Consider the following 72,089-nt stretch of genomic DNA (forward strand, 5'->3'; position numbering starts at 1 on the left):
GTAGTGTGAGATTTGGAAATAATGAGCCTTGTTGCATAAAGGGAAAAAGTTGTATCTCAGCAACCAATGAACTTAGATAGGGTAAGCTATAAGAAACCCCCTCCAGAAAAAGATATAAAATATTAGCAAATATTTCATTATTTTGAAAAAAAAGATTATTTTTATCAGCGAATATCTCAATATTTTCTATTTTAAATATTATTTACATTGGCAATTATTTTGGAATCATAATTTTTGAGTAGAAATTATTGGTGAATCTCAATAATAAGAGGAATTTCACTAATTGTCATGGAATATTACAAATCAAAATTGGAAACATTTTATCTCATGGAAATTATGAGGATAATTACATTATATTTTAAATCAATAGCAAAAAATAAATATTGGTGATATATCCCTAAAGTAACTAATAATTATGATAATTATTAGTGAATTAATTTCAACTTCTCTAATAATATATAATATTTAGGTGAATCAAATCTAATCATGACTCGAACATTGTGGTGAATCTTTGAGTTTAATTTTTTAATAAAATAAATTATTAAGTGATTATAAATATTATAGAACTAAATTTAATAAAAATATGGTGATTTAGGTTGCATTAAATCTTAAATTAGTAGCCAAATTACTAGTATTTTTTTTTTTCTAAAATTAGTCAATTATGAATATTAGCCACTAAAAAATACCTTGAACTTAGATGTGACAATACTTATTGGGTTGAAGAACTAAAGAATAATGTATTGAGTGTGGCACAGTTGAATAACATTGGATTCAAGGTAGAATTCATGAATGGAAAGGCCAAGTTGCTCGATGGAAAAGGTAATCTGGTTGGGTCTAGCAAACAAACAAAAGGTAACCTATTCTACCTAGATCTCAGTGACAGTTCATGTTTTATTTCTCAACTAGAGGAATGTTTGTTTTGGCATAAAAGGTTGTGTCAAGGTATAATGTATGCAAGAAGAGCCCATTGCTCAAACATGCAATTTCAACTACAAGAAGATCTCACTGCTCAAACAAGTAATTTAATCTTACCTTCTTCTTTCATTTCCTCTTTCCTCTGTCTTGTTAATCATACCAATCATTGTCAGACCTTGTACACTAGATCACAAACCTCAGATCCAAATAAAAAACCTTGGATCACTCAGCAAAACCTCATTAATGAAGTTTCCTTTACTTCTGCACTGCTCTACTCAACTTTGCATTCTGCACTCTCTGCTGCTTATCATTGATTATTCAATTGTATATTCATACTCCATGATAAAGGAAAATATCCTTCCTTTATATCAATTCCATAAAACAATTCTCTGAGTTGGCTATTAGATCTTCTCAATTAATTATTATAGGACCACATTAGGAACACGTTACACTTAGCGATAACCTTAATCTTCTACCTTGCAACTTGAATAATTTTTTGTACACACAATATTATGATGAGAGAGCTTAGCCACATCATCATCAACATGTATTCTTCATGTCCTTAACCTTGATCCTCAAGATATAAAATTTGCTAAGAGATATAACAAGCTTGCTAGAACATGCCTCTATAAACTCTATTTTAGAACAAACATTGGCAAAATGTACATAACTTCTTCTAGGCTTGTCCTTTCTTCTTCTAATGTTAATTGTATATACTTGATACTCAAAAGTATCTCCCATAACCTCAAGTGGTTATCATGCTTGACTAGCCATTTGTACCAACTTAATCTTTCCATTATTCTTATGTTAGATACATAGAAGACATCAAACATGCTATGTTGACATCAATGACAAACTTAGTCATGAACATAACATATCATTATCATTGATGCTTCCAACCTATCTTCCAAAAATCTTCCCAATCTTCCAACAAGCATAACTCTTGATAGGGTTGGAATCTCCTACTAGAGATTCAAAGTCTCATAACATGGACTCATATGTACCAAATGTTGTAATAGACTACTAATAGGTTCCATCTTGTAACAAGAAATATTTATATTAGTACATCATCTTGTGGGCATCATTCCTACTGGGGTTTTCCTTATGATAAAGAGTTTCTCTAGTCAACATGTCTGGTGTAATTGTCTATGTGAATCTTATTATGTTTTTTGTTTACTTTGGTTGAATGGTTCCTCAATTGTTCCTCTAGAGGCTTTGATAACTTGGTGGACTATTGTTTCTAACATGGAGAATCAATCAAAGGTTTTTCAGATAAGGGTAGGTAATCAGTCCCACCCAATGGGAAAATTACTTCAATTTCTTATTAGTACACCAACTGACCCTCCAAAAAGCAATAACCTCCCTCCAGATGTCCATTGCAAAGGGACAATATATGAGAAAGTGTAAAATAGATTCAAAATCTTCGAGGCATAAAATGTAATAGTTGGCAAGTTGGAAACCATGCTGCTAAAGGTTGTCAATAGTGAGGATTGACCCATGTAGAGCCAACCACCAAAAGAAGTTTATTTTAGGGAGTATCCTGGGGTACCAAGATTTTTTCCAATCGACTTGTGCCCCTTCCCCTACCAGCCTACTAAAATAAGTAGACTTAATAGTAAACTCCCCTGAGGGTGTGGGTTTCCACACCAAGAAATCCTCAACCAAGATGAGGGGAATCCTATATGTGTACAAGAGATCTTATAGTTCCAGAGGTAAACTTAAATCCCTTGGGTGGAGATTTTGAAAAGTGATCAATTTTCTTTTAGGGGTTATAAAGTCCTAAGTTAGAGGGTCATACATTCTAGAGCACATCTCACATAGCACGGGGAAAACTTAGTTTTCTTGAGGGGGTCCCTGTGGATCCATTGATCTTCCCATGATTTTATTGAATTACCATTCCCCAAGATCTAGTGACACCCTTTTATTATGATCTTCTAGGTGTTAACAATGTTATTCCAAACTTTAGAGCCCTTGGTGGGAAGACAATCCCCCAAAGTATTTAACCATTATGATATTACTCAAGCTGCCCTTCAAATTCACCAACTTCTAGCCAATTTTGGTTTATAGAGCCTTATTCCAATGTCCAATTCTTCTTGGATTCAATCCTCCTTGAGCTTTAGGTTTACAAACTTTCTCCCAGCTAACTAGGCTCATTCTTGACTTTTCTTCAGTTCCAGACCATAGGATATTATGCTAATTTTTCTCAATGATATCTCTAAATCTTCTTGGGAGTTTTAAAATGCATAGGAAATACACTAGGATGCATTATAGGGAGGTTGCGAGGAGTTGAATTTTCCTAGCATTGCTTAATATTTCCCCTTTCCATCCTGCCACACTAATACATTTGGCATCAATTTGCGACGGCTAAGTGTCGCAATTATGATGGCAATGAGTCGCCACTACGACGGCAATAGATGTCATTGTTTTTTAGTTGCAAATTACGATGTCTATCCTCTGACATTGCAATTTTGATGCTAGTCCATCGCAATTTAGCCATTCTATTCTGGCACAGATCCCGTCGCACTGCATGCGACCACCGTCACAATTTCGACATCCTCCCCAAGCATTGTGACAGGGTCACGTCGGCATCTAGCCACGGGGTCCCTTTGGCGGCAGCCTTCCCATTGCTTCCCTAAACATCATAGTTATGTTGTCCACTTCAAATTGTGATAGGGATGCGATGGCACCGACAGCGCAATAGCTGTGGTATCGCCGCCGCTGGCTATCGCAATTCTTCCAATGACATTGCAATTGCGACGTCTGTGTAAGAATTACAACAACGACACTATGTCTACGATGCACTTTCCTTTGCAATGGTTCTGTGGATGTCACAATTGCGACATTGACAGCTAACACTAGGGTGGGGCTATTGTGGTGGTGATGCCAATAGCCGTCGCCGCCACAGCGACCTCGCCGCAAGCATATTCAGCCTGCTGCATTTTCAGCAATGGTGTTTTTGGTACTTTTGGCTGGAAATACATTTAGTTTCTTAACTATATTTCTATAACCTATGTGGATGCATAGGTTTTACACATGACCCATTCATTTCCCTTCCCTTACAGAGCAAAGTACCATTTTTGCCTCCCTGCCAAAAGGAACATAGCAAGATTCATTAGGACTAAAAGAAATTTTCTCAAAAACAAACTATACACTGCAACATTAATACAAAAAATAAGCACCTAAAATAAGGAACCATCTTCCAGAGATAGGAGCTTAGCAGCCTCACTCTCATTATCTATAGAATTGTGGACCACACTACCATTCTCTAGATGCTCACCAGCTACAAGTTTACCATTTGAATCATTTTTTGGAAGTTTAGTAGCATGATGCCGAGTAATAATACCTGTCAAACCATTTGTAGAATGTTTGTTATTCTCATGATCTGTTAGCATTAATTTTTGAATAAGCTTTAGAATTTCTACCAATATAGTTCTCATTATCATTTCTCACATCACAGTTCTGAGAATGTCTAACAACCATAATATTAAAATTACCCACAGAATTAGTTCCCTTTATTTTATATTCCTGCTTCTTAGCATTATTACTAGACCCATTCGATGTGCATCCATTACTTATGGTATGACTTGACTATAAGACATTATTTGTTTGAATACCATTGGTTCTTGGAGGCACCCTCTGTAATGTAGCATCATGATCTGCTGATGATCTGGATTTACTGCATGACTGGCTAGAACTTGTGTTCTTTTCTAGACTTTCTGAATTGAAATTGACATTTGAAAAATTTTCTACCTATTGGGATATCTTGTTTACACCTACAACACTAGAAGAGATTGTTGTCGTTTGGAAAGAATGCATGTTTTCTATCACCTGGGGGGCATATGAATCTTGTAAGTGGTTTTCCTTTGGATGTCCAATGTTCAATGACACCCTCTTCTTTAGTTTAGAGCCATTATACTGAGATTCAGACCCACCTACTGTTTGAATGCTAGTTTTCTTATCTCGTATATAGAATAGCATGTAAGCTTTCTGGGAAAGCACACTTTTCTCACTGACTGAATAGACCTAGAGTACAAAATGTCATAAGAATAACTTCAATCAGTCCAAGCAACTCTAGTATAATTAATGTTACCATATAAAGAAAAGGTTCTACATAAAATTGTAGCTCTTTTGTGTATTCTATTATACACAAATTATAATGAGCTTGCTCCACAAAATTAAACATGTCTTCACAACTATAGCAAATGTATACCTGATTATCATCTAAAGCATGCCAGATGCCTGTGGATGAATGAGTAAAGCAGAAATAATGACCAGAATGTGTGCTCTAGCCATCATGAACAAGAACACCATAAAGAGTGTTCTTATCATTGCCCTCTTGTGATTGATCAATAGATAGAGAAACTAGAATATCATTCAAATGTGCAAAATTTATTTAAAGACTAGTAGATATTAAAAAAACTATATTATTAGATTCCACTGAAAATGTGATCCACTGGCAAATAATATTGTAAGGGCTACTTACATGTGAACTGCTAACAAATGGTTTGAGATCCAACGTACAACCAAAGTCTACTTTTTTGTCAATTTTTCCTCCAGATCCAACTACACTGAAGCGCTTGAGATGAATTACAAGAACATGTGGTGCTTTATCAATTTTGAGTTATTTTAGAGCCTTCACTTTTACTTTGCATCGTTCACATTGATATCTTTTCACACCCCTATCTAACTGCTCCACTACCATGTAATGGGATAATGCTTTCAACAAGGAATCTGCTCGAATGATCTCTATTCTCAAATCTAAGAAAGGATCAAATTTATTTGAGCAATAAGAACATTGTGTGCACTTCACCTACAAGCCAGGTTGAAGCAATTGTTAATGAATAAAATACTTTTCTAAGACTATAACTGATGCAGAGCCCTCTGTATTTATCTTCAAGGAATCTTAGTTCAACTCAAGGGATTCACAATAGGCTGGTACACCCTCAAGGAACCAAGAACATCTCAAAGATTACAACAAAGAACCCTGACATTATACATCGATAAAGACAACATCTTCACTCACACAATCAGATTGCTATGTCTGATTGCATTGTTCATAACTCCAGTTCTAAATATCTTCTTGAAAAAAAAATTGGAGGAATTGTTCTAAATTAGTAATTATAAAACATATCCAAATATGAGACCAATCCAAAAATCATATTATAAATTATGTACTCTGAACCAAGACCCATATTTTCTGTCATAAACCAGAAACAAAAATGGTAACCCTGCCTAGGGCATCAGATATCTTCCTCAAAATAAATCTAAATTAAACCAAACCAATTCCATATTATCCATTCTTGAGTCTAGTTTTCAAATATTTAAGCCATTAATTTTTCTCATTCATATATAAAGTTTCAATCACAAATCACTATCTGTAACTCCAATGAAAATTGTTAAAAACTAGTTTTCACTCAAATGCCCATAACTTTCACAAGTCTATATAAAAACAACCCAAACCAAAAGGAAATGAAATTTAATTCATGTATATTTCCAATTAATATTTTTAGAGGTCTTTATTTTCCAAAATATTCCTGTACCAAACGTTTCAATTTGACTGTAGTTGGTCATTCTCAAATCTGCAATTTACAAGCTTTGCCAAAACCTGCATAACTTCTTCATTTCTAAATGAAAAAAATCCAAACCAAAGAAAAAAGAAATTTTATTCACTTCTCTATCCAAATATAAAAAATTTACATGGTTTCCAGGCTGTAAATGGTTGTACAAGACCTGGAACCAACACTAAAATAGAAAACCAATCAAAATAACAACTTAGGATATTACCAAATTTCTTTCAAAATGTATCTCTTTCTTTCCTTCATGCTTTGGTTCGACCTTACATAAATTTTTATATATTTTTTTTGGTTGGTTATAACTTCCAAACCACCCTTTAAACTAACCCTTCACATTCTTTTGACCCCTTTGCATTCTTGACAACGTTTTATGCATTTTATGCATTTTTTTACATTACAACTTTCATACAAACCCAACCTAGACCAACATTATGACTCAAATGAATTTAGATGGATGTCAATAGATCCATTCACCAATTAAATAAACATTTTTACATTATTTATCATATTAAGACCTCCTTTGACAACTTATTACAAATGGCTTCTCTAGCTTTTATATCTTTGTCTTCTTGAGATTTAGGTGCCTCTGCACCATACTCCCAAACTTGAAAAGTTTCCAAGTCCCTTGGAAACATGGAATCAATAACCTGCAAGAAAAAATATTAGATCAAAATCCTCATCTTTTCCTTTGCCTCTTCATGCCTTTATCACCATCATCTTTTCCCTTAAGGACACAGGACTGTCCTCAAAATCATCTTCTCAAATACTCCTTTTAGTGGAGCATTAATGGCTGCAACTTCCACGGCGCTTTATCAGTAAGAGATCTATCTTTAACATTGCTGCTTCAAACTCACCACAAAAAACTCTCCCCTATGCCTCACCTAGGAGTCCTCCTCTTTGCCTCTCTCCCTAGTCTCTTGGCAATCAACTAGACCAATCCATGGCCCTTGACCATTCATCTTACCCAACAGTAGATCCTAGAAGATGCCTCACCTTCTTTGTGCCATGCACCTTCTACCCAGCTTTATCTCCATTGGAGAATGGTTATGATAGACCTTCTCTTGTCTACCCATACATCCCAACCTTCATGTGCAGAAAGATGGATAAGCACCTACAACCAAAACTCATCAACAAAAAAAATACAAATTCTTCAAGGTCCTGGTGTGGATTGCCTCCCTCGGCGCTCTACCCACACACTCAAGATCTTCAAGCTCTGATACCAATCTGATGCAGAGCCCTCTGTATTTATCTTCAAGGAATCTTAGTTCAACTCAAGGGATTCACAATAGGCTGGTACACCCTCAAGGAACCAAGAACATCTCAAAGATTACAACAAAGAACCCTGACATTATACACTGATAAAGACAACATCTTCACTCACACAATCAGATTTCTATGTCTGATTGCATTGTTCATAAATCTAGTTCTAAATATCTTCTTGAAAAAAAAATTGGAGGAATTGTTCTAAATTAGTAATTATAAAACATATCCAAAGATGAGACCAATCCAAAAAGCAGATTATAAATTATGTACTCTGAACCAAGACCCATATTTTCTGTCATAAACCAGAAACAAAATTGGTAACCCTGCCTAGGGCATCAGATATCTTCCTCAAAATAAATCTAAATTAAACCAAAAAAATTCCATATTATCCATTATTGAGTCTAGTTTCCAAATATGTAAGCCATTAATTTTTCTCATTCATATATAAAGTTTCAATCACAAATCATTGTCTGTAACTCTAATGAAAATTGTTAAAAACCAATTTTCACTCAAATGCCCATAACTTTCACAAGTCTATATAAAAACAACCCAAACCAAAAGTATATGAAATTTAATTCATGTATCTTTCCAATGAATATTTTTAGAAGTCTTTATTTTCCAAAATATTCCTGTACCAAGTGTTTCAATCTGAATGTAGTTGGTCATTCTCAAATCTGCAATTTACAAGCTTTTCCAAAACTTGAATAACTTCTTCATTTCTAAATGAAAAAAATCCAAACCAAATCCAAAAGAAAGGTTATTCACTTCTCTATCCAAATATACAAAATTTACATGGTTTCCATGCTGTAAATGGTCGTACAAGACCTGGAACCAACACTAAAATAGAAAACCAATCAAAATAACAACTTAGGATATTACCAAATTTCTTTCAAAATGTATCTCTTCCTTTCCTTCATGCTTTGGTTCAAACTTACATACATTTTTATAGATTTTTTTGGTTGGTTATAACTTCCAAACCACCCTTTAAACTAACCCTTCACATTCTTTTGACCCCTTTGCATTTTTGACAACGTTTTATGCATTTAATGCATTTTTTTACATTACAACTTTCATACAAACCCAACCTAGACCAACATTATGACTCAAATGACTTTAGATGGATGTCAATAGATCCATTCACCAATTAAATAAAATTTTTTACATTATTTATCATATTAAGACCTCCTTTGACAACTTATTACAAATGGCTTCTCTAGCTTTTATATCTTTGTCTTCTTGAGATTTAGGTGCCTCTGCACCAATAACCTAGAGTTCCGAGCATAAAAATAATTTTGAAAGGTTTAAGTGACTCAAAAAAGAAGAAATAATGACCAGAATGTGTGCTCCATCCATCATGAAAAAGAACACCATAATCAATCATTTTATAACATCTTTTTATTTTGTTTATCATGTAGTGTTTCATTCTATTTGTGGATGATTCTGATTGGTGAAAACAAAGTGAATATTGATACCAGTCATAAAAATTGTTTCCAGTGTTGAACTAGAATATACAACAAACTCTGTGACTTGACTTCTATTAGTGTATAAAGCTTTCACAAAGCTTCCTCTTATCATATGTAATATGTTAGGATACAGAGCAATCCAGATTAATCATTTAAGAAACAAAATGGCTAAAGAGATGAAATTCAACTGCTTCAAAAATTTAGCTGGGCATATAACAAATGTAATGTTGTAATACAGAATTGAGCCGGCTTGACATAATGAAAAAAGAATGGAAAAATAATATAAGCCTGTAATTCTCAAAAAAAGTGTGATTTTTGGGATATTTCAATAGTCTTTTACTAATTTTAATAAGTACACGCATAAAACTGAAATTATAAAAACAAAAATATGTTAGTTCAACTTGAGAAATGAAATTAACCTGGTGTCTAAGTAAATAATTGTTTAGCAAATGTATAAAAATGTAATTGTACATCATGCATCTCATTCTGTAGAAGATCAATATCTCATATTCTGGTGTTGATGGATAGACTTATAGCATTCACTCAATCATGCCTGAATTTCATAAATAAATAATTAGCAAAGTCTATTTCCCCTCCATGAATTTTTTTGACCTGGAACTTTTGATAAATCCGGGTAATGAAAATCTAGAGAAAATAAATGTTGTTTCGCATGTAAAAATGAATGCTTAGTGTTCTTTTAATAAATTAATATCTTCCATGACCTATATTTACATATTTTGATATCTTAAAAATGTGGCTAACTTTTGTGACTAAAAAACTATATGGACCATATTCATTGTAAACACTACTTTAAATCAATCAAGAGTAGTGCTCCTCACTATAATTCTATTTCTTTTGAACATACCATTTTATATTAAAATAGAAAGCAATAACATGGTATTTAGAATTGGTTGATGGCCTGTACATATCATTAAATTCTAAATTCCTGCTACACATTCTCATTTGTATTGTATGATGTCTACCCTACGAAGATATAGCTTATTTGACATTTGATAAAATGATGACGACGAATGAAATACAATAAGAAAACATTAAGATTTCTTTAAAAATGAGAACATTTAATGAAAACCTGTACCTAGTAAATTTAGATCAGTCAAAAGTCAGCCTCAAAAAGCATGATAGTTGGCCCAAATAAAACATATATAATAGATGATGAGTAGGCTTACCCTTCCAAAATTTTCTCCATTTCTTTGATTCACTTCTCAGAGGACAAGAGAGACTCCCGTGCACCAACTAAATTATCAATACTAGACCTTAGAACCTCAAAATCATGCCTAACTTTGCAGAGCTCCTGCTCATTTTTTGTTGCACGTTGTCTTTGTCTTGATGTTTCCTATTCCATATCTTCAAGCTTCTGCTGTATTTCCTTGAGGATACCACTGGTACCCCTGGCAACCTTCTCCATTTCTTCTACTCATGCCCACATGCTCTCAATCTGCAGTGCCTTTTGCTTCACTTGATCCTGACTAGCAGAAGCTTTTTGCTTCTCTAAAAGCTGAGATGTTCAGGGAGATAAAATGGGAAAGATAGAGAGGAACAAATAAAGAGATATAGAGGAATAAGGAGAAGGGGCGATAAAGAGATAGATAGATGGTGAACGAGAGAGAAAGATATAAGGAGATATAGAAAGAGGGTGATAGGGATAGAGGGATAAATAGGTTATAAAATAAATAGAGAGAGCTAAAGCAGAGATGGAGATAGGGAGAGGTAGCAAGAGGAAGACATAAATCATGAGATATGCTCCTAAATTTTCCAATTAGAGTCCTTTCTCATTGGACAAATAAGGAAGATATTCGTAATGGTGCCTAGTAATCATGTATTACATAAATACATGCAAAACATAGAACAATGTATTTTTTCTATTTGATTTTGTACCTCTTTAGTGTACCCATTGCACATAAATGTAGTATTGCTAGTTTTTTATTCATGTTATGCATGGAAAAAGCATACAGTAAGGGTCACATCAAAGTTTTCATTGGTAAGGAGAAACCCAACAAATTACCCACCATATTAGATGGGCATAAGGAAAGCTTTATGCTTGACCAAAGGCAAGGCACCTGCAGCTAAAAGTCAGGATGATTGAACTGGAGTGAACAATGACTTTATAGAAAAAACTTTGAAAACTTGTTAAGAAAATCTATCAACCTGCAATAAGATTGTATTAAAACTAGAATTATATGGATCCATATTATTAAAACTTAAAATACCTGTCAATATTAAGTGTTCAAAAAAGCACACGCCGAACACCTCTTGGAATGTTCGGGGCCTCAATAACCTTTTCTACAATAAGAAAGAAATCCAAATAATATTAAATCTTTTCTGAAACTCTAATTCACAAGGATGTATAGTTATTTTCTAATAATCAAATACTAACAGTAAAAAACACAAAGCTGAAATGGATATGTCGCTAGTTTTTCTCCATTCATTCAGAAAACAAGCTTGATACTAAAATGTAAGTGTTTTCTCTTTAAATTATATCACGCTGATCACAAATACTAATCATAGATTAGTTATCCAAAAGGGTACAATAATGATAGAGGAGCCAAATACTAAAAGATGCAATGAAGAGTTGCAATTCTTCAAATGATATTAAAAGGGCATCAATAACTAGTCCAAGGACATTATTTAGACAGAAGATTACTTTATATTTTATACAGACATAAGTGGTATAATCCACTAGACATCAGAAAGCCAGATCCCATGAGTACAATGATTAAGATCAGGAATAGTGACATATATATCACATAAGTAACAAGAGTTACATCAGAAATTGCAACAGTAAAAATCACCCATCATTGGGTCATCACCATTACAAAGATATTATATCAGACAGAGATCAAATAAATATCCAACATCTTTACAAACCAAACAGAATCAATCATATCACATTTCAATAAGGCAGATGTCAGATACAGTGAATAACTTCAGACCAGTATGGTACATATCACTTTTACATTATGATAAATCTATAACAGTGATTACTTGGTCTTGCAAATTGCTCTACAGAAATTCTAATGATACTTATTGTAGATCAGTAATCAACATTAGATCGTTAGGATCTATGACATTAGGTCATTTAGTTGACTATCACTATACTTCCAACTTCAATATATATAATCCTTGTTTAGTCTTTGATATTGATTGGATTGGGAATTTTCACAAAGTCATTTCCATCATTATTGGAAGTGTTTTGGTTATCAAAGTTTGATTGAAGATATCAGAACTACTTAAAAAGACATTTGCATATTGTTCATCTATATTCTTTACCAAAGATTAGTTGCATCTCTGTAGCAATGAATTAAAGAATTTATCAGAAGCATGGGTGATATTACTTGTACATAACATCAAGATACATGCACAATTGCATTGATATATCTACCCTGAAAAAATATTGTTATTAATACCTAACATTTATTTGTGGAAAAATAAAGAATTGAGTATAAGTAATAATAGAAAGAAGTTTATTGTGATTTAAAATATAAGGATTTAGTCACATACCCTTAGGAGTCATATAAGGGAACATCAAACATTAGCTCTAACCTCAAATAAGGGATTATTAACAAGTTGAAAGTTATCCTTGTTTCTGAAGTCAAATCTCTCTTCTTCCAAACTTTCCTTGTCTAATTTCTCTGGACAACATTTCAGGTCATAGGTCTCAGCTAGGTTGTCCACTTTATCATTTCTTCCTTTCTCTTTTGGTTCCTTGAAGTGTTTTGTTCCTACACCTTGATTTTCTATTTTTTATGTTTTCATGAACATCTATCAACTTATCATTTTTTTGCTTATATCAATCCAAGGTCCTACGATATATAGCTATTGATCTATTCTTGCTTACTATCATGTTACCTCATCCTTAAAGGACTTCAATGCTATATGTTGAGATTTTTGACAAGGTAAATGTGAGTGAAGTTCTTGAAGCAATATTTGAATTACAAAACTTAGTCTAAACAATCTCTCCTATTTAATTTTCTACAACTTCTCTCTTTCTTGTGAATCTATCATCTTGGCATCCCTATATATCATAGAGCTCTTTCAACATCTTTAGCATGATCCCTTAATTTCCCTAGTTCTTCACTTGCCATAGTTTCATCAAAATATTTTCTCACCTACTTGTTCCTATCCTTCACTATCACATCTCTTTGTCTATCTTCCTCGAGGTGATTAGATTTGACATACAATGTATTTTTTGATTAACTGACATTAGAAATATTACTCTTCTCATGCACAAACACTAACATGCTAGTCAATGTCATGTACTTTTTAAAAGGTGAAGGATAATTTTGATCAACATCCTTATCTCCAAGCAGCTTCACATAATCTGAATGATGGCCCCTAGATTCAATCCCTACTATGTCATCCTCAATGTATGATGTTGAGATGCAGTAAGAACAATCTCATAATCATCATCAATCCATGTACTCATTTCATTTGTGATAGAAGGAGGACTCAAAAAATTAATTGCTTCTATTCCTTCCAAGTGTCAAAAACTATTTTCTCTCATTGTATCTTGTTACCACTATTTTTGGTGGTCTATTAAGGTTAGATTCTGAAAATCTTCCTCCCATTCACTTCCTAACTTGGTTTTTCCTCGTTCTTCCTTTTTCAAGTGAGGCTTCAGTTTTTTCTCTTTCTCGGTTTAAATGTTGTGGTTTTTGTATGGAGACGAGTAGCTTTAGGATTTAAATTCTCCACCTCTAGCTCATGGAAACCCTTTGCTTCTACATATGCACGAATTGGTCTTTTGTACATAGCACTATGCATTGGAGTGACAGTTAGATTTGTACTTTTTACACCACTTACTAATATTTGGCATGAGTAAATTTTTCTTGTTTTCCCAAAAGTGTTTACTCCTCAATGATAATCTATAGCATAGCCTTAATTTTAATCGAATGAATGGGAACAAGCAGCTGGAACATTTGAGAACTACCAACTGCTCTAACTCAAGCCCAACTTCACACATAGGTTAGCTAGTAATGTTCTTATTGCAGTTGCACCACTGAATGTAGCAATCATCATAGACATCTTTAAGATATCATTCATCCTTGATAGCTTCCTAAAAGTTCTCCAAATTGGCACATAAATTCCTTTTGTCTAGTCCTCTCACAAATCATGGGCTTGCCACCACTTCTCAACAAGTGAAGAGACATTTAGAGGAGCAATCATTTCATCAAAAAGGTCATTTTTAGATACATATGAATTGAACTAACTTGACTTATTATCTACTATGTCTACATATATTTACCATCAAATAATAGGAATGTCTAAATTCACTTGGAATCTAGGAGAAACTCAATGACAAAAGGTTTTCCATGACAATGAGGCCAATAAAACCACCCATTTATCCTCATCGCTGCCCCCATTAGAATTCACCTCAATAAGGTATGCCTTACCCTTACCAAGATACCTATATCTGGTTTCCAATTTTATTTGCAATGAAAACAAAGGTTCATTCTTCTTAACTCATTACCTGATTATTTTCCTAACTTAGGAGATGTAACTTTAGGCTGATTAGGAGCCTTCACATCTGATTCATCATCTGATTTTTGATTCCTGAAGTTCTTATTGTATTGCTCAGAAGGAGGTGTGACTTCAACATCAAGAGCATGGTAGAAAATTGTATTGCCTTCTCTTCTATAGGCTTGAGTGCCAAGAAATATTCTTATTTATGAACCCACAGCCTGGCTGATATTTCTTTGGTTCCATTGAAAAGTGGTATATTATTTGTTCAAGGCATCTTTATACTCAATTAGCTGTAAGCTTTGTCTAGCTTGTCAAAGCATGAAGCCTTATATGCATAGGACAATAGTCTAAGAACAGGACATAATAGAGAGATATTTAGTATCTTATTGAGCTTCACTTTGTTTCGAGAATAGTTTAATATGATCTACTAAAAAAGGCCAACCACGTGAAGGTGGAAGCTCATTTGGCCCCACCCACCTCCCCCTAACATCACTCTACATTCCCTATTAACATCTAACATTCATTCATTCTTTCAACCATTAATAAAATGTAACATTCAATCAATATCACATGATAACATTCATTAACAAATTAGATTCGTTAACATGCAACATTCATCAATATTCTGCATTAACACATAATTCATGAACATTCATTAGCACATAATTAAATTCATTGAGACATAAAATTTAGTCATTATCAATTAAGGTATGTAGATGACAATCATTTCTTTTTTTTCTTTCTATTTCTTTTTTCTATGTAAGCTCTAAGAGGAGCATCAGTTTCATCATCAATTCCCCCCTCATCAGTTATTATGTTCTCTGTTCTTGATGATCTCAAATTCCTATGCTGTTGCAAAGGGGGGTCCTCTGCAATAACAAATAAAAGAGTTAAATTAAAAATAATTTATTATAATTGTTACAAGTATTTAATTATTTTAAATAACATAACTATGGCGCTCTTTACCTGATCTAACCACATCATTTTGTCTGGACTCAATGTCAACACAGTCATGAACATCGACCCCTCGATCCTATACAGCTTCTTTACAAAATGTTACTTTAATCCAAACACCAATTTCAATTACATATAAAAAATTTAATAGAAAATGTATACCTCCACCACTGGGATGCACATCATGCGAACCTTCGGCATCCACAAATTGTTTAGAAGGATTGCCAGGTTGCATTCCAACATCCTATGCATTGTTATCATTGCTTGCTTAGAATAGATATATTCACTTTATATTGGAACTTAACATCAAATAGACTAATTGGTAAAATATTCAATTTGAAATAAATTTCATTTAGCTTATTTATCTGTGGCTCAGATGCATCATTATTAGAACCTTCCACACTGATTTTAGCTCATAGCCGTTCAGCCACGACTCTATAGCCTTGTTGATGTCTATATTATGTTCACCCACAATGGTCTGAATGCACTCCAAAATCCCTCAAGTCTTCATTTTAGCATGCAGAAAGTTCCCAAATGCACCAATGTACCCAAAATTGTGACATTTTTCACCACAGGTCCCACCTATCCTCTTAAATAACTTAGAGCTTCATTGATAGTTTGATTTGACCTTACACCTACTAGATTCAATTTGAAGGCTCCAAGAAAATTGTCCTTTATGTGGTTGGCATGAAGTCGAAGAAAAATTGATGCTCATCCATGCCACATTTATTATTGCATGACCCAAAGATTTACATATCATCTCTAGGCCACTGTTTCAGCTTCTTTTTTCTAGTGATTTCATCATCATTGTAGAAAATTTAACACACCATCAAGGGTATGGTGAATGTATAGGAGGCTCTTCTAACAGGCAACAAGTAAGATCACAGATTTTCACATGTAGACGCTGGTGTTTACAACTTTTTGTGCACAAGCATAAAGTGATAGTGATTTGTTGTTCATTTTTGTTCATGTTGTTAGCATTGTTGTCCTAATTTAAGTGTTTAATGATGTAATTTCTTTAACAAAATCCCCTACATGTTTTACGCTTAGTTCCAAGGGTTCCTTGGTAGGGTACTACATAGCCAGTACAACCAAAATACTTTCAAATAGAAACTATTTAATAACCAGGAAAAAAAATTCTTCTAATAGAGAACACTACATAGAACTAGATCTAAGACACTATCATGCATAGAACTGAATGCTATGGTTGTGATCTTCTTTTCAAATCTATGCAGCATAGAACATTATACTTATTTGTATAGACGCACTTCCTATATGTGATCCAAAGCTCAAATGTTATCAAGTGTGTCCAATGATGGGGAGAGACCTCCGTGCAAGTAGAAGATCTGCAATTAAACAAAAGAAAAGAAATTTTTCTTATAGTAAGAACAAGTTTTTTGTGTTGCATAGGGTACCAAAAAAATAGTGTATAATATCTTTTTCTTTACCTAGCTTTCAATTCAGCATGAGAGCCTTTAATCGAAAAGTCACGTTGATAACGTATTTAACAAGAGCTGCAGGGTAGCCTAGTTCCTGCGTAAGTCCAAGAAAATCTGTGAGGATTGACATAGATTTGCGTAAGTCCAAGAAGATGTGTGAGCATTGACATAGATTTTGTGAACATTTTCTATGTAATGAAGATTTTACTATGAATGGAATGAACCTAGGGGTCGATTGGTAAACTGATTATTTGTATCAAATGGTGTAAAATTGAAACTAAAACCATTTCAATTGGCCACGCCACTCATGGACTATTCCTCCATATGTTATAATACTTTCATCATATATCACAAATATGAAATAGAATATGTAGCACACTAAAATAAAGCATTAAAAGATAGTGTCTAAATGTAATTAAATATATGGAACTGGTTATAAGAATTTGTACAAATCAATCAAAATGGGTTGAAATCAGTGCCCAACTTAAGAAGATCAGCACTGATAATATGTCAAATATTTATTGTTAATTTCTGCTCATAGCTGTAGGGAAATTAGCTAAGCGAGCAACAAAAGAGCTAATAGTTTGTAAGAGTATACCATTTAAACTGTGTATGCTCATTTAACAAGAGAGCCCATAATTTGGCATGAAATACTCAAGACAATAGGGGAGCTTCTACCAAATTCCCAAGAAATCTAGAAATTGGATGAGCTTAAATGATTTTTTAATTTTATTTTTGCCAAATTTTTTAGTTTCCTTTAAGCTTTCCTTTTTGGATTATATATTCTTCTCCCATTCTCCTTAGAACTTATAATCGAATAAGTTAGCTGGCATATTGTTGTGAAAATACGGGTCATTTTTGAAGATACCCTGCTAGGATCCCAAGGAACTTAATATGACTATTAATAATGGAAACTCAAAGAGTATGTAAAAGAGAAGGGCAACCATGGATTCTTGTTTTAAATTATAATTAGTTTTAGGTCACTTATATGTCATGTTAGTGGCATGAAAATTATTTTAATGTGTTCTTTGATTGAGGCTTGAATATAAAGTCCATAGGAGACATTCCAGTTTATTATAACTAAATGAAAAGGTAGAAAAAGTGTTACATAATTGAAAGGCAAAGGCAACTTACAAAAAAAAAAAAAGGAATTCAAGCAACAACTTAAAAAAGACTATGTGAGAAATTGATATATGAAGAAAGATGAAGAGTAATATCAAATATTAATTGAAAAAAACAATATTATCTATTGAGAAACAAATCCCAACTAGCAAGAGAGAAAACATGCAATAAAACAAGAATTGATTAATTGCTCATCTCTAGCCACCTAAAAATTTCTACGTGTTGCCGTTGAAATATTTTACAAAAAATCCATCAACAAAACCCTAATTAGTATTACTATTTGGAAAATGATTCAAAATCTTGGACCCAAAGTTTGGGGCACTAGGGCCTAGATCTCATAAGCTTATCAGCCTTAGCGAGGCCAAGTACAACAGACTCAAAAGTTGTAATATTTTGCACAATTCTCTTGTCAAACTCCTAAACGAGATATAAATTTAGGCTATGAGGCACATGCAACAATTCCAATTGCCAGGCATGAAAAATGGAGTCAAGCTCATCATGCACAGAATCGTAACTGCAGACAGAAATGCCCATGTCTGAGTTGGACATAACACAAAAGCCACAACTATATATTTGATATGCATCTTACTTCAGCATTTCATGTAACACAACCAAATCCAAAAGAAATCTCACATACAAACTACCTGAGATTTATAACCTTTATCTTCCAATATCTAGTGGCTCCTTATAGGTGTTAATACAAAGAAGTCAATTGTCAAAAACTGTGGCAATGATAAACATTTTGAAAAATAAAATTGTATTAGGTATAAATAAAAAATAGTGAAGAATGGTGTAGACTTGTAGCCAGAAGATAACCCAGTGAAAATTGATGAGCTCTTTGTTATCACCCACCTCAAAGAAATGTGCATATCAACTCCAAGCGTCAAATGTGAGTTGTAAGTGTAACAATGCAAGTTTTCATCTGTGTAACTTGTTTTTCTGCTATAGTCAATGTTGATACATCCTGCTTTAACATAAATAGATTCAAAAGGAAGCATTGTTAACTTAAGAAAATAGTAAAAATATACAAATGGATAAATGATGCATTTGTTTGGTATATTGTTAACTAGTTGAGCAATAAAAGAAGCTACGCTGATTGCTTGAAACTTTTTGTATGGCTTTTCCTGCCCCTGTGAAGAAGATGAAAAAATGCCATAGATAGTAATCAAAAGGAATTAAGCCTACTAACAACAGCATGATTTGCATTGATAGAAAAAACCACAAATACATACATTTAAATAATGACTTGAGTGATCTTTCAAACAATTTGAAAATGAGCTTTGAACAAATACTTTTAACCATATTTCCTTTTATTATGCTATGTCTCCCTGCAAGAAAAATAAATAGATCTACAAGAAAAATATTACACATGCTCATCTGCATGCCAAACTAAACATGCAATTAAACAAGTGTTACACCATTTATAGAAATGGGAAGCTCAGGAGCACCCTCTGCGAGAATGATAGGCCCAACACTTTGGTACTTGCTCCCTCATGCCAAAACGTGCCAACAAGCACAACAACCTAAACACTAATTTTTTGATTTTTGCCTCTTCTCTTTCATGGCCAAATGCTACTCAACAAGTGTTATTGAAACTAAATCTGTGCAGAACATCATACAAATTTATAGATACTCTTTTGTTGCAGACATTAGAGAGGATGAAAATGAGGTGACTTGAAATCTCTCACCATCTTGGGCACAAAATTGCAAAGGCATATGGTATTGATTTCATAGCTGGAAGCCTTCCTCTCTTAAAGTGATACCTTTATTAACCTAGCTCTGATACCATGTTAAATAATGAAGGATCTTTGTAAATGTAATGGATCTCTCTAGGTGGTAATCAATATAGAATGGATATGAATTAATTCAATATTGAAAAATGTTGGTCAGGTCTGAATATATAATTAGATCACTTATTAGAATTCCCAATCTGAAGAGATAGAATCATTTATTAATCTCGATAATCCATCTCTTGTGATCGGTCATCTTATTTAGTGCAATCAAGAGGCATATGAGGGGGGGTTGTAACTGTTCAACTACATGTCTCCTTGAGGAGACACATAGGCATAAACTTAATTAGCAAACAAATCCAAAGGTTATCGATTATGATTAGTCACCAAACAAATTATCAAGAGACCCTATGGTCATCATCATGATTATTTGCTAAGCCAATTTCAACATCAAAGCCTCTAATATGAATATAGAGGATCATAACTCGATCCCATATGATTGTCATTCAATCCATCTTGATTAGGGATATACTACCTGATCCAAGAGATAGATATAATGTGATTGTTCATATTTTCATACTTAGTTTAATAATGACAATATCAACTCAATACAAGGATGCCAATCAACTCACTGCCATCACTTCTAATGCTTCTAAATTAGCACAAGTGCTCTATATTATGTTTTTGGTATGGAGTTAAATGAGAAAGAGAAAAGAGCATGATTAGTTGTCACATATTATTTGGCCAACTCAATGCCAAAAATACAACCTTTAATGTGAAGTGAGGAGCTACAATAGAGTGCAAGGATTAGAACCTCTCCCCAAGTTTTTAGTAGACTAGGGAAGATGAAGATTTAAAATGTTGTAATGCAGTTTATGAATCATGATGATGATTTTTAAACATAATCATTGTAAAGACAATCCTAATTTTGGTTGAGTCCTAAGTATGCCAACCATGCAAGGAACTTTGTATGATGTTGCAAGGAATGCATTGATGCATTTTTGGATTTAGTCTTCTCAATTAAATTCAAATGAGTCAACCTAGATAGAAAACACTTTTGTACTCATTAGATATATTTTATCATTTAATTTTGTAAAAAATATATTTTTCTATCCCTTCTACTCTCTAACATCTAGATGATAGATCATAGAGTGAGATCTGAAACATTGTGATTCAAAAAACATATGCAATCTCTTCTAGAAACAACATCAAGTAAAATCTTGGATAGTAGAAAAACTGTTATGTATAATAGAAATTTGTTTTTAAATAAACTTAAGCAATTTTTAATTTACAAAAGTTTTTGCTAAGCCCACATTTGCCAACTGTGTAAGGAACTTCATATGGTGCTGCGAGGAATGTGTTGATGAAGCCTATGTGGATTACAAATGATGATGTTCCTGATGATCATGATCTTTATCTCCCCAGGGAGTACAACTATGATAGTGACGTGGTTGAACAACTCAAAAGATCTTGACTCGAGCTCCATCATTAGAACCTTCAACCCCCATCATTAAATCCAGTCAGATTCTTCAACTTTAACATTAGTTATTTGAAGAATAAATATATTGGTTAGGACTAATGAAATATTGAGAACTCAATTTTGAACAAAGTAGTGATGAAATAATGAATGGCATGTACCCTGAGGGTGTGTGTGGTTTCAAAGGGCTCAATTTGGTCTTGATGGAAAGGTACTTGCCCCTTGACTCTACAATGTATTACAAAAGGGATGTTGCTTGTCAATCTTGCTGAGGGTACTAACCCCAAATCCCTATAAGGGACATTGCCTCTTGACCCTTTTAGGTGCTCCATCCCTAAACCTGTGCCAATGATTGTCCCCAAATCAACCCTTGCTAACCACCATCCCCAAATCAAGATCCTAGGTCCCACCCTTCTCAAGACTCTAAAGGAACATAGATTTTTTTGCAACTTTGTACTTAGTTTTTAGGTTGACTTCATACAAAGGAAATTGTAATTGAAAACTATCAACAATTGGTTATCATTTATGCAATGTGTAGTATGTATTGTGCAATACAATTTAATCAAATACAACATGAACATAAATAAGAAAAAATGTATCTCATAGTTTATGGAATAAGCTTTCATTTTATTTTATTTTTGTATCTCTATTCTATAAAACCATGTTTTGTTAATTTTTTCATCTTTATTTTACTTGTGTTGAAAATATGATTTTTTCTTGATTGATTCGTGATAGTTCGATAATTTTTGAATCTTTTGGTTTGCCTTTTTTTTACTAAGAATATTTTTACTACTATGGTAGATACAAAGACCTTGGCAATGAGGGCCATACTTTCATAACTATGCCAGATATATAATACCACTACATTTCTGTGTAAGATACATGCAACCAAATGTACTTTTTATTACTGGCCATTTTGTGGACTTAGGGCCTTTCATTTCCAATGAAAATAATGTTCTATTATTACTTTTATACTTGAATTAATGAATATTGAGCAAGGATTTTTGAATTTTATTCATTATATGAACGTTTAAACTTGAATCTTGATCTCATGTAATGGGATACTTGTAACAATTTTCCAACTTGTATCCCAAATTTTTAATTTATATAGTCATAAATCTGTTGCTACCATCCTACCATAATGGGCTTGGGGAGTGAGATCTTACCACCCAAGGCTATGCAAAATAAAATAAGCTTTGATGCATTGGACTATGAGGAACAACAAATTTTAATGGATTTCACATGTCTTTTTGTTGAAAAATCCAAGCACACTGCCAGGGAAGTATGGGAGGCATTAGCATGGAGCTCTCGGCATGCAATGGAAACGCTTAAAAACAAGTGTCTTGTTCAAGAAATGAAAGGGCATTCATGAGAAACATTAATAGTTATAATGAGAATGCATGACCATCTGCAGGACATGGGAAGATAAATTGCAAATAGCTTAAGCCCACCACATTTTTGGCAGCCAGGAGATAATTTACATCTGGTATGGTTGTGTCTCCTCCCATTTTATACTTCATATATATAATAATAATAATAATGATCGAAGAACAAAGGATTCTAACAGTAATGGGTTTGTTTGTTTTGCACCTTGCCATCATCCTCCTCTAAATGTTGCCCTTGGACCTTTCACTACAGAGATCCCCATAGAATATAGTAGGTCAAACAAGTAGTTAGTAGATGCCTCAAGTTAGCACCTCTCAATGCCTCGAGTTAGCGCCTCAATGCCCCTCTCAATGTTGCTGAAGTCTCCCGCGTGCCTTTCCTTTCCGAAGAACCCTATGTCGATTTTTTTCAAATGAGGTTTTTTGGTTTTTTTTTTCTCTTATATCCCACTGGCGTTGTAATTGCAACATCTTCCATCATAATTGCGATGGCATCAGGCTAAAATTGAAAAAAAAAATTGAAAACACATAACATTTTCTTGCCGTCACAAATTGACTTCACAAATTGACCCCTAATGTATTAGTGCCACCTTTCTTTGTAGATGTTCCACAAGACCATTCCAAAAATGGTTTGGGATCTCCTTAACAGTGAGTGGTAGACCAATATTGGTGTCAGGGAGGGTCACCTCATGGCAACCAAGGATACCAATAACCCTTTCCTGCAAACTGGTACAAGTGTTGACAAAATAAAGTTTACTTTTGTGGTAGTTTATGCATTGGCCAGAGACTAGAGCATACATATTCAGGGTGTGTATCCACTCTCTAGCTTCATGAATGGAGGAGATGCCAAAAAAAAAAATCATCCACAAACTGTTGTAAGACTTAGGGGAGGCACTAAGAAGTAGCCTTGATGCTTTTAATTTTACTAGAGTTAGATAAAGAAACTATATTTTTGCTTAATACTTCAGCTACAAAAATAAAAAGATAAGGGGACAAGGGATCACCATGATGATGACATTGAGAGGTAGAGAAGAAGTTACTTGGGGCACCATTAACAATCAGTGAGAAGGTAATAGAAGTCACATCATTCTTAATAATTCTTAGGACCCTTTCATTAAAGCCAGGTTCAAGGGCTTTCAAAGTATAAAGTTTAAGGGTCATACCTAGGTTTTTATATCGAGTGTATCACCTCATGGGTAGTTATTAATGCATTGAGGATCTATCTCCTAGGAAAAATATCATTCTAATGAGGACTAATGAATTTGTCTAGGAGGGGCTTGAGGTGATTCACCATAACTTTAGCAAAGATCTTGTAGATACTATTACAAAGGCTAATGGGTCTGAAGTCTTCCATCCTTTGGGGGTCCTCTATCATAGGAATGCAAAAAATGAAGGTTTGATTGAGTTCCTTTAGTAGCTTCCCCATTCTAAAAAAGTCCCTTACAACATGAAAAATGTCATACTTAACAATACCCCAAAAAAATTGGAAGAAGGTAGGGGGGAACCTATCAGGAGCGGGGGATTTGCAATGATTCATACTAAAAATAGCCACTCTAACTTCTTCCTCTTTGATCTTACATGTGATCCCCTCATTCATCTGGTCATCAATCACACGTTGGAAGGTCCATATGATATAACTTTGTAAGTTTTTGTCACTTTGGGCCAGTGGGGGATTATACATTTCCTTGAAATAGGTGTTGACTCTTTCTTCTATTTGGTCCATATCCATGACCTCCTCATTATTATTATCCTCTAACAAGTTTATATTATTTCTCTTTTTTCTTCTTGAGGCCGATCTATGGAAGAACATTGTATTTTTATCTCCCTCCTCCAGCCATTGGACCCTATATCTCTATTTTGAAAAGACTTCCTCCTTATGTAGGAGGGAGCTCCATTTGTGTCAGTACTCCCTCTCCACCTGTTGTTGCACCACTTTGCATATATTTGATTTTGGAGCTCAACTAACTTCTTTACTATATCCTTCTTTTATTTGGATAAACTCCCAAATGATGATTTGCACCATACCTTAACCTCCTTACAAATTCTCTCCCATTTTTTGGCAATTCAAAACATAGTTGTACCTTCCACTAGTGAGCAATATAGTCTCTTAAATCATTATGCAAGTGCCCAATAATCTCATATCTGAAAGGTCATATTCTAGTTAGACTTTGTGTCTAGGAGAACAAAAGCGTAAAATGATTCGAGAAGGTCCTAGGATAAGCCTTCAAGTTAGTATATTGAAGAATGTTCCATCTAGTAGAGATGAGGGCCCTATCAAACCTAACATGGATCTAGTTTTTTCCAAGTCTCTTGTTAGACCAGGTGGAGGCTGGGCCCTAGAGGTTGATAAGAATCAGATCATTTCCTCTCAAGAAATCTTCCAGATCCTGCATACTATTTGAGAACTCCTCCAGTTCCCCCATCTTTTTTGAGGGGTAAAAAGGGGTGTTAAAGTCCCCCATACATAAGATATTTACTAGTCTTATGGAATCAGCCATAGAGGTGGCCTCATTCCAAAAATTTATCCTACCTTTATGAGTATTAGAGGCATAAAAATTGAAAATAGAGTAGCTACCATAATAGTTGGTGAATTTAGTGGCAAAAAAATGGGTGTTGCCAGTGATATCCACTCCCAACATCTTATCAGGATTCTAAATTGTGGCAATCCCTCTAGAAGCACCATTAGCCTCACAATAAGTATAGCTAGCACTTGGCCAGACATAACTTGCTACTCTCATGAAGACCTACACAGTCATTTTAACTTCCTACAAAAGAATCAAATTGGCCTTGAGTTCAATGATCTTTTTTTTGATTTCATACTATTTCTTGGGGCTATTTAGCCCTCTCCCATTCCACGATATGACATTCATCTTTTGTGGCTCTGGGTTTCTTTCGAGGTTCTATGTTTTCCTTGAGAAATCTCCTTTTATGTTTCCATTTGAAAAATGATCCTGGTCGGAGGTCAACGAACCCTCTCGTCAAATCCAATGTCTTCTTTATTCCCTCTTTTTTTCTTCCGCTTTGGTACCATCCATTCAAAATATTTGTTAAAAATATTTGGGTCCTTTAAAGTGGGTGAATGAACTTCAATAATTCCTAGAAGGGAAACACCGAGGGATCCATTTTCAAACACTGAACTAGCTCCCACATCAAGGAGTGGGCTACATGCATTCCCTTTTCCTATCAAAGCCATATCATTACGTAGCAACCCCTCACCTAGATGCATTATCTCTAGGGTCTAGATATCCAAAATTCCCCCCTCTTCATGCATAATCATATCCAAAGCTCCAGACAAATTATTTATGTTCTCCTCTCCTTGTCTCTTGACCTGGGCTTTCATAGGGGTTCTAGTTTTCCCCTCAATATTGGGGGTTTCATTTATCTAGGCATCCCCTAAACCAATTGGTTCTGTGTTTTTTAGGGTTTCATAGATAGCATCCATTTTAGCTATTTTTCAGCTTTCTACCACCTCAACTCCTAGGGTCAAGACCTTGTTCTTGAGTTTCTCACATGTTGGGAAGTCAACAAAAGGATGTCCAAAGTTGTTACACTTGTGGAAAATGGGGGAAACATTCTCATAAGCTAGGGGTTACAACTAGGTACACCATCTTAAGCCCATCATGGTGGGAAGGGGTTTATTCATTCCCACATAAATAGAGATCCTGACAAAGCCAAGCTTAATCTTTGAGTTGGTCATTGAGTCCACTTTAATGAATTTCCCAAAAGAGTTACCAATCCACCTAAAAAACACTCATCCCAATACTCCAAGGGAAGCCCAGGGAGGCATATCTAGACCAAGGTAGATCTGAATAGATTGCATTCTAGATTGAATCCTAGCTTCCACTTAGCCATCATTACATGGAATTTTCCAAAGCTCTAGGACCTAGCCAAGATAAAATCCCCGTCTAACTCAGTCATGAACCTAAATAGGAAAATGGCACTTGCCATCACAGAGTTAGAAATAGAACCCATTAGTTTCTATTTAGTAGAGCACCATTTTTGAACCATGTCCACCATTAGCTAGAAAGAGACAAACTTTCCAACAAGGCTAAGGGTAAAAACCAAGGAGATCAAATCCACCACTAAATCTAAGAGTGAAATCTAGGGTCTAGTGGGACCTGAGGAGAATATGGGTTTTGCATGAGATTTCACATGAATATTAGAACCAAAAAAATCCCTGAACCAATTTGGTTTAGGGGAAGTTGATGAAGTGGCATCATTCGAGGGTACAATCATGGGTTTGGAACATAAGCAAGCATAGTTGTCAGAGATGGAGCCAAAATCTGCGAAGATAGCAACATCTTCCTGCAAAGGACAATGACTATTTAGGGATTGCACCACTAGTTCCAAATCTAGTCAAGGGTAGGATCTTGGGGGGGGGTGGTGGGGGGATCCATCCCTCCCAAGATTGAGAGGGAATGCAAATAGAATGTGGGGATGGCATCATAGTTGCAGGCAACAGGAAGGCAAGAAAGTTTTTGATAAGATAAACAAGTTTTACAGGGATCCTGAAACCCAAAAGTAGCTACATAAACATGGCTGAAAATAAGTAATAGAAGCCCAACCAAATAAAAACAAGTCTACTGACTAATAATAAGCACAAGTCCTAGTTAGCAACAAAGGCCAATGTAACGGCCAAAAAAATAAAATGTCTTTTAATAGAACTTAGCAAAAGCCAGAACCAAAAGCCAAAAAGGATACCAAAAAAAACCAAAAGGCAAAACAAGAGGGCTACTCTTCATTCTTCCTCTCAAGACCTTGCATGGCCTGGGCTACCTCATAAATCTGTTGGTTCTCCTTGACCATCTCCTCTTGGGCTTTCTACATATCCTAGTCCAACTTGGTATAGATGATATAAGTGGCCATATCTTCATTAGACCTGGCTCTTCCTCTGTCCTTACCTTCCTCACTAGCCAATAGGCCTCCATCTTTAAGCACATCAGTTAAGGAGAGAATGTTGTCGTTGATCAAATTGAGGAGAGAAATCATCTGATTAGCCAAGTTATGATTGTAGTTTTTGAGATTCTTTATTCTCCTCTCAACCAGACTGACTCTTTCCTCATGTTCCTCCTGGTTTTCTTTATTTGTATTCTTCATGTTTCCTTCCAAATGACCAACCTTCTCTTTGACCTCTTCTAGCTCATGATAAAGCCACTTGATTGATCTAAAATTATCAATCATGTTGTTACGAGCATTATTCAAAAGATTCATACCTATCTCGCTAGCATTATTAGTGATAAACAAAATAGCAGGGTCAATGAGCTCTTCAAGTTAGGGCTCTTCCTAATTAGCCATGAAAATCTAAGGATTCATAGCTTCTCTAAAAATTCCTATCTTCATAGTCCTAACATTGAGATTCCTCCAATATTTTCTCCTATCTTTGACAAGCACATCCCCCTCTTTATGACCAATATCAACCTTATCCTTCTCCTCAGGATGGGATTGGGGATGGACAGGGGATAGAGGGAGAATCATAAAATTTAGTCCCTAAATCAAAACCCTCTCATCATCCATACCATCCCTCTTCTATTTCTTCCCTACATGTTCTTCCATGTTCTCCTCTTCCTTCTCCTTACCCTCATCATCTGAAGCCATGTCTGTGCCATCCTCATTATACTCCATCTCATCTTTACTAGAAATTTGGCCATGATCCCTTGGACTCTTTCTTTATGGGGTTATTACAGAGGGTGACTTATTAACTTGACCCTTAATTTTCTTTCTAGAAGAATTATTCCTCTTCCCCTCTGAGCTTATGCTCTAAATGTCATTAGAACCAAAAGAGTAGCTGGAACTACCATTGTTAGCTTTCGCATCCAACGAAGGATTGTTGCTAACTGTTTGAGCTTTGAAGTGCTCATGGATTAGTAGTAACAATCCCTCATGTAGAGAAGGGTTGATAGTAGGCTTCTTCTTAAATTAGAAATTGCCTTACTCATGGAGGTAAATAGATAGTAAGGGAAAGAGATTTTACTATCATGATGAAAATGATTAAGAAGAACAAAATGATGGGTTCTTACTTGATCAAACCTAGGATCTAGAGTAATATATTCAATGATAGCATGAAAAGCATCCCTCCAGAGCTTCTTGATGGATTATGTTACGTAAAATGTCTCGCTTTTAAGCAGTTCATTCATTTCATCAGTGCTCTTCACAAAATCCTTCACTGCATTGGTAGAGGGTTTTTTATCCCTGAAAAACTTGAAACCCTCCATTGGAACCTTAGTAACCACAGCGAAAACCTCCTCTATGATCATAAAAAAAACACCATTCACCTTAACCTTGTCATCCTTCCATGAATTCACCATGTTGTTAGTGACCTCAAGTTCAAACCCATGAAGTTTTGCAATGTAATTTACAACCCCTCCCTTTTCCAGCTTATTCCATACTTTTCCCCTATCTCCATTTCTCCACTTCCCCCACCAACTCCTTTCTCATCATTCTCCCACCATTTCTTCACTTTTAGCTCCTAGAAATCTCATATACTCTGAGCTTTACGACTCCATAGATGAAATTTTGGCTCTATTCCTTTAAAGAGCACCAAAATATTTTACCTCATAGAAACACAAGTAGTAAATGAAAATTTTGACCCACAAAATGTGTCAAAAAGACAATGATAACCTCAGCTGCTTGTGATATCCAAAAAAGCCTTTATGACTCGTACTCATTCCCCAAATTCCATTAATAGTCACAACTGGAACTAGATCTCCATTGTACACCCCTAGATTTTTTCCAAGTTGATAAGGGTCTTGGCTTCTACCAGAATATTCTTTCCCAATTTCTATGTAATCAACTTGTTAGATCCCATGCCTTTGTTGGAAAACCAATGGACAATAGGATTTGCTTCCCTGAACACATGTGTGATGTGGATAGTTTCAAATTTAGCAAGAGTATCATGTTTCTCTTCAATTAAATTGGCAATCGACCAAGATGGAAGAGTTTTTCAATTTATACAATTGATGATATTATTAGAGTCCCACTCTAGACAAAGCTTAGATATTCCTACTTCAAAAGCTAGTTTTACCACATGGCATGCTACTCTGGCTTCAACAAAATGATTGGTTTGGATTCCCAACAGTAGAGAAAAAGATGTGACTCCCTCCCCAAAGTTATTTCTTATTATTCCACCACTTGCCAAAGGACCTAGATTTCCTTTTGAGGTACTGTTGAAGTTGGCTTTATACCATCCCTCCAGGGGAAGAAGGCATTTGGCTTCCTGTCTTTTTCATTCTCCATCTTTCTACCACTGACTTCAATATCTCCCCCCTTCTTTACTTGATAGTTTTCCTTTATATTTTTATAAATCTTCTACCTGAGAACAAAAGTTGGCTCCTCTCTATCTCTAAAAATTTTGTTGTTCCTTTCCTTCTAGATACTCCAACAAAAGTGAGGTAGAATCTAGGTACTTAATTCCTACAAAATAGAGGAATTAAATAGACTTTTCCATTGACTAAAAAGGTCCAAAAGATTGTCCAGCATACACTAGCTAATCTCTAAATATTGGATTAGGAGCTCCCAAACCTCCCTAGAGTAAACACAATGAATGACCAAATGATTTCATGTCTCTAGCTAGTTTTTACATAAAATACATCTGTTTGGCATAACATGTCCTCTTTTTATAAGATTTTCTTGAGTGAAAATTTTATTCAAAAGCACTAGCCAGTAAAAGATATTGATCTTAGGAATAAGACCAGGGAGCCAAGCATTTGCCCAAGGGGGTTTCTCCCTTAAACACCAAAGAGAGTTATAGCTTGAAGCAATAGAATAACTACCATTTGGATTATCTCCCCAAATCACTTCATCTCTCTTGTTACTTAGAACCATAGAATTTAACATTATCATAATCAGTTTCAGATCCTCGAAGATGAGGGAAAGATCTCTCCATCCCTGGCTAATCCTATAATTGCTAACTTTCCACCCAAATTGTCACGTACATTCATTCACCCCAAATTCATAAATAGGATTATTAATAAGGGGACCTTGAAATAAGCAACTATCAGACCAAAACTGGATATCTTCCCCATTTCCCAACTTCCATGAAACTTTGGCCCTTGCTAGATCCCTGGCCTTTAGAATACCATTCCAAATGATTGACCCTTTAGGAATGTCCTCATTGTTAAGAATAAAGTGAAGAGAAGGCCTTCTAATGTATTTATTCACCAAGATATCTCTGCATTCTCTAATGTTGTTGAAAATTTGCCATAATTTCTTGGCCAAAAGAGCCTTATTGAGATGGGTTAACTTCCTAATGCCTAGACCTCCATACCTCTTTGGGAGACAAAGATTCTCCCATCAAGGCTAGTCCATAAAAAGGTCTCTCTAAATTTTTTCCATTTTCACAAAAAATCTCACTAGAATACCAAAAACAGCTCAAAGCATACATAGGCAGGTTCTGTAGAGTAGATTTGACCAGTTGACATTTACTTGCCTGGCTGAGTGAAGCACTTTTCCAACCAATTAGCTTTTTAATAAATCTATCCAATATCCCATTCTAGAAGGAATCAAGGGGAGAAGAGCCCAAAGGGAGCCCAAGGTAAGTAGAGGGAAGCTTTCCCACTCCGCAACCAAAGATCCTAGCAATTTTTCTCTGTCTAGCTTTTGGGGTATTAACAAAGAATAACAAGCTCTTATCCCAATTAATTAGCTACCTTGACCCTCTAGTGTAAATATCAAGGATCTCCTTCATAGTCTTAGCCTCCTTAACAGAAGCCTCCCCCCCATTATTGTATCATCCACAAATTGCTAGTGGGAGAAAGGATCACACTTAGTGGAAGGCTTGATCTACTTAAGTCTTCCATCTTGCATTTTACACTCAATAAGCCTACCAATACATTCAACCAAGATAATGAAAAGAATCTAGGTGAGAGGGGTCTCCCTGTCTAAGACCTCTTGAAGGTTTAAAGAAATCTAAAGGAGCTCCATTAACTAAAATAGCAAGAGAAGAGGTTGAAACAAGCTGAGAGATATTCTTATAGACTTTTTGATCAAATCCAAAGGCCTAAAGGACCAAGCCAAGAAAAGACCAGTCAACTCGATCATAAGCTTTAGAGAGATCTAGTTTTAGCAGCATACCTTCATGTTTACCAACTTCCATAAAATGAATAATTTCATGAACTAACATTATCAAATCTATCTTCTAGGGACAAAACCAGTTTGCTATTGTGATATAATTAGAGGAAGAATTTTAAGCATCCTAGAAGTTAGCACCTTCAAGATAATCTTATAAAAAGAGTTGAATAAACTGATAGGTCTAAACTTATCGAAAGAATTAGCCGCAAGAGATTTAGGAATGAGGACCAAGAAAGTGGAATTTATCTCCTTAAGAATACTTTTAGCTCCAAAGATCTCTTGAACAACCTTCACCACATCTTCCTTAACCACCTGCTAGTACATTTGAAAAAAGAAGGTAGGAAACCCATCTAGGCCTGGAGATTTATCAATAGACAAAGAAAAAAGAGCTTCTCTTTAACTTCTAGAGCATTAGGAATAGCTCGAAGCATTTTATTGTGGTGGGGTTGGATAATCTGATAAATACATGAAACAATCTCATCCTGGTTCACCCTTGATAACAAGGGGTCCCAAGATAGAAGATAAGAGAAGAAAGAAACCACCTCAGCAGAGATATCATTTTCTTTAGACAACAAAACCTACCCCTTCTTGATAATAGAGATTCTATTGTTGGCTCTATGCTTAAGAATGGAAAGGTGAAAACTTCATATTTTGATCTCCATCCTTGAGCCAATTTATCCTTGATCTTTGTGTGTAGAACTTTTCCTCCTTACTGATGATATTATGCAAGTCTAAAAGAATAGACAACTCAACCTCCCTATTTAACTCATTATAGCCTTCTTGCTCAATATTGTCATGAATTGAAGTTAATTTATCAGATAGATCCTCCTTATATTGAAAAATCTGACCAAATTCTATTTTGTTCCATACTTTAATCATCCTCTTTACATTACTTAGCTTTCTAGTAACTCTAAACATAGTAGTACATTCCACATCAATCCCCCACCAGAATTTCAATTTTTCTAAAAGATCTGGGTGAGAAGTCCACATTTTCTCAAACCTGAAAGGAAAATTCCTTCTTGGTTCAATAGGAACAACCAAAAGGGAAATAGGAGAGTGATCAGAGTCAACTCTAGGAAGCAGAGATAACTTACAAGAGAAAGACTGTAGCCAATCAAGAGAAATTAATGGTCTATCCAATCTGACCTGAATACACTCTTGTCCAATTCTTTTTTTAGACCAATTAAAGGCATCTCCCATTAGATCCAAATTCAAAAAAGCCAAGCCATTTATAAAACTAGAGAGGTCATGTTTACTATCCCAATCTGGTGCTAGACCATCCATCTTCTCCTCATCCACAAGCAGAGTATTGAAATCTCCCATTATAATACCTTTCCTTAAGTTACTAGTCTGAACTAGCTCTCCTACTTTAGACCAATAATTCTTTCTTTCTCTTTTGTTGTTAGGAGTATATAAATTCAGAAAAAACAAACTTTCATTAGAATGCATATGTTAGGATCTACAAAAGAGAATATTACCATCATTATATACTAGTTCAAATCTAAAATCTTATTATTATATAAAGTTAGTAGTCCTCTAGATGCTCTGTCAGAGTCTAATGCTTCACCACTCATGATGTTACTAAATTTAATGTTCCTCAAATTCTCCTTCTTCATCTTTCTTTCTTGGATCATCAATATATCTGGTCTCTGATCTCTGATCAAGTTCCTTATTATTTCCTATTTGTGGGCACCATTTAGGCCCCTTATATTCCATGAAATAATCTTTATTTGACATTAGTAGAACACTTCAAAAGAGTTCTCTGATGCCCATTCCCCAAACATCTTTTGGCCTCCTCCTCTTTGGCTTGCTTTTTAGACCTTCTGCCACTTCTTGCTACTATTCCCACATCCGGTTTTCTACTACTTCTAGTCTCAACCACTGAAGCCAAAGAAGGCTCTCTAATGTTTCTCTTCTTAGGCTTTGGAGATGAAGAGGCTTCTTTCTCCAATTCAGTATCCAGTGACCTAGAAATAGTTACTTTCCTTAGGGTACTAGGAATATCCTCTGACTCAACATGATTACCCTTCTCAATCTGAAGAGTTGTTGAGTCAAAAGCCACCCCAGCCATCAAATAAATTTTTGCCCCTAAATTTTGAAAACTCGCTCTCTCAGGCACCTCCAAAAATCTTTCACTTCCTACTAGTGAGGGAACAAGATTGTCCTCTAGGCCTTGAGAAATAATTAGATCTTTCTCTCCTCTAACCAACACTTCTTCATTGGAAACATAGGATACCTCCCTCCTAGAATCAATAGGGATAACCATTGTTTCATCCACCTGCTTTATCACCTGATTGTTTCTTAACTATAGAATTAGAATCTTTATCCAAGATCTTAGGTCCAAGAAAAACAACATAGTCTTTCTAAGAAATTGTGGATAGTTTTTCTTAGGATCTCCTATCTTCTCAACAATCTTTAGAGCAACACCTTTCTGACTATTCTTATGAGACCCCTCCTTCTGTCCAACATGTGTGATCTTCTTTTTCCATATCTTTTTGTCCCTTTGATGAGAAGAAGAAGGAAACTTCTTCTTTTCCATTTTAACTTTCAGACATTGAAAATCCTTGTGCCTAGTCTTCAAACAATGAAAGCACACAAAAGAGACACTCTCATAATCTAGCTTTTGAGTATGAGTTCCCAACTTAGAGTGGAAAGACACCACTTCTGGAATGTCACCCCCCTCCCTTACTCCTATACAAATTCTTAGATAGGTTAGTCTACTCTTATAAGTAGTAATCGGATCTATGGATAAAAGTTCCCCAAAATATTTAGCCCACTCCTGTAAAAACGTCCTCATTCCAGAATTCTAGTGGTAGTTCCAGGAGTTTAACCCATACCAAAGCTTGTCGAAAGGAGTCATTGAGATCCATTTTAGAAGACCATTTCTAAAGCACTAGAGTAGCTTAGCCTATGCTCCAGGGTCCTTCGCATAGAACATTAGCTAAATCCTCCTTGCATGGGAAATCAAAAGAAATAAATCCTTTTGCCTTTGCTATAACATTAACCTGACCTTTAAGCTACCATTTCTTCATAGTGAAGGATCTCACCACATCAATATTAGATCTTAGCCTAATAAACTTCCCAACTAGAGTAGAATCCATCGAAGCAATACTGTGCTCGACTAATTCATCCTGGATAGCAATTGCACATGACCCCTTTTCCAGGCAAGATAAAATCTTAATCGATGGGAATGAAGACTTACCAGAGGGTTTGACACCAAAAAGAAAAGAGCATTTCACTAAAAGATTCCCTAGCTTGTCCACCTTGGGATGCGAAGCTAGCTTGTCCTGGTCTCTGCCAACCTCACATGGGTCCCCATCCTCATTCTCTACCTCTCCACCCTCTACCTGACTCTCCTCCTTCGAACTTGGTTTCTGATTACCTCCTCTCTAAAGATTCCCACCCAACTCTAGTTTCAAATTTTGAATGGGCTCCCCCCATCCTCTCCCCTGTCTGCTCCCACTCCCACTCGCCATGATTCAATAATAATATAGGAAGGCGGGAAAGTTGCAGAGCTATAATAATATTATTTTTGACATCATTTGTGGAGTATTATTACTATGTTATATTGCATTCCACAGAAAATACGCTTCATACACTCCTTATATAGTTATGTTTAAAAGCTTGTGACAATAATCTATGTGATAAAAAGCTTGTTTTAGAGCACATATTCCTTTTATTAAATGTAAGGTTGATTAGTTGAACATCCATACGTGTATAAGCATGGTAAGCTACCTGGAATATCATGAGATCAATCTTTAAAGTACCTATAATGTCCTCATCACCTCCTACTACTCTCAGGGGAAGTCCATCTTCATTTCTCACAAGTGCTTCATCACACGGGTACATCTTGGAATGTCATCGTCATCTCCTACATAAAATGAATCCAATATTAAAAAATGCCCCCTATGAAATAATAGTTCAAGTGGAATAAACACATAAAAAGGAAAAAAAAAAGAATTATATACTTACCAATAGGTGTTTTCATTGTATCTGTGGCTATGCTACATTAAAACAACAACACACTTTCTAAGAGTTTATAATTGTGCAAGATAATGCACATATTCAAATATCATTGACAATGATGAAAATAATACAAGAAAATAACCATATAGCAGCAATTATGTACAAAACAAGAACTGGGCAAAGGAAAGTTAAAGAATAAATAGCAGGTATTAAATTGATGACATATACCTTTAGAAAGAGACAATCAACTAAAATAATGATCATACAAATGAGGATAGACAACAACAATTAAAATGAATATACTACTATTAGTGAAAATAATTTTGGATAGGATAAGATGATAATGGAATAAAAAAGTAAAGGCATCATTAGTAAGAGTCAAATAGTATATAGCGGCTCAGTCATCTGTGAGAAATGCATCTCTATTATCACCAACAACTTATAATCAAAGATTTTTGGAAATAATAGTTATATGCTACTATGGGTTTCCATTCCACATATGGGAGTTATACCGTAGTTAGAAAACATCATTTTTGAAAGCATAGAAAGGAGACATATTTGTATCATTAGCATCAAGGTTACACAAGAATGAAGATTCCACTTCTGCATCAAGCAACCATGTGAAGGCAGCGATGGGTATGAAAAAAAAAATTATGAGTCATGGATACCACTATATCAACCATTGATGGAAGGTAGCAAGAGTTCAAAGAATGGCATCGTACAAGTATTATATAACAAGGAAAACAAAAGAAATGCAAATCTAATGGTCAATTCTTTCTTAGATGATGACAACAATGACTTAGCAAGGAGCTCATCAAACTATGTGCATTATAATAATAAATAGTATTTTCTTTGTCAAAGAGAAAAAAAGACAAATTTCTTGAACATGTGGTTCTACCAAAAGAAAAACAAAAAAATAATAGGTAACGTTGCTTTATTTTATTTTTTTAAAAAGAATACTTTTTCTATTTGGAAAACAGTCTTTAGGTTTACAAATCTTAAAATTACATTTCCTAAATTATTTGTAGGCCCTAGATTGAGAAGCACCACAATAAACATCAGACATTGTGGTGAATGCATCTGACTACTTCAACCTTGGTTCAAGGGATTCTTTGTACCATTTTTGTCTGATCATCTAAAAAACTAAATTTTAAAAATAATCAATAGTAAAGATCCAATTAAATGAAGAAATACCATACACCCAAATAAATATAAATAAAATCAAAACCTAGAAATTGTAAACCTAACAAAAAGGGAAAAAATAAAGCAACAGAGAAACAAATGATTTTAAGCTAATCATCAAAGAGGCATGTCAATTATATAGATGTATTCTGTAAAATGTCAATCATGACATTGGTATAGTTGCTAGAGAAGCAAAAATGAAAATTGGTGAAGAAAAGAAGAAAAATACAATGATATGATGTGGGAAGCATGTGCCCAAAAAAAATGACATCACCCTTACCCTCCATTGCTGTCATAAGGACTCCATGTAGACTATCATTGCATGATCAATTCTATAGAACCCATTTTTGCAAATAATTTGACAAACAACCCATAAGATGGAAAACTATGTAAAGATTTTTAATTATCACAATTAAGCCAAATAAATGTGGATCTGAATACATAGAAAAGTTGAAGTATAATGAATTATAAGACATAGGGGTTTTACATTTCAATTTACTTTATGAAGTATAATGAAGACTATACTTGTAATTGTTCTTTGATTTCCCTTTTAATGTATATAGAGGCTATAAAATAAGTATTAATGTTCTTCCAACAAGAGAAAAGCAGAAAGTTTTTTAACTCCAAAAACCCCATTCCCAACTATTTTCTACCATTCACAGGTTTTGAGATGATATATTAAAAAATAAATTGTAGAAAGAAATAAGAAAAACCTAGATTTACACCAAGCCATAAAATATAATTGAGCATTAACAAAATACAAATCAGCTTCAAAATAATCCATATGCAAGGGTACTATAGAAATTGGATAAGAAGCTAGTATCCAAAAAATGATATGTGATGAACAAAAATTAATGTGAAGCTTCTTATCTAACATTTTTCCTTAGGGACAACACATCAATCAAGTAGTATAGACAAGGCACACAAACAGATTGATAGAATGCTACCATGATATTTGTTAAAAAGATTGTCTAAAATTTCGTTCAAAAGTCATTGGCAGACATCACGTTGGAACTAGAGGACATCATATTTATGTGGAATGGAAAAATCTTGCAGAGGCACCATAGTGAAGGGAGGCATGAATTATTTGTTGCAATGTGTCAATAGAGAGGTCATCCCATGAGAAAAATTTGGTGAAGAAAAGCATAAAAATACAAAGATCTATGATGTGGGAAGCATGTGCCCAAAAAAATGACATCACCCTTACCCTCTATTGTTATCATAAGGACTCCATGTAGACTATCACTGCATGATCAGTTCTATAGCACCCATTTCTGTAAATAATTTGATGAACAATCCATAAGATGGAAAACTATGTAAAGACTAAAATTCTCACAAGTGAAATAAACATAGATCTAAATACATAGAATAGTTGAAGTATAAGACATAAGAGTTTTACATCACAATTTTCTTTTTGAAGTTTAATGAAGACTATACTAGAAATTATTCTTTGGTCTGTCTTTTAGTATATACAGAGGCTGTAAACAAAATATTAATATTCTTCCAACAAAAGAAAAGTAGAAATGTTTTTAACTTCAAAACCCTATTCCCAACTATTTTCTACCATTCATATGTTTTGAGATGGTATATTAAAAAAAAAATTGTAAAAAGAAATTAGATGAACCTGGATTTGCACCAAGCCATGACATATTGAGCATTAACAAAATACAGATAAACTTCAAAATAATCAATATCCAAGGGTACTGTAGAAACTAGATAAGAAGAAAGTATCCAAAAAGTGATATGTGAGGAATGAAAATAAATGTGAAGATTCTTATCTAACAACACTTCTTAGTGACAACTCATCAATCAAGTCATATAGACAAGGCACATGAATTATTTGATAGAATGCTACCATGATATCTGTTTAAAAGATTGTCTAAAGTTTCATTCAAAAGTCAAATATTGACAAGCATTATGTTGGAACTAGAAGACATCATGCTCACATGGAATGGAGAAAGATTGTAGAGGCACCATACTGAAGGGAGGCATGAATCATTTGTTGTAATGTGTCAATAGAGAGGTCATCCCATGAGATGGAGGCATGAATCATTTGTTGGAATGTGTTAATAAAGAGGTCATCCCATGATATGGATAAAAAGTGTTGTGATAATTACATAGAATACAATGATCACAAAATATGCACAATATGGAAGCATAGACAAATAGATGATTGTGGGCAAGAGGCCTCAAGAGACTGAAATTTTTGGAAAATTGATTGGGTTTATGAGTAATACTCATACAAAGTGTGGCTTGTAGAAATACCATACTATAATATGGCTTGTAGAAATACCATAGAAAACTATATTTGATCCTGCTAGATGGGAACAACTAATTGTTCATTTAATTGTACCTAATCTAATGACAGTTCTACAAGAATTTTTAATCAACCTAGCTAATCAGCAACTAGACCCAATTTATTGGTTTATAGCTAGTTTCATTCTAAAAATATCTATTATGATGTGATTTTGTAAAATTTCTTGCAAACTCTGCCCTTTTTTCCAAGTCTGTGTTATTTTTGTGGAGAATCTTGAGGTAAGTCACTTAGCATGGGTTGAGTGAGTTTTATTGTTTTATTATTTGGAATCTAGAATATGTATATAGTTGGATCAATTTTTTGTTGTGCTAAGATGTAATAAGAACTTTTAACAAGTCTCTTAATATACATACATACATACATACATATATATAAGGACATATAAAGAAATACCTATTTAGAAGGAAAAGAAATGAAGATTTATATGTCATTGAAGAAAATGGCAGAGATAGGGCACAACAATGAAATTACAGAGCAAGGTCATAGAGATCACAAGGGCATGACATGGAAAAAAAATCACAGAGCAAGGCCATAGAGATCACGAGGGGATGACATGGAAACAAAATAACAAAGCAAGGGCATGAGAATGAAATCATAGAGCAAGTGCACGACAAGAAAATGCAGAGATCACAAGGGCACAGAAACCAAATCTCAGAGAAAGGGCACAACAATGAAGTGCAGATATCACAACAAAAAAATTGTAGACCAAGGGTATGGCAATGAAATGCAGAGATCACAGCAATAGAGGGCATGACAACATTCACACCTCACCACCCTTGTTCAAAGCTCTCAACCTTCTTTCCTGTGCAGCTCTCCATGATCAAAACAAATGGGGAATGATTTATGTCATTATTTAAATTTTTTTTTTTTAATAATCACAAGGCATTACAAATATGACTCCAACATTGGTATTGCAATGATGTCAAGGACAATTGTAAAAAAAAAAAAAAAAAAAATCAACACAAATTACACCACCATCACAATTTAACCCCAAATGTTGCAATGGGTTGATCTTTCATCAACTTCAACACTTCCAATAAAAAGAAGATGGAATAACATAATACTTAATATAAATAAGATATAATATCATATAGTATTTAAAATATAATCATAGATGAACTTAAATTTTTATATTCTATGGTGGATCAATTAGGGTGATGCCCTTTTGCATATGTTTTTCTTTTTATGATGATGGCCTCTCACCTTTTATTTATTTAATCTCCTTTTCATTTAGTACATTGACTACTCACACTATTGAAACCTAGATCATTCCTACAAAATGTTGATTTTTGTTTTTTGCCAGCCCAATTCTATTTTTTTCTAGGACTCTTTTGTGTCGTGCGCTTTGCTTCCCCCCACCCCTCTCACCAATCCCACCATCCCTATAGAGGAAATACTGCTCCACACCTTTACCCACACCCTCACCCCCTGAATACTTTGGGTTGCACCCCTAGCCATTTCTAATTTTTCTTTGCCAAGGGTAACAAAGACCTCTTCATTTTGAACTTGCATCAACTCCTATTGTATTTGTGTTTCTCTAAGTGTAACCATACTTCCTCCTTCTTTGATCTCTTGACCACAACCATCTGAGAGTTAGCTTTCTTTTCCATCCCCCACCACCCTATCCTTAGATCCAAGCACCAAAATATGTGCCCTATGAACTACTAGTTCAATGCCAACTATAAGTCTTTCACCACTACTCGACTTTAACCTTTGAGTTCTCTCCTTCAACTATCACTAGGTTTTGGCATTCCTATGATTGGTTTCTTCATAGTTACATTGCTTCACAACGCATATCCTTATACGATACACTTAGCTGAGACCTAAAGTTCTTTTAGTGCACCTTGTTTTTTTGGTATCTGCCCCCACCTTCCTCCATCAACCTTTGCTCCCTCATCTCATACACCACCACCCTTTATGACATCCTAGGTCAACCACCTCTCCACCTCATCTCACCCTCTCACTATTGTATCTTTACCACTTTCATCATCCATGAGGCCATTAGAACTATGAGATGCAGTAGAGTTGTCGATGAGTATGGCTTCCAAGCAGAACTACTCAAGCTTAGTATCCTAGTGATTGGCTTCTAGCTTGCTACAATCTTTAATAGAGTGATTTGTATTATCTTTCAAGAGGCTTGGTTGTGGCATATGGTCCATCTGATTCATAAGATGGGGTTGATTTTTGAACCCAACAATTATAGGACCATCATGATTCGGTATACCTTTACCAAACTTTATGCCATAGCACTGAATACTATTCTTTCAGTGGAACTAGATAGGATGAACTACAGGGCTAGAGGTCAAGCTAGTTTCAGAGCAGATTATTAGACTATGGATCATATCTTGACCTTATGGGTGATTATTGAGGAGGCTTGTCGTCATGAGCTATGAAAGTCTACTGTTGTTTTGTGGACTTCCATAAGGCATTTTATTATGTACCAAGAAATTCCCTTTTTCAAAGGCTCAGAGACATTGGGATATTAAAGATTCTTTTGACGACCATTATGAGAATCTATGAGTAGAGTGAGGGAAGATTTAAGACTCTAATGGGTCTCTCTAATCTTATTTGAAGCACTATTAGGGTGAAGTAGGGTTGTCCCCCTCCCCCACTCTTTTTTCCATCTACATCAATGAGCTTGATAGATTTATCAGAGGCTCATCCCTTCCAAGTGATGATTCTTACTTACATTAGATTTTAGTCTCCATCCTTATTTTTGTAGACCATGTGATTCTTCTTGCCTCCTCACCCAAGAGCCTTCAGAGAACTCTTGACAGCTTAGCCTCCTTTTGTGACTTGAGATAGATTGTGGTTAACTTGGGGAAGACTCAAGTCATGATCTTCAATTTCTTGAAGACCTCACACTTACATTTCTACTTCTAGGGTCAAGAGATTGAGACCACCTCCTCATACGAGTCAAGTTTTCCTGTCCTTGTTTTAGTTTGAGACCTAAAATTTAGCCCAAAATTAGCAAAGGGATGGGTTCCATTGCCATGATTGAGAGGTAGTTCTTTAGACACCATTTCTAGGACACCTCATCCAAGTTGTCCCTCTTGGAGTCTCTGGTCAAACCTACTATTCTATATAATTTGGTCATTTGGGGACCATTGTTTCTTGATTTAGATTGGGCCTCCATTGAGCATATTTAGACTCTCTTCCTTTGGCAGATTACCTGATGTCATCGCTCCATCTCCCACAGTATCATTTTAGTTGAGTTTGGAGCTCATCCCTTTAGGTTGCGGGCTATTATTGACCTAATATGGTTTCTCCACCATTTTTGTTGCATTATAGACTCCATAGATGGTTGGAACAGATACTCTTACCTTTTATACTCCTCCTTAGTTATGCTTGCTAGATCTAACACCTCTATGAGACCCTGCTATTGGTATGCCTAGGCCACATCCCTTCTAAGCTCCATTAGGATAGACATTGATCACTTGCCCCCATTTGGGTTCTCGTTAGACACTCTTGCTCATATTCTCCCTTCTATACACAAGTTGAACAAGCAAGTCAAGCTTGTCTACAGACCGTACCTCATTATGAGTTGGACTAACTCACCTAGGGGGTTAAGTCTGAGGATGGCTTTCAATGCTGAGCACTTTCTAGACATGTAGGGTGAGATTATTGCTCGACCAAGATATTTATCTCAGCATTGGTGCCATGCTCTTTGGTTTACGTTAGGATCTTTCAGGGTTGGTTCCAACCATTTATGGCCTAGACAAACCACCACATTAATAAAGAGGATCATATTTGCAAGCTATGCATGTTGGCCATGACCAAGACTGAGTTATACTTCATTTTCCATTGCCCTATTTATTACTAGATTAGAGAGAGATTTTATTGTTTATTCAAAGAACGCAGCTCATTGTCCTCCTTCAACTACATAAATTAGAGATGTTTGGCACTTTATCTCAAGGAGGCGATGCAACTTCATACCCTACAACAAGCTATAGAGCAGCTCACTACAAACTTCTTCTCATCCCTGCCCTCTGGGATAGCTGTGAAGCAACCCTTGGATACCTCCACCACTGTTCACTCCAGATCTGTGTGACCCCACAGGGCTTATCTTCATCTTCATCTTCATTAGTGTTAGCCCACCAATAGATCTTAATGGCGACTACATGCTCTCCCTCACCTAGGTTTGTATCCTTCAGTGTTGGACTTCTTCCAGTCTAGGAAGAAACCTTAGTCTGTGTCTTGTATCTAGTTTTATTTTCTCTTATGTTTTCTTTTTTGACAACTGTTTGGTGGTTTGTTGGTTCTTTGCTTCTTGTTCTGTAAGTTTTCAGTCCCATAGACCCTTGTTGATCTCCTGTTGGACATTAACAATTTTATCTTATCTTAGATTATCCCATCACTCATGATATATGATACCAAAGACTAAAATTTCTATCAATATTGATTCAAACTTGAGTCAGCCAACGTGAGATCCCACCCCAAGCCAACTATCAAATCTTAATTCCCTCCTTATATACTTTGACCACGCATGAGATTAAACAACAACATTGTATCTAGACATGATTATGGTAAATATTTGCCTTCCAATTACACTTGGAAACACATACAAATCTGAATTTATGTGACAAAAGTAATTCTATAAATTTCTATAGGTATTTTTCTTCTTCATGCTTAAAGAGTCCCCACATAGAGAAAACTCGACACCAACCAATTAATAATTAGGAATTGATTTCACTATAGTATATTGTAGAAAACAATGTTCTCTTTAAATGCAGATTAGTGTCGATGCTAAACAATGTTGATGTTTTCAGTCTGAACAAAATACCAATTGACTGTCTTGAAAAATTCATGTACCTCATCATATACAAAGAAATTAGCTACGTCAATATCAATATGTACCAGACGGCCAATGAGAAGAGCCATCCTCATAATTGAGTGCAAAGATATATCATTGATACCAATAATGTTGATGCATGAGTGTATTTTATATATATACATATCTGTTAGTTTGATATGCAAGAGAGTATTTTAATAATATTAATGCATAATATGAATATCATACGTGTGTTGTGTCTCGTGGACTTCTCTTCCTCAATAGCTGCCAAAACAAAATCATCATTCCCTAATGAACGTGTATTCCACTTACACCACCAAAAGCTCTAAGTTTTGTCACAGAATTATAAATAGCACTGCATTTCCGATGATCTCATATCATTCTAATCAAAATCACACTCGACTCGTAGTTCTAGTTGGCAATGCGTCTAAGATTAGGGTTTTGTATTCAGCAATCAATCTTCACTATATACTTCCAACTATTTCTGGTTCTTTACTGTAGACTATGATAGACGCTTCATTAATTTGATGCTTATATTGTTTGTATAAGTCATTGATAAATTGTTCATGAGTTGTTGAGGTAAATATGGTTCGTAATTAAAGAAAACTATTTGTCATTGTTCATCCACAAATGACTAATATTTGTTTGATAGTTTCACTAGATGATCTCTTCCTATTTGATGTGTAGAATATTTGACTGATTAAAATATATGGAAGTGTGTATGGTCTCTGTCATTTCATGGATCTATTAACATGTATGCTGGAAGTGTGTATGGTCTCTGTCATTTCACCGTCACCACATCCCAGCTGTTGATGAAAGCTTCAGTAATTTCCAGCTTGTACCATCCTTCATTCTGGTCGTATACATTACCATACCACATTTGTCCTACTTCTCACAAACTTGTGGATCTTTTTTCTAATGATCACAGTTCCTCGATCCATCCTTTTCAAAGCTCAGCCCATTGTGAAACATCCACAACAATCTCCATTGCCAAACAAACTCAAAACACAAATTTCTATTAACAAAGAACATCCCAAATAAAAACAAGAAATGAAAACCACCCATTAAACATAAAAAAAATTCTGATTTCAATACGTAACCTGGATATACGTACACTCGTCATTACACCACATGTCCCAATGCATACTTTTCATTAATAACAAGATTTTTAAAATCTCCAACTTTACGTAATGCTTTGTCATGATCAATTACAACTTCGATATTTCCATACCCTAATAAATACCCATTCCACATAATGGGTGTTCCGTGGGCAACAACAATGTTGTCGAGAACATCCGCCTTTTTTTCGCTTCCCTATAATGTGGCTTATAAGCCTTTTGTCAAGAGTATTAACACTAGGAAATAACTATAACATTATATTATGAATTTACAAAGGTGGTTTATTTTTTGTGAACAGGTTAGAATATTCATGGAATCTCCTTCTATGCATAACCACCTGCAGCTACACTTGATTGCTAGCCTCAAACCATGGAGAAGACACATTACTTTTGCTAAGTTGTTAGTTTAATTTCCAAGTGCAACCACCATATATATTTCCATATTCATTATGGATAATATTCCCAAGTTCTCCTTGGCTTTCCCATCAAAATTCAAGTTACTCCACCCATTAGGAGGGCTATCCCATCTCACATTATCTCTTTTAGCTTTATTACTATCTTTAAGGCTCTGAGAAATATCACCTAATATTCCAGTCTCAAAAGACAATTTACTTTTGAATTTGCTATAATAATTTTCCACTACATTGAGTTTAAATCTAATGACCAACATAGCAAGAGATCTAGCAGCATCCCTAAAGACTCTATTGTTTCTTTATTTCCATAGCTTCCATTAAACATAAGGGGCAAGAAGGCTCCACGAGCCTTTATCCACAAGTGGGAAACAACTATGCCATATATACCAAAGATCAGTCACCATCCTAGGCAAAATTCACTGAAGATTCCAACATTGGAAGAGACACATCAAGTCTCACATGCATAAGGACACTGTAAGAAGATATGATCCTCAGAATCCAAGACCCCTTAAAAAAGAGAACACCTATTAGAAAAATATATACCTCTTTTCACTAGGCTTTCAATCATGAAGATCTTGTTCTCAAGAAAAATCCAAAAGAAGATACCAATTTTTGGAATAAGATGTTAGTTCCATGCCTTATACTAAATAGGGGAAGGACAGATAGGAGATTTAAGGGAGAAAATCCCCAAAGCCACCAAATAGGAACCACTATTACTATCATCCCAAATAACCCTATCCGGTTCATTACTTACCAAACAACAGAATTAAGATCCTACATTAAGGATGCAAGGTTTGGATCAAGATCCACCCACTAACCATTATGCCAATAGTTGTCGACCTAAGAGCCAAACCAAAGTTTACATCTATCCTTGAAGGGGGCCAACCTCATCAAAGAGGAAATCTATCTTTGGAAAATACACTTATCTTCCCAAAAATCTGCATTGGTGCCAATACCATCCACTCTTCATTTCTCTCTAGACAAAATGAACTCTTTACCTTCCTGGATGCCATTTCAAATGCTAGACCCATTAACCAGATTTTGGGATCTCAAAAAATCAATAATATTTAACTTTTTGATATGGAAGTTCCTTCTAGAATTTATACTAGTATATATACATGTTGTTGGTTAAGGCAAAGGGTGTGTGAGAGAAATATAATATCAAATTTTTAATTGTATATTGAAAGAGAATATGAAGTACGAATTGCAAGAGAAGTTATGATGGAAACAACTATCTAGATTGTTAAATGTTTTTCCTAAGAAAATATTACCAATACCTTTTCTTAAGGATGTTTCCTTAATGATTTTTCCATATTGTAACACATAAACCACTGTTACTTGTTTTATTCTATTTTCATTTAATTCTTTATATTATTTCTGTACAACTAACTTGGGCTACAATATTTAATATTAAAAGTTTCATTCTTTTGTCTCTAGAACAAGTGGTATTAGAGAAATTATTTTGCTAGTTTTTGTATTAGAAATTAGTGTTGATTTTACATCATCAAATGGAAAAGGTTTTGAATGAAATGTTCATTGTGGAAAAATTTAACAGAAGGAAGAGCTTTTAGCTATGGATGCTCATGATCCATGATTTGTTAGTGCAACAATAATTCACAAGGCATTGATGTGAAAGTTAAAGACATCTATAGATATAACTCCAGAAAAATGGGAAGATATAGAGTTAGTTATTTTTTATTTTAATATTGTCAGATAAGAAACAATAAAAATGAGAAGGTATTCATGTTCTATATGTATTTATATCCTGGTTACATGGAGGTTTTTGGATTATAACTTGGAATTCTTATGTCAGATTCATTGTTTCGTTCCTTGGTTACATAAAAGCACAAAATTTTTAGTTGTTTCTTGTATATGAGGTTTCATAGTTTTCCTATTCCAAAAATTTATGAGTTTTCCTTGGTTTAGAGGATGGTTTGGTGTTAACTATCATGGTGGACTGTTGATTGTATATCAAATTTTTGGCATGACATGTCCTCATGGGAGTCTTTCACATTCACTAAAGCATATGATCCTCATTTAATGAAATGATTAAATCATTATGTTGATCTTGTTTGAGATGATCTCTTTGTGTAGAGTACATTGTTCATTTGCATGGGAGTTTCATGAGAGTGCAATGTCATAGTTGCACTTAACATGATTTTGTCAATTAGAGATACTCATAGTTACTTGGAGACTTAGGTGAGGTCTGGATTTTACTTAGAGACATTACATTTTTGCAAGAGGTCTTAAGAGCTTACACCTTGGTTGGGCATAAAGAGGTATAAGGTAAATTGGTGTCAAGGTGGAGATTGTTAAATTGTGACAATAATATGACATTAAAAATATAAAACAATTAAAGAATGAAACACGAAAAATAAATAAAGAATATATTATGTCAATTTTTGAAAGAAACAAACTTTTATGTTAGATAGGAAATTGCTAATTTGTTCAAAGTAATCAACCATAGTAACTTGTCTTATTATATTTAAATAATATTATTCTCTATATTATTTCATTGCAACTAACTTGTGCTATGATATTTGATATTTTGGGATTCATGCTTCCACTTCCACAATATTCTCTACTTAATGACATATTCCTTCTCTTCATCCTTGAACACATCTATGTCATTTATGTGCCTCTTCTCTTTACTATTGACTTTTTTTTAACATATGTATATCTTACTTTTGACATCAACAACAAAGGGTATGTCATGATTTTTTATTCTTAGCTTGACTAGTTTCACCATTTTCTACATTCTTTTCTATTTCCACTTATGGTACAAAATCAAACCCTCTTTTTTGTATATCACAAGTATTTTTTATACTTAAAAATATCAAAAAATTTAATACCTTATTATCTTAATTAGCTATTGCTATCTCAATAATTTTGCGCATTTATAATTGGCATGCATACTACTCCAAGTACTTATCATTGGTGTCTACTCCCCTTGAGTAGAAACCTCCATTCATCAATGTAGCTATACTACATTCCTTTTAAACATAATAGATTAATGCTACCTCTTGCATCTTGGTTAAGATCAGAAGGGAAAATATCACTAGGAATCATTCTTTTGGATTTTCCATATTTTTCAATTCATCTTATCTTCAAATCTTTCCCTTTTACATTTAGTTGCTTGATCTAATTTTTCTTCCTCAATTTGTTTTTGAAGTAGTTGATAGTAGCCAAAAACATAAGTAGCTGACCCCGAAGTATAATAAGGTTGAGAACTAGCCAGAGGTTACGTCCCAGTAGTCAAAATCCATAAAACTTTAAGAGTTGAATTGTCATTGACCGTAGTCCTTAAACTACTATGCATAAGAAAATGAATAATAGACTAACACAATTTAAAGACATCATTGCTATTGGTCCACTTAATTGACATAGTCCAAGAAACCCCATGGGGTGTAAAGTTTAGAGAAATTATCATAAAAATAGAAATAAAACACAATAGAACCTGGGCTAGATGCCCTCTTCCTTCCCCTAGTTACCATTATTTTGTTCCTGAGAAGCTTCGCCCACTACATCCTCCTCCTCCACTTTCACTAGTTTGTCTAGGATGGTTTTTAGCCAATCCTCAACCAAAAACCCATAAATGGATCGAGTTGTCTCAATAGTCTTTCCCAAGTCTTGTTCCTCTTTGTTAGTCTGAAGGAGCTAGAGGGTTATGGCCATAGAGTGCATAACCTTGGTGGAGAACTTCACTAGGGTTTTAAAACTATAGAATATAGTGGTATGGTTATCTGCCAGATCCCTCATAGCCATCTCAAGCCTCTCCAGCCACATCTTGGTGTGACTATGTTCTCCTTTCTTCCTAGTAACCTTGGGGTTAGCCTTCCTAGGAGAAGTGATGTCTTTGCCCCTACTATGAGTTGGGGTACCTTCTAGGGTATTAGGGACATGGGATGGGCTAATAGAGCTAGGGATAGGTTTGACGTCCTAATGGAGTTTTTTTTTTAGTAGGTTTCTCCTCAATATCAGAGGAGTCAAAGATTGATTCATACTTTGGGGAGGTCTTAAATTTCTCCATTTGGAGACACTTATTGGTTCTTCTAGCAAACTGCTTACCCTTATTTGTATTTGAGTCTAACTCAATAATACTAACTTTAACCTTAGGGTTAATTTTGACCTTAGTGGCATGACCTTTCTTAGGCCTCTTAAGAGTAGAGCTAGGGCTAGCGTTGAGGGAGGTCTGAGGGGTGATAGATGTCAAGGGGTTAAGAAGGAGAAGGAGATTTTGGGCCAAGTGCTGGATAAAATTTTTATTCATTAGGCCTTGGTGGATAAGGTAGAAGGGTATCCCTTCCTCATGTTTCCTTGTAGCCTTAAAGATGTTATTCTCCAGTGAATGTAGTAATAGAAATGGAAAGGAGATAAGGTCTAGATTTCTAAAATGATTTAGGATAGAAAAATGATAATAATATAGTACCTAACAACAATCCTACAAGGTAATGTATCTAATAATTGCATTAAAAATGGTATCCCAAGGCTTAGGAAGTGCAACCTGTGCAAACCCACCACACAATCTTGTTGGTTCCTCCTTGGATTGAAGAACTTTTGCAAACTTGCCTCCTTGTTGACCTTAGCTTGCTTCCACCATTTCTTTCCATCCAATAGAAAATCCCCAGCCCTCGCAATTTTTTCTTCTTAAATCTCAAAGCTCGTGCCATTAACCGTAACTTTTTTATCCTTCCATGTTTGATAGAATTGCATAGAGATGACCTCATTGTACTAACCATTCCCTCCATATAAGGTTATAGGCCCCCCTCCTCCAAGTAGACCATCACAGTTTCATTGTAGCTGATACAATCATCCAAAGCCTCTAGTTCAATACGATCGCTAGTGCCCATATCATCACCTAGGTCCACAACCAACTCCTTTGATGACATAGTCGTGCACTAGGTTTTGGAGTTGAAAAATATAAAATGCCAAGCCACAATGGAGAAAATGAAAAGGCATTGCATAGTCATCATGAATCCACAATGTTTCCTTAAAAACCAAAAGTCTTCCTTAATTTGTTATTTCTTTTAATATTCCAAATATCATCTTCTTAGCCATGTAGACCCAAGTAACATATTCAAATATATTATACCCCAATCATATCACAATCATCCACCCATTTTCATCATCTCTTATCATAGCACATGAACACCTACTAATCTTCATCTTGATAGTATCATCTAGCTTTTTCATATCACTGTGTATGTTTGACCTAGGGATGTCCACATTGTTCTTCTTCATACAAGGGCGAGTTTTGTTTTTGTACACATTATTTTTTCTATAGTTAGTAAAAGAATGATAATGAAATTATAATAGGCTAATATATTAAGATTTGCATTTGATTTAAAATTGATAATCATTACATTTCTAAGATATGGCTACGTAAATCCATTATTCTAGTACCCAAAAAAGTTGCAAGAATATAACTTGCCAACTACCATGAAACTAAATTCTACTAACTACATTATTTTATTAGCCTAAACTATAAAACTAACATTTATTAATGTAAACCTTTAGCCTCCCTCCCCTATCCCATGGTGAGAATGAAAGTTGCAAGGCTTTTAAGCCAATCCACCAGAGAATTTGGTGAAGTGCCTTCACAAATTCTTTTTTCCTCAAGAAACATTGAACTAACTACATTACTAGATTGCCTAATTGCAAATATCTAAAAGTTTTCTATGCAACTTAAGTGTTCCCACCTCCCTTGCACAATGCGACAAGTTTCCATTAAAATTCTACATCTAATTTGAGTGTATCTAATGCCTTCTCTAATACTGCACATGTGAAATCTTTCCTTTTAAAGTCCACATCTTTTGGTAGTGTCTATAACACTTCCTCAAGTGTTGTAGAAATAAACATCATTGATATGTTTGCATATGAGACATCTTTCCTATGAAATTCTACATCTCCTTTGATTTTGTCCAATGCCCCCTCAAATGCATGATAAATTGTATTGAAATTCCACCACACACTCCTTGGAAGGGTAATCAGATTTCCAATCCCCCTCTTCCATTTAGGGACACAAATAAGCTAGGCCCCTTCGCTTCAAGGATGAATGTTCCAAGCTCCAACTTTACAAAGATCTAAATAGTTTCTTATCATGCAATAATCATCTTTGAGAAAGAAGCTATTTCTAGATGATAGACACCTTCATGCCTCCATCCTTTTATAATATATTCTTTACAACGTCTTCATTTGATATCTTATTTGAATCTTTAATAGCATAAAGAAATGAATGTGAATTTAGTTTTTCCAAACATAAGATAACTGATTTGGCGAAGCACCCTACCACTCCATTAAATGAAAACTACTTTAAAGAAAACATTTCATCATGTGTGATATTAACTGGTGCAAATATTTCAGTTTGCAGTAAGGTTAAATAGTCAAAATTAAATCAAAGTTTGCAGCTTCCACTAGTAAGATACAAATGCAATAGCATACTATATTCCATGCAAGAATGCAATGCTCCAAAATGCAGAAGGTTGTACTCACAACTACAATGCATGTAACACATTATTGAAAACATTTAGCACTTCCTCGCAGCAATAATATGAGGATTTATAATCATGAAAAGACCAAAAAAAATTGCACATGGTAGTCACTAACCTAATTCAAACTCATGCCAAAGATAATTATGGTCTATGAAATTTAAGAAGAAATTGATAATGTTGTGATCTCACAAGACAATTAGTCAAGGAAATTATAAAGGTCATGTTCTCTTACTCAATTAGTTATGGTTTTATCAGTGTTCCTTCCTTTTCTTGATCCATCTTTCACTGTTTATATTATCACACATGGATTAATCTTTTGATCTGAGGTCAAACAACACATTGATTGATGGACCTCTAAAGATTTTATATTTGACAGGGTGATGGAAAAAACCTGTGGTGGCCTATGTAGGTCTTCTTGAGATTTATAACGTAAGAGAAAAGATCAAGAAAATGGTGGCAGTGAAACCACATAGAAAAAAACTTCATTTATTTTTGTCTATTTAGTGAAGGGTGTATTGATAGTAGTAGGGACCTTAAAACTAACATGATACGTCAGATTTGTCTCCTCTCTCTTCTTACGTATTGAAATATTTTATATCTAATGAAACAAGAGCTCTTGGTGAGCTGAAGTCCCCACTTTTGAAGAAATGGGAGCAATGATGAAATTTAAAAGTATCTTAAATTAAATTGAACTTGGAATGGAGTCTTCAATGTAAAACAAAAGTCATATTATATGGAAGAGATAATTACGAGATATGTAGTAGAAACATTAAACAACTTTTATATTGCAATAATCAATTAATTATATAAAAATGTAAACATAAAATATGTTTTATTTTATAATTTTAATTTGTGAGGCTAAATGTTATTTTAAAGAGGGGTAAACGCTTTGACCTGGAGCTATGAACCAGTGAGGCCACAAACAGGGGACCTCATCCCCATGAGATTTGAACCTTGATGGCACGGATAACAACGCAACAACTTGACCATCACAACATGCCACTATTGGTAGTGAGGCTAAATGTTCAATAATATAGGTTATTTGATATATTATTTTTAAAATGAAAAATAAGAAATTTTAAGAAAAAAATTAAAATATAGATATGTAAATGTAAAATTAAAAACTAAATCTATTTTAAAAAGAAAATTTAGACAATTAATATTAATTCATGTTTGAATTAATTGAAATATTTCTTAAAATAAATAAATCTATCTTATAATATAAACTTAGATATTTAAAGTTACAAATTTATATTATAAACTTTTTTTTAAAAATTAACTTAAAAACACAAGTATAAATATTATACAAAACACATTGTCATAGCTAGTCAATATTAAACAGTATAATATTAGGCCTTGTCTATAGAGAGGCCATAATGAACTTTTATTTATAAAGAATGTTACCTACCACTCTTACTATTCCTTTAAAACTTTTGGTAGAATCCATTTTTAACGACATTGTTTGAAAGAACAGTTTTTTCTTTTTTTTAATGCCTTTGAATCCAAGAGTTTAGATCAACTGGTGCAATAATTCTCTATGATGACATGAAGCATTGATATACATTCCGAGTAAAATCTGTACATCAAAAATACATATATGAATAGTTGAATATCTAGAAAAGCCTAACCACTAGGCACTAAGGAGCACTGCTCACAAGTTATAAAATTTAACATCATAAGTGATAGTGAAAATATCAAAATATAATATCAAAGAGTTTTATATGTACACATATCTTTGATTTCATTATAGATGCCATTCTTCTAATGTCCATTACTTTAATAAGAAAAATCATTATAGTAAGGCTTGAAGCCACATGATAAATTGTTTCTTCATTTAAATATTGTATTGTAGAAAACTACAACCAACTTCAATTCAAAAATTCTTTTCTAGACATAATGCAAAGATAAATAAATATAAGGAAAGATAATCTAGCAAAAATTTTATCTGAAGGCTAGAGGATTAGTAGGAAGTTACCTCTCAATTATCTATTTGATACCAATTTTATACTTAAACAATAAAGACAAGATCCAGAATAGAACAATCATTACCATCAATCCTATTACTAATTAACAAAAAAATGGAAAAGCATTCTAGCAGCAAGGGGACATATTGTTGCTATCAATCTAGCACTTGATCATATAAATATATAAGAAAACCCCATAGGGCATCAATTTCAGAGTGATCAAAAATATAAAAAGAAAATGAAAAAACATAAGTAGGAATAGTTACCCTTATTCTTCTTCTCCTCAGGCTCGTCCCCACTCACATTCACCCCCTCCTCTTTGATAGGTTTGTCCAAGAGCATCTTCAGCCAATCCTCTGCCATGAAGCCATAAATGTATAGTTAGTTTCACTCTCCTTGCCCAAATCCTTCATGTCCTTATTCACCTACAAAAAATAAAGAGTAGTGGTAGCCAAATGCATAAATTTTGTGGAGAATTCAGCTAGGGTGTCAAATTTGTGGGAGATGCCAATGTGATTGCCCATCATCTCCCTCATTGAATGCTCCAGCCTGTCCAACTAAGTCTTTCTTTGGCTCTATCCATGTCTATGCTTCCCCTTTCCCCCCAACATTTGGGATTTCCTTTCATGGGGGAGGTGATGTCCACCCCCCCAGCAATATCTAGTCTAGGCAAGAAAACATCAAGGGTATTTGAGATGTGTGAGGGACTAAGTGGGTTGAAGGCTGGAGATAGGCTTTTTTCCAATGTCCTAGTGTGGCATCTTCCTCTTAGTGGGTTTTTTCTCACTCTCCATAGACTCAAAGCTAAATTCATGTGTTTTTTTTTTTTTTTGGGGGGGGGGGGAGGGACTTGAATTTCTCTAATTGGAGTCATTTACTAGTTCTTTGAGCATTTTTCTTTCTCCTCCTTGTGTCTATATTCTACTCAATGAGACTTATTTTTACCTCAAAGGAAGGGTTTTTCTTTTTTCATGAAACCCTGGTGAATGAGATAAATAGGTTTCCCTCCCCTTTCTTTTTCCTAGCCTTATAGACACACTCTTCCACAGAATTCAAAATAAGAAACAAAAAAGAAATTTTATATACATTCCTAAAATGGTTAAGAATGGGGAAATGCTAGTAATATAATATCTAGAACCAATCTTCAAGGCTAATATACCTCATTATAGCATAGTAAATCACATCCTAGGACATTGGAAGATCCTCTCTAGAAAACCCAACATGCATGCGAACTGACTCCTCATTAAATTTTAAGAACTTCATCAGACTGGTTTCATCATTTACTCTAGCCTGCTTGCACCAATTCTTACACCCCAGAGAAAACCCTTCAACCCTAGTGATAACGTCTTCCATGATTTCGAACACCATCCCATTAATGTTCACTTTCCTGTCATTCTATGAGTTGAAGAATTGCATCAAGATGTGCTCATTATGTTTTTTTATTCCTTCCATAAATGGTAGTAAACTACCTTCTTCAAGATAAACCATTGCAACTTCACTCTTATAGATGCTAGCCTCAACCAATAGGCACCCATTTCTTTGCCCAACTTAACCACCAAATCCTCAATTTTTTAGACATCTCCTTATTATAGATTTGGAAATCATAATAGGTTAAATAAATTACACCAAGGATAAAAAATTTAAGGCAGCAAAACCCATCATAAGACCACAAGGTTTCCCAAAAAATGAAAAACCTCCCTCAATGACATGTGTGATCAGTACCTTTCCTTCCATAATCACCCATCACCAATTATAGTTAGAGTGGGGTTTGATTAACGTGTCTTTGTCAACTTTCTTAGTCATTTTTTTAATATCTTGAAAAATCTACTCCATCTGCCATTTTTTAGAAATAATTAAGGCTCACATGTAGTAAAAGGATCATAAAAGAAATTCCTCATGCAATCTTGATAAAATATAACTTTATGAAATGCAATATACTAGCCTTCCCTCCCACACAAGTTCTTAAAGGTGCACCACCTACTATAATGATTCATGCAATGTTATGAGAAGTATAGTCATGTTCCATCATCACTTAAGTTGATTATGGAGTTTGGCTGACATCCTCCCATTCAATTAGTCCTATAAAATTATGGCCAAATTTCTCTAACTTTTTTACCACTCCATTGGCTTTGTCATAAATGTGGTCCATGTGGATCTCTTGACACCCCTCCATCAACTTGGAAATTTTGTCTAGTGTTGCTTTGATCTTCCATCTACTCTGACCCTCTCTTTTAATAGTTTTGATAATTAATATTGAATCCCCCTCAATTGCTAGCTTGTTAATTCATCTAGCTCTCACAATTCTCATTCCCCCAAGAAGAGCCAGGGCTTCCACTTTATTATTTGAACCCCCTTTGCAGTTTCTAGTATAGGAAAGCACTAGTTCTCCCATACAATTGTGGAAGTCACCCCAAACTATAATGCTTCCTGACATAGGGAGGGATGAAATAACTAGGGCCAAAGGCATACCCATTTGTACAAGCGGCCTGCGAGAGTAAACATAGTGAAAAAAAAACACAAATAACAACAAACACATGAGGTAAAGGAACAAATAATTTATAGATTTATGAAAATGTCAGATACATGCCCATCTATAAGGCCTTCTAGGTTACAACCAACATTATAGTTCAATCTTGATCCACAATGATAAACTTTCAAATTCCCAACTTTCTTCTTCTTTTCCTACACTACTTCTCTCTAGCTTGCTACTTAAAATTCTTCCAAAGACCACCTTTTAATACATGCATGACCACAAGTCAGCTTGTTGCAAATACAAACTAAATAAACCCTTACATTAAATGCCAAAACAAGCCACAAGTTTTTTGTCAACAAATACCTATCACAAAATTAAATGCAAAGGTGAGCTCCAACAAGAAACTACACACCAACAACTTGGTAAATGAAGGACCAAAAAAAATATTGCAACTTAGCAAACTCAACAATATTTGGCATCCTAAGGAACATGGCAACACTTGGCAACCAAAGCAACTCAGCAATGCTCAACTAGGGTAAACTTTAAGAAACCCCCTCTAGAAAAAGATATAAATTATTGGCAAGTCTTTCATTATTTTGAGAAACCAAATTATTTTTATTGACAAATCTCTCAATTTTTTCTATTTTAAATATTATTTACTTTGGTGATTATTTTGGAATCATCATTTTTTAGTAGAAAATATCATTAATTTGAATAATAATAGAAAGTTCACTAATCATCAGGGAATATTAAAAATAAAAATTCAACATGTTTTATCTCATGAAAATTATGAGGATAATTACATTATATTTTAAATCAATAGTGAAAATTAAATATCGGTAATATATCCCTAAACTAGCTAATAATTATGATAATTATTGGTGAATTAATTTGAATTTCTTCGATAATATATAATATTTAGGTGAATAGAATATAATAATGTATCAAACATTGTGGTGAATATATGAGTTTAATTTTTTTAATAAAATGAATGATTGAGTGATTTTAAATATTTTATAACTAAATTTAATAAAAATGTGGTGATTTAGGTTGCATTAAATCTTAAATTATTAGCCAAATTACTAGCTAAATTTTTCTCAAATTCATAAAATTACAAATATTCACCACTAAAAAACACCCTATGTGACACAACAACCAAAGGAACTCGACAACACTTGTTAACCAAAGGAACTTGGTAATGCTTGGTAATCAAACAAACTTGGCAACAACTACAAACTCAACAAACATAGAGAACTAGGCAATGCATGATATTGCAACTCAACAACAACTAAGAAACTTGACAAATGCAGAGAACTTGGCAATGCAAGACATTGCAACTTGACAACAACTAAGAAACTTGACAAGCATGTAGGATAGCAATACAACCTAGGATTCTCCTACATCAAACAACCAAGGTTGAAAGAAATGATTCTCCTAAATCATTGAGATGTTACAACCTGAGCTAAATCCAACTCAAATCAAGAAATCCATGTAGCATCTTCAACTGGTCTATTTTTCTACTTTACCAAATACTCATAGTAATCTTTTCCTCTTGTGCTTTTACCAACTCTTTTATCCATTATGTTCTCAACCTCTTCAATTTGCTTCTTAGGGTAATTATTTGACACCACAACTTCATCATGTGACTCATTATATTTGTACAAATCAACAACATTGAATATAGGAGATATATCCATGTCATTAGGTAACTCAACTTCATAAGCATTACCACTGTCAAACTTATTCAAGATCTTACAAGGTCCAAACTTCTTCATCTTCAACTTACTTTATGTTCCAATAGGAAATCATCCTTTCTTCAAATGAACCATCACCTCATCACTAGTTTAAAAAACATGATGTCTTCTAGACTTATTGGCATTCTCTTTATACTTCAAATTACTTTGTTTCAATCTCAACTTTACTTCCTCATGCAAAGACTTCATAAAATAAGAAAATTATTCTCTTCTCTTCACCAACAACATCCCTTAAGTATGATATACCTTTAGGCTACATTATAGTGACAATTACAAAAGGCATTTTTCTTGTACTCCTATTCACAGAACTATTATATTGAATCTCTGTTTGTGCTAATACCAACTCCCAATTACTTGGCTTATCTCCTACTAAGCATCTTAGCAAATTACCCAAGCTTCTATTCACAACCTTTATATGTCCATCTATTTGTGGATGTGAAGTAGAACTAAACTTCAACATGGTGCCCATCTTCTTCAAAAAGTAACCAAAAAACTTACTATCTCTGTTAGAAATAATACTTCTAGATAATCCATGCAATCTAAATATCTCTTTGAAGAAAATATCAGCAACATGCTCAACATCTAATGTCTTCTTACAAGGTATGAAATGATCCATTTTAGAAAATCTATCCACAACAACAAATATACTATCGCACCTCTTCATTGTCTTAGTCCATCCAAGAACAAAATCCATACAAATGTCATTCCAAGGTTCCTCAGGAACAAAAATAGGTGTACACAAACTACTATTTTGGCTTGCTCCTTTTGCAACTTGATGAAATCCTTAACTCTTTACAAACTTATGAACATCCTTGTACATCTAAGGCCAATTATACTTCTCCTTCAACAAACTCAATGTCTTATGAATTCCAAAGTATCTAGCCAATCCACCACTATGTTTTTCCTTAATCAAATTCAACCTCATTGAACTCTTAAGAATGCACAACTGAGTTCCCTTAAACAACATACTTTCTTGAATAAAATATTCATCAAACTTGGTTTTTCTATCAAAATAGGTGCTCTACACTCTCTCCACATCTCAAAAAAAAACAAGATTAGTATCATACAACACCTTCATCTTGGTTAGCAAAGAACATCTTCTACTCAATGCACTAGTGACTTAGTTAATGACTCCACCCTTATGTTTAATCACAAATGTGAAAATCTTCAAATACTCAATCCATTGCATATGTCTCTGATTCAATTTATGTTGTTTTTCCAAGTACTATAAGGCTTTATGATCAGTATACAACACAAACTCGTTAGGAATCAAATAATGTCTCCACTTCTTCAATGCTAGAACAATATCATAAAACTCTTGATCATACACAAAAGACTTCCTTTTAGCATTGAATTCAACTTCTCACTAAAGAAACCAACATTTTTACCCTCTTGGCTCAATACAACTCCTATTGCACTACCACTTGCATCACATTCAACTGGAAATACCTTATTGAAATCAGGCAAAGCCAAAATAGGTAACTCAACAACCTTTTGTTCCAAAGTCTCAAAATTGTTATCAGCTCCATGTGTCCACTTGAATTTCATTCTATCTCCTCTCATTGTCTTAGTCATAGCATTACAAATAGAAATGAAATTCCTTATAAAAAATTTGTAAAAATTAGCCAAACCATGAAATGATCTTACCTAACTCACATTCTCAGGTGTAGCCATCCCCCCAAAAAAAAACTTCTCAGGGTCCATCTTCAAACTATCAACTAAAATCACAAATCTGAAATACACAATCTCCTCTTGCATAAAAGAACACTTCATTAGATTAATCGCCAACTTTTCTTCTTTCAATCTTTGCAATACTTGTCTAACATGCTGAAGATGTTCTTCCATAGTCTTATTGAATATCAAAATATCATCTAAATAAACAATCATCAACCTCATAAAAGTACTAAGTACATTAGTCAAACCAAAAGGCATAACCAACCATTCATACAAACCATCTTTTGTCTTAAAAGTAGTCTTCCATTCATCACCTTCTTGTATTCTGATATGATGATAGCCACTCTTAAAATCAATCTTGGTAAAATATTTTTCTCCACTCAAATAATCCATTATGTCATTCATCATCGGCATAGGAAACCTATATATATATGTTATTTTGTTAATAGCTCTAGAGTTAGTACACATTCTCCATTCTCCACTCTTCTTAGGTGCTAATATAGCAAGTACAAAAAATGAACTCAAACTTTTTCTAATCAAACCATTTTGTAACAACTCATGCACTTGTCTATTAAGTTCTTCATTTTTAGTAGATGTAAATCTATATGGTGCTTTATTTAGAAAAATAGCTCCAAAATCATATCCATGCAATGATTTATGATTCTCATTGGAGCTAAACCATTAAGTATGTCCTCTACAACAATATCCTTATACTCATTCAAAAAATTTGTAATTTCCACTGGCACTTAGTCAATACTAATAGTTTCTATTGTCACTCGAGTACCACTAGCTTCTGTCACTTGGTCACTACTGATTGACAATTGATTAGCACTATTTTCTAATACTCGATAACTACTCGTACAACTCAGTCTCCTAGGGATTATGGAAAAGAAGACTCAATTCCTCTTCATTTCCTTTTCAAATTGCTTTCTTTTAATGATGGAAATTTTTAGAGTAGTACAATTAACCTCATCTAGACTCTCCATCAAAGGTAGCAATGTTTTCTTTCTCCCATTCACCCAAAGAGTATATCAATTCAATCTTCCACCATGTATAGCATATTTATCATATTTTCAAGGTCTACCCAAAAAAACATTACCATAATCCATAGGCATAATATCACATAGAATGTCATCAAAGTAATGTCCAATCTTGAATTTCACAATACATTGTTCACTTACCAATAACTTATGCTCATCTTTGATCCATGAAACATGATAAGGTTTAGGATTCTCTAGACCTCTACAATCAAAACTTTGTAACCAACTCTTTTGATGCCATTTTTAATAATTTCAACTATCAATGATCACCTTGGAACATTTTCCATCCATCTTACATCTAGTCTTGAAAAGATTTCTCCTTAGGATAGGTTCCTCATCACTTCCCTTATTACATAAGGTTCTTCTCACCATCAGATTATCTCCAACCTTAGGTCCACTTGTTGAACCCTCAGTGTCTCCTTGAACCACAACATTTTATTACCTTTCCCACTTTCAAAAGATCTACACTCAAAAGATACATTCCCTTCTTTATGAAATCTAAAAAAATTACCATGAAAACCACCTCTAGAATAAGAATTACCTCTTCCTTGGTAAGAACCAATACCTTTTTACTTGATCTTTCCTTTATCATCATTCTTCCATTCAAATTTCCCCTTATCTTACAAAAAATTGTTATACCTACCACCTTCTCCATAAGATCTACCTTTGCCTCTCTAGAATCTACCACCTCTACCTCTTTGTCATTGTTCCTATTTCTTTGTCAAGATCTCCTCAACTTTCAAGGCATATTGATATGCTTACTCCAAAATTTCCAATTTCACAAAACTTATCTCATCTTGAATCCTAGATCTCAATCCATTTATGTACCTTGCAATTTTCTCAACATCATCATCCACATGTCAAGATCTAATGTCCAATCTATAGAATTCCCTAGTATACTCCTGGATAGTCACGTCTCTTTGTCTCAAATTTTGCATCTTTCTCAAGAAGCTAATTTGGTAATCAACAAGAAGTAACTTGTTCTTTACCTTGTTCACCATCTTTATCCAAGTCCTGGTCTTCTCCTTTCCTCTCCTTTGTCTATCAGTTTGAAAATGCTCCCACCATAGTGAGGCATGTCCTTTCAACCTAGTAACCAAAATCTTCACCATCCTATTATTAGGGGTGTTTTCATACTCAAAGAACTTCTCCATTTTAGAGATCCAATCCAACAAAACATTGGCATCCAATTTTCCATCATAAAGACAAACTTCTACATAAGACTTTAAATTTTCCCTAAAAAATAATATCAATAACCTTGCTTCATCGTGATCTTCTTTAGGTTCTAGATTAAGGTTTGGTGTTGTTGCTTCATCATCACTCACATCATAAACATGTGCTCCTCTCCTTTGGATTGTCTCTACAGAATCTAATCTAGCTGCAATTTGCCTCAATGCATCTAATACAACATTATCAACAGTTCCTCTATCTCGAACCATCTTTATAATTAGGCTCCTGCAAGATTGTAACTCTCTCTAAGGTGTAGGTCAAATTTGTAAATCCACAAGGATAAACCTATTCTTTGATACCACCTGGTGTAAGGAGGGATGAAATAACCAAGGAAAAAGGCACACCCAATTATCCAAGCTGCTTGTGAGAGTAAACACAATGGAAAACAAACACAAAGAATAATAAACATAAGAGATAGAGGAACAAATGCTTTATAGATACATCAAAATGTCAGATACATGCCCAACTATAAGGCCTTTTAGGTTATGGCCAAGATTACAATTCAATCTTGATCTATAATGATAAACTTTTCATTCTCAACTTGCTTTTTCTTTTCATACGCTACTTCCCTCTAGTTTTCTACTTAGAATTGTAGGAGTTGATGAAATCCAACTCTGTAGTCTCCAAGATCACCTACATGCAAAATAACCTATCAAAGGGAAACTAAGAAGGAAGAAGTGGAGGTTGGAAAAACCCTAAATGGACATGAGAGAGAAATAATGCAAAATAATAAAATTGTATTTACAATGAAAATGCAATGTGAGTTGTGAAAATACAATGAGAGAGAGACCACTTATAAAGGCCTCAAAGAAGCTTGTAGAACAAGCTAGAAGGAGGTAGAAGATAAGGTTGACAACTAAGCACTCTTCCACAAAAAAGTGGAACATGCTAGAAAGGAACAAACTCTTGTGTTGTCAATGGCTCATCACTACAACTAATAACTACTAATTATTAAATAAATGCATTAACCTGAGTAAGCTTAAGTAAATAGAATAAATATTTAATAATTAATTAATTATTTACTCTAACGCACCCCCTTAAGTGAAAATTAGGGGAATGCCTTAAGCTCAAAAAACTAAGATGAAAATGCAGAATGGGTCCCAACAATGAGGCCATGTTAGGTACCCATTTACAATGTAAAAAAATGCAACCTCTATAAATGGGGAAAAAAGGAAAACCATGTGGGAAAAACCCTCTCCCAAAAAGAGGTAAGAACCTAGTGAAGAACTGAAGAAGCCTCCAACTATGGGAATGTCCCCTAAAATAGGAATAAAAAGGGATCATGAAGAGCATCACTAAAGCATGAAGAAGCTGCAAAGTCTACCATAAGAAAGAAACTGTTGATCTGAAGAACCTCTATGGAAGAAGAAGGCATGAACTGAGCATGTCTATATGGTAGATGATCCATCTCACCAAAATGCATAGGTAGTCAACCACTAAAATTGCCTCATATATAGGATCAACCACTGAATACATAGCTCACACTACCGAACCATTGAGCCACAGATGCATTAGAACAACAACATAACCCCCCCTTAATGCAAATGGGGTGAGATGATAGGCAACTGAGAAGGTGGGCCAAAATCCTTTGCAAACAAACCAAGAATGATGAGAGAGGAAGAGGTACAAACACCTATAAAGACACAGTCACAACAACGTTGCATGGGGTTGATGTCATGGAAGGGACACTCACTTGACAAAGGGAGAAGGCCTAAAATAGAAAACAACTATCCCCCCATGGTGCTTTATAAAAATAGTGCATGTACAATTATCTCAAAAACAATGTTCATGAACCCAAAATGCAAAAGTGGCACTTTATCTTAGGGCATATACAAAAAAGTGCTTATAAATGATGTCTACAATGATCAAAAAAGGAAAAAAGTTGACTCAAAAAAAAGTACAATCTAAATCAAAAGAAACCATGCCAAGAAAATGATCCATAGACCTGAAACACCCAAGATATCCACCGTAGAGAAAAAAATCAAAAACATGATAGAAAGAGCATGGGCCAAAATCAAAGGAAAAAGACTACATTTCTAAAAAGGTGACAAAACCAGCTTTCCAAAAATATAATGTTTTCAAAAAATTGACATGGGACACAAAAGATATGCATGTCAGAGTCAAAAGTAGAACTTCAAACTTCAACTAAAAAAATGGGCAAAAAAATTACATCAAAACTTAAAAATACCTACATCAATGTCTCCATCTTGGAACCAACTTTTTGGCACTTCTTTCGAATCGAAAAAAATACCTTAGTATGCTCAAGTTATGGCCAAAAAATGAAAGGTAGGTCCAAAATGACCCTAAAGGAGAGATGCAAGAAGGTTTACTGATGCAAGATGATGTCATGCTGATGTCAGCAAATAATGAGCTTAAAATTGATGGCTAAATGGTTATCGCAAAAAAAAAGAAATCCATGTGGCTATGCCATGTGAATGCCACATGGTAGGTACATTTGACGTAGTAGTTGTTGAAGTGTGCTACCACATGAGCTGATTGTGTCCAAGCAATTGCTAATGCTGGTAGGTTACGTAGGAGCAGTGACTAGGTGGAGATCCCTGACAAAGTGGAGGATGATCTAGGTGTAGGTGGAAAGAAGAGGTGGCACCACCTGTCTAGAGCGGAGGCCAAGCTACGGTGCTACCATAGTGGCTAGGTGTTCATGTAGCCATGGGTTGAGTGCTGGTGGTGCGGTAGTGGCCCTATGGTGGTGCAGTGGTGGCCAATGTTTTTTAATTTTATTTTTTTTTTCACTCTACACATCCGTATGACCGTATGGAAGGGCTGGCAACTAAATTTTTTTTGCCTCCCAGAGCTCTATCTCTAGAATTGACAAGTTTTATATGAATCCTAACTGCAAATGGCCTTCTGAATCCAATGTCAGCATCCATTTGGGCCCAAAGTGCTTTGAAAAAATGGTCTTCCCCCAGATTAAAGAAAAAATCACAAACAAACTAGGGTTTGTGTCTCTGAATCGCGACTTCAAAAATCCTTCAACAAAGTAGTAGCTGGAGGCTCTAATACCATGTAAGAGTTGATGAAATCCAACTCCATAGTCACCAAGATCACTTACATGCAAAATAACCTATCGAAGGGAAACTAAGAAGGAAGAGGTGGAGCTTGGAAAAACCCTAAACAAACATGAGAGAGAAATAATGCAAAACAATGAAATTGTATTTACAATGAGAATGCAATCTGAGTTATGAAAATACAATGAGAGAGAGACCACTTATAAAGGCCTCAAGGAAGCTTGTAGAACAAGCTGGAAGGAGGTAGAAGATAAGGTTGACAACTAAGCACTCTTCCACAAAAAGTGGAACATACTAGAAAGGAAGAAACTCCCGTGTTGTCAACAACTCATCACTACAACTAATAACTACTAAATATTAAATTAATACATTAACCTAAGTAAGCTTAAGTAAATAGAATAAATAATTAATAATTAATTAATTATTTACTCTAACAAAAATTCTAGTAAAGACCCCCTTTAAATACATGTGTGACCTCAAGTCGGCTTATTGCAACTATCAACTAAATAAACCCCTATATTAAATGTAGAATTAAGCCACAAGTTGGCTCTCAACAAATACCTATCACAAAACTAAATGCAAAGGTCAGCTTCAACAAGAAACTACACACTGACAACTCAGTAAATGAAGGACTAAACAAAATGTTGCAGCTCAACAAACTCACCAACACTTGGCAACTAAAGTAACTTAGCAACACTTGGTAACAAAAGGAACTTAGCAACACTCAGAAACAAAATGAACTCGGAAGCAACTACAAACTCAACAAACATAGAGAACTCAATAATGCAAGACATTGCAACTTAGCAGAAACTAAGAAACTTGACAAACATAGAGAGCTCGACAATGCAAGACATTGCCACTTGGCAACAACTAAGAAACTCACTAAACATACATGATAGAAATGCAACCTAGGATGCCCCTGCTTCAATTATCGCCATGGTTGATCCATCAAAATTAAGTTTTAACCATGTCTCAGGGGGGTGCCACACCATTCTATGCCTAGCCATAACTTTTGAGTTATCAAATTGTACCACCATTGGGCATAAGTTCAAAGCGGACACCCACTTCATATCTAGTTTTCCTAGGGGATTCAAGGGAGGCTTCCATCACTAGATCCCACTACATTCTCTTAGGTATCTGATAACCTATTGGACTACTATCAAAATTGTACTGGCTTTGTCCCTGAAGATTTTTTTATTCTGCTCCTTCCAGATTTTCCATATGGTGGGATTATTGTCCATAGATTTTTGAGATATGAGTGATATGATGGTCTGTCCCAATGAAAAAATTGCCACAAGATTTCATCAACACACAACCATACCTCCCAAAATGCAAGGACCCCCCTCCACATATCTAAATAAAAATGGTAGTGGATGAGAAGGTTTGGGATAGATTCTACATCTTTGTAACATAAGATACAATAGTTAGCTAGCTTACACCCTCTCCTTTAAAGAGTATCAATTGTGAGGATAGTACCATACAAGATCATTCACCAAAAGAAATTTAAATCTTATGCAAGATCCAAGGGTGCCAAACCTTCCTCTAATCTCCTTGGGCCACCACCCCCTTAGACAATAAAGATAAGCCAACTTCACCATAAAGTCACACGAGGGGGTAAGTATCCAAACCAAAGAGTCATCCACTAGGGTGAAAGGAATCTAATAACACTAAAGGAGATTTTGTAGTTCTAAGGCAAGGTGCATCCTAGTAAACTCCTAATTCTAAATTCTTATCCATTGGAAATCCAAAGTGATATAGCTTCAAGTCAGAGTACCATTATGTCTAATAAAAGTCTTAGGAAAGTGCTGGAACCTAGTGTGCATGAGGGGGTCATCTTGGATCCATAGGTCTTCCCATAAATCAATGATGTTTTTATCCCCAACAATCTAGTAACAACCCATATTTAGAATTTTTTGGGTGTGTACCACATTGTTTTAAATTTTAGAACCCTATAGGAGAGCATGTGTCCATAGGAGGTGATGGAATGGTTCCCCTCTAAGATACTTGGCCATCAAAATTTTGAACCAACTATCTTAAGAGATCATTAATCTCTAGCTGACCTTATTCATATGTCCTATCCTTCTTATATTCAAACCTCTAAGGACCTTAGGTTGGTAAACTTTTTCATAGCTCACCAAGCTCATCCTAGACTTCTTTTTAGAACCTACGCATAAGAAATTTTGTTGAATTTTTTCAAGAATGTCTCTAAATCTATCAAGAATTTTAAAGATAGAGAGAAAATACACTAGAATGCTTTGCAATGATGCTGAGAGAAGCTAGAGTTTCCTCGCGCTACTCAGGATCTTTCCTTTCCAACCCACCACCTTTCTCTGAAAGAGTTAAACTAGGCCATTCTAGTATTGATTGAAGACTTCTTTAATTGTGAGTGAGACACCAAGATAGGTATTTTGGAGAAATGCCTTCTAGCATTCCAGTATTCTAGTCATGTTTTCTCTTAGTCTAGTGTCAGTGTTGAAAAACTACACTTTGCTTTTCTGTTTGTTGATGCATTGTCCTAAAACCATCACATACTGATTTAGAATAGCTTTCTACTCCTTGTCATTATGTACTAAATAGATTCTAAATAATGTTTCATCAAAAAATTGTTGGATAATTTGTGGTGGGCACAAGGATGTAGGTTTTATGTCTTTTATTCTACTAGAGTTAGCCATGTCCACTAAATTTCTACTTAGCACCTCCACCACAATGATGAAGAGGTAAGGTGATAGGGGGTCACTTTATCATAGACCTTGGGAGGAAGAAAAGAATCTTCGAGGAGAACTATTAAAAAGTACCAAAAATGTGACAATGTTCATCGCATTCTTGATAATTTTGATAACATTATCATTGAAGCCTAAATTAATCATGATAGAAAAAATAAATTCCCTCCTGACCTTATCATAAGCCTTGGAAATATCAAGTTTAAGGTCCATACCTAGGTTCTTACTCCTTTTCGTAGAGTGAATTACCTCGTGTGTGGTTATGACAGCATCTAGCATCTATTGCCCTAGCACAAAACCATTCCAGTATGGTCTTATAAACTTATCAAGAAGGGGGTTGATGTAGTTAACCATAATCTTGGTGAGAAATTTATAGATCATGTTGCAAAGACTAATGGGTCTAAAATATTCTAGACATCTAGGGCCATCCATCTTAGGGACTAGAACAATAAATATTTGATTAAGTTCCTTCAATAGTTTACCCATTTTGACAAAGTCCCCAGCTACTTGAACCATGTCATACTTAACAATGTCCCAAAATTCTTGGAAAAAGACTAGGGGAAACCCATCAAGACCTAGGGCTTTGTACTGATTCATGCTAAGCACTACCTTTCTTACCTCCTCCTCCTTGACCTTATAAGTCATGGCCTCATTAAGTTGGTTATTCACCACCATATTAACTTAAAATGTCATTTTTCATGTTACTACTGACCTGAACAACTGGGGGGTTGTAGATTTCCTAGAAATAGTTACTGGCCTTTTCTTCTATATCCTCTACTTTCTTTATCTCCTAATCATTATCATCAACCAACATGTTTATGGTGTTTCTCTTTTTTCTTCTTGATGTGGATCTATGGAAGAAGGTTGTATTTCAGTCACCCTCCTCTAACCACTAGACCCTAGATCTCTAATTCTAGAAGATTTCATCCTAGTTTAGAAGGATCTTCTACCAATCCTAACACTCCCTCTTTTCTAGTTGGTGATTAGCATTAGCATTACCATGTGCTAGATGATTTCAAAGGGATTCCAAATTCTTTTCAGTAGTCTTCTTTTCTTTGGAAATGTTTCCAAATGAAGATTTGTTCCATCCTCCAACCTCTTTGTGGATTCTTTCAAGTTTTCTAGAATTATGAAGCATAGGCATTCCTTCAACCGAATCATTCCACCACCACACAATACAATCTTTGAACTCTATGTGAGAGTGCCACATGATTTCATACCTAAAGGGCCTTTGTCTAGTAGTTTGACTCTCCATTGATGAAAAAACTAGTATAGAGTGGTATTATATAGTTTTTGGATTTTCCTTTAAGGATGTATGTTGGATGACATCCCAGTTGGATGAGATAAGGGCCCTATCAAGCCTATACTATATCATATTTTTCCCCAATCCATTATTAGACCAAGTGAAAGTAGGACCCTAGAGATCAATATCAATCAAGTCATTCCTCCCAAGGAAGCTCTCCAAGTCATGCATGCTTTTAGAAAAGTCCTCCAAGCCCCCCATTTTCTTCAAAGGGTAAAGTGGGGTATTAAAATTCCCCATACATAGAATTTTTTCCTATCTCATAACATCAACCACTTTATTAGTCTCATCCCAGATAGATAGTCTACTATTTTGGTGTTGGGAGCATAGAAGTTGAACAAATTCTAGTTACCAACTTGAGGGTTGAAACTCATAACCACAAAATGGGTATTGAGGAGGATTACCAAGTCCACCACCTTGTCTAGGTTCCACAATGTTGCAATGCCACCAAAAGCACCATTAGCATCACTATACGCTAATTTAGCACTTGTCCAAATGTAAGTAGCCACTTTAGAGACAACCTACTCTATAATTTTCACTTCCTACAAAAGAATCATATCAGTATTAATTTCAATGATATTTTGTTTAATTTCATACTACTTCCTGGGACTATTAAACCTCTCACATTCTAGGATATGATCTTTATCTCTTATGCGGTTGGGATTCCTTTAGGGTTTTTTGTTTCCCCTATGTTATATCCTTTTCTATTTCCTTCTAATAGGTTTTCCTAATTAGAGGTCTCCCTATCTTCATTATTGACCCAACATTATCCCTATTTCCCCCTCTAGGATTTACCTTTAGGACCATGCATTCAGCTTTACTACTAAGGGAGTCGAGACTTGGTACCTTAGAGGTAGGGGAAAGTATTTCCACAATTCCTAGGAGTGAAACCACTAGGGTTCCATTTCTGAGTGACAAGTCATTCCCCTTGTTTGGGGATATGTTGCAAGAGCTAAACACTCCAAACTCATCCTCCATCCCTTGGTTCAATAGTCCTCCTCCAGGTTGAGCTAGTTGCAGGGATTGCACATCAACAATATTTCCCTCTTCTTGCTCAGTTACTTCTTTTTTATTAATTTGACCACATATGATCTCCTCACCTTTCCCATCAACATCCACCTTCACAAGGGTCCTAACCCTCTCTCCATCTTTACTAAGAGCTTAATTCATATCATGGAGATCCTCCTTGCTAGTTCCCATCAATCTTACCAATTCTATAATCTCATGGTGTTTGGTCTGGTTAGCCATTTCAGCTATGTTTGAGATTTCAACCACCACCACACTCAGTGAGGTAAGTTTATTCTTGAGTTTCTCACCCTTCATACTTTTGAAGAAGGATATTTTTGAGAATAGATTGATACAAGTATGATCAATGTGTTTCAATCATTGTGTTGTGACTAATGTCAAACCTACTATTTACTAGTAACACTACTTATAGGATTTAAGTACTATCACTTATTTGATTTATGAAGAGGATTTGATCAAAAGATGTAACAATAGCTTCTAGAGGAAAGGTTGAGTTATGATATAAAAATTAGTACAAAAACCAGCTAAGACAATGATATTATAGTGCATTGATAATCTAGTTAAGGATGCAAAGTATGGTTACACTAAGCAAGTTCAGAAGAACAAGTTAAAAAAAGTTTATCTGCAAAGCTTGACCAAGTGGATAGTAGTAGTCGACCAAAGTCAGTGAAAACTGAGCAAAAAATCAGTTGGAACTAAGTAAAAGACTATGCTAATGTATGCCAAGAAAAATAGTAGATGCTGAGTAAATTTTAGGTAATGTCGAGCAGCAGTAAATTTTAGTTCATGTTGAGTGTTTGTTTAATGGATGTCGAGCAATCTAATAAGTGCTGAGCATTAGAAGAAAATTAATACCAAGTGGCTGCATTATTTGAAAGATCGTGAATTTGATTGATCTAAGCCAACAAGTTTGTTTTCTTGGATTGTGTGAACTAGGTAGAAGATAAGATTAATGAACTGGTGGCATAGAATTCATGGTAAACCATTTTGAGACAAATTCAAAGAAGATTGAAGGAGAAGTTTCTAGAAGAGATATGGAATGAGGGGTAGATTCATTGCATCCTACCTAATTCATCCTAACCCTAAATTGGACGATGGAGAATGAATGGGAAAAGATCTTAATTTCCTATTTATAGGAATGGATGGTCAAAAGCAAGAGTTGTAATGTGTGAGAACCTAAGGAAGACAAGGAGTCAAGGGTTTTGCTTCATCAAGTGACCTAAGGGAAGAATTTGCACTGGTATGTTAATCAAGATGGCTTAAGGGTATGAATACTTGAAGGGTGAACAAGTTATTAGAGTTGTATGTTATTATCAAATCAAGCCAAGCAAAATTGAGAACTAAAATAAAGATTTTTAATCTGCAAATAGAGTTGTATGTTATTATCATAGCAAACCTTACTATTACACTCTGATAATTGTAACAATCTAGGATAAATCATTTGGATTAAACTTGACCTAACAACCATTTGTAAATCCTTTAACTGGGTGACATTCCAAGTGAATGGTCTAAAGTCCTATAACAAGGCTCACTCATAATAGGGTGATTGAAATCCTTTAATTGGGTCACATTTAAAAGTGTTTATTTTAACCTTTAACAAGGTTGGCATTTCATAGGGCATCACATCAAAAGAGTGGAAAAGAGTAGTATGTTACTGGAGGATTTTCCCAAATTGGGTTTCTATGAAATCATTGTGTCAAGTGTGTTGCTAAATCTATAATGTTTCATG

The sequence above is a fragment of the Cupressus sempervirens genome, chromosome 2, assembly GCF_028749045.1.
Source record: "Cupressus sempervirens isolate cs-2001-9-10 chromosome 2, ASM2874904v1, whole genome shotgun sequence".
In the NCBI taxonomy this organism is placed as follows: Eukaryota; Viridiplantae; Streptophyta; class Pinopsida; order Cupressales; family Cupressaceae; genus Cupressus; species Cupressus sempervirens.